This window comes from Cricetulus griseus, chromosome 4 (genome assembly GCF_003668045.3).
Source record: "Cricetulus griseus strain 17A/GY chromosome 4, alternate assembly CriGri-PICRH-1.0, whole genome shotgun sequence".
NCBI lineage: Eukaryota > Metazoa > Chordata > Mammalia > Rodentia > Cricetidae > Cricetulus > Cricetulus griseus.
Genome location: NC_048597.1, coordinates 189,315,779 through 189,387,633, shown reverse-complemented (window position 1 = coordinate 189,387,633; position 71,855 = coordinate 189,315,779). Strand labels below are relative to the sequence as shown.

At 43.4% G+C, this 71,855-nt stretch overlaps 3 protein-coding genes across 3 annotated transcripts in view; all 3 read right to left on the bottom strand.

Annotated features, from left to right (window-relative positions):
- Window positions 1-5,013, bottom strand: part of LOC100753857 (glutathione S-transferase A2) — an 11,565-nt gene extending 6,552 nt beyond the window's left edge. The window contains exon 1 of the mRNA XM_035444493.1: window positions 4,927-5,013. Within this exon, the coding sequence (XP_035300384.1) occupies window positions 4,927-5,013 (87 nt within the window). The remainder of the gene's footprint in view (window positions 1-4,926) is intronic.
- A 17,763-nt stretch (window positions 5,014-22,776) lies between these two features.
- On the bottom strand, window positions 22,777-31,060 carry LOC113835189 (glutathione S-transferase A2-like). The gene is made up of 6 exons (XM_027411093.2): window positions 30,974-31,060; window positions 27,894-27,945; window positions 27,058-27,190; window positions 25,870-26,011; window positions 23,714-23,845; window positions 22,777-22,902 (listed from the first exon to the last, which is right to left on the bottom strand). Exons 1-6 carry the CDS (start codon window positions 31,058-31,060, stop codon window positions 22,777-22,779), a joined length of 672 nt encoding a protein of 223 aa, XP_027266894.1.
- Window positions 31,061-40,713: 9,653 nt separating this feature from the next.
- LOC113835190 (glutathione S-transferase A2-like) lies at window positions 40,714-49,063 on the bottom strand. Its single transcript, XM_035444492.1, has 6 exons — window positions 48,977-49,063; window positions 45,900-45,951; window positions 45,064-45,196; window positions 43,870-44,011; window positions 41,713-41,844; window positions 40,714-40,900 (listed from the first exon to the last, which is right to left on the bottom strand). Exons 1-6 carry the CDS (start codon window positions 49,061-49,063, stop codon window positions 40,775-40,777), a joined length of 672 nt encoding a protein of 223 aa, XP_035300383.1. The 3' UTR covers window positions 40,714-40,774.
- Between the last annotated feature and the right edge of the window lie 22,792 nt (window positions 49,064-71,855).

Below are 71,855 nucleotides of genomic sequence, written 5' to 3'. Positions count from 1 at the left end.
CACTGGAGGCCCAGCACTGGGAAATTGACTATTGAGGTTTTGGCTCTCAGGAAAACCTGTTAACTCCAGTGAGAACAGAATAGAGAACCTTCTGTGTCTCCATCATGCCACATGGTGTGGGCCAGTGATCACCTACATTTCTTATTTTCATTATACTTTATTAAGAAGAGGCCTACTTTGGTACTTCTCTTTTTTATTATTTTATTTAAGTAACTTTTTTTCATTTATTTTACATACGGACCTGGGTTCCCCCTCCCTCCTCTCCTCCCGGACGCCTCCTTCTCCCTGCTTCCCATCTATCCCCTCCTTCCTTTCACTCCTCCTCCATTCAGAAAGGGGCAGGCCTCCCACAGGTTTGAACAAAGCCTGGGACCTCAAGTTGAGGCAGGACTGAGCTCCTCCCATTTGGTGTCAAGGCTGGGCAACTAATCCAGCCTGTGGAACAGGTTTCCAAAGCCAGCTAAGTGCCAGGGACAGGTCCTGATCTCACTGCTAGGAGCCTTACAAAGAGACCAAGCTACACAACTGTTATACACAAGCAGAGGACCTAGGTCTGTTCTGTGGAGGCTCCCTAACTGTTGGTTCAGGTACTTCTCAACTGTAAACAATGAGGACATACGGCATCATGGAAACATGTCAGGGATAGTAGTAGACTAACTCTTATGTTGTCCTTTATATAATTGGTGAGTATTAAATAAGCAAAATGTAATCCTCATTAAAGAATGATTTTTTTTATATTCACTTCCTTTTCTTTATTTGTATATGCCTTTGTCTTTGGAGTCACTTTGGCAGTTCTGCCTGGATGGCTCTATATCAGGCAGTATTCAATCATATTCTTGGGGCTGGAGAGGTGGCTCAGTGCTTCCAGAGGTCCTGAGTTCAATTCCCAGCACCCACATGGTGGCTCACAACCATCTATAATGAGATCTAGTGCCCTCCTCTGGCATGCAGGTGTACATTCAGAGCATTGTATACATAATAAATAAATCTTTTTAAAAAATCATATTCTTTTCATCTTTGCCACCCTTGAACTTTGTATATTGTCCTTTTGCATTTGCTGGCTCCATTTCAAGATCCTCCAAACAGCTGTCAATTGTTCCCTGCCAATTTGACATCTTGTATGTACAGACACCAATACTGAGTATGAAGGGACCAGCTCCCCTTTCAGCAGCCATAACAGCCGAACACGTGCTTGCCATAAACTTGCCTTGGTCACTTAGAGGTCAGATGCCTGCCTTGTGACAAGGAACCAATCAGAAGTTAGTCAGTCACTAGAAAGTCAGATGCCTGCCTCATGACAAGGAACCAATCAGAAGTTAGCTGGTGGAGCTATGCTTTATGGCTCTGGGTGTGCTTTATGGACAAGCGCACAGCAATGACGTAGAGAGCATAGCAACCACCCTGGGAGGGCCTATGGGCCATAACAACCAGTTGACCAATCAACACAGGGCAAGCCCTCCAAGCCTGGAGGCACACCAATCGTGAGCCTGTGCGTACCCCTAGACACTCCCCTTACACTGCCCTATAAGATCTCTTGGGAGGCCCTAGGAGCCGTCTTTTGCTAGCCATCCGCCATGGTGGGTGGGTGAAAGACCCGAGCTAACATGGGGTTAGCTCGTTAAGTTACAATAAAGCCTCGTGCAATTTGCATCAAGCTCTCAAATCTGCCTGGTGATTGGGGTGACCACAGTCATTGCCTGGGACCCCGGATACTTGCATTTTCAGGGGGGTCTAACAAGTACAACTTAAGGTTCTTGGTTGTATTCCGAATATATCTCCTTTTTCAATAGCAGCCTCTGAAGTGTCCACATAGCTTAAAAATCTTTGCATATTTTAATAGTCTTCTCTCAGCTCTGAGACTTGAAAGGTATATTTCCAATATTTTAAAGTCTGGTTATTAATAAGCATTTTCTAGATCTTTTTAAAAATTATTATTTATTTTATGTGCATGGGTATTTGCCTGTATGTATGTCTGTGTACCACACTCATGACTGGTGCCCTCAGATACCAGAAGACAGTGGATCCTCTGGAACTAGAGTTACAGATAGTTGTTAGTCACTGTGTGGGTGCTGAAAATTTAACTTGGGTCCTCTGGAAGAACAGCCAATGTTTTAAAATTCTCAGGTCATTGTTTCTCCCCCATCTATATCTTTCAATTTTATATTGGGGGTTGGAGAAAACGATTCAAGGGCTAAGAGTACTGACTGCTTTCCAGAGGATCTCGGTTAAATTCCAGTGGTCTGTAACTCCAGTTTCAGGGGATCCAATGCCCTCTTATGTCCTCCTTGGGCACTGCACACATACATGGTACCCTACACATCCATTCAGGCAAAAATCTCATTCACATGAAATAAAAATTTTAAATTCAATTTATATATACATTGTTAGTGAAATCTGTTTGACTGTTACCATCTTTGGGGAACATCACATTCACCCCTTCTTTCCAGTCTCCACATCCTGCAAAAACACACAATCAGTGGGTTTTACACTCTTCACTCCTACATTTGCAAGCATCCTTGCCACACACAGTCCTTTAATTGTCTGATCAAATACAATGTTTCCTGTTTACCCAGCCCCTTGATTTGGCAGCCATGACAGGCTGCAAAAAAAGATCCAGCAAGAGGTAGGCCTCTGACTCAGCAAAATGTGCTGAGCTTCCTGACCTTGCCCTTCCTCCCAGTCACTAGGAGGTCAGATACCCTCCACATGGCAAGGAACCAATCCGAAGTTAGCTGGCAGACTCTGGACATGCTTTACAGCACTTTACAGTAAAAGTGGCATAACAGTGACTTGCAGAGCATAGCAAATGCCATAACAACCAGTTAACCAATCAACACAGGACATGTCTCCAAAGCCCGGAAAAAAACCAATGCTGAGACTGTTGCTAACACCTAGACACTGCCCCCCCTTACCCTACGCATAAATTCCCCTACGCATAAATTCCCCGCCTTGGGGTTTCTTAGGGCCCTTCCCACTCCACCCTCAGTGATGAACAGATAAGGGGCCTGAGTTAATGCAGTTAACTCCTTAAACAACAATAAAAGACTTTTTGCTTTTGCATTGGAATAGGTCTCTTGGTGATTGCGGGGTTCAAAATTGGGCACAACATATCCCATTGAAAGGAAGGTTTAAAATTACTGTGATAAAGAAATAAAAACCCAGATGTATTTGCCAGGCTCAACAACAATCCCTCCTTCTCAAACGCTCATAACTGGGACATCTTTACCATTCTGATCTGAGAAGTAACAGCCTTGAATCATAAATGTCTTAATAATGCAATTGAAAGGATATCCTTTAAAATTGAGAGATTTCCCAGTTGTAAATCAGGTGCCTTTTCCTCTCCACAGTATAGTATGGACATTTCTGCAGCTTGGGGAACAATATCTACAACCATTTCTAAAATCTGATGAATCCATCCTCTTCGATGTTCACTTTCAAAATAGAACAGTAGGTTCTCGGTGTTGAAAGGCTTTATTGAGGGACAGATGAGACATGGCTGCATGAACTGGTGTGAACTGGGAAGTGTTTTTCCCAGTGACTCCTCTAGAGGGCAGCACTAAAGCCTACCGGAATTTCCTGCTCAAAAGCTGGATGGGAAACATTTAATAACCTCAGAATGTTGTTGCCGCAATCACTTGGGCCACCACACACTTACCCGCTTACCTGAAAACTCTTAGACACAGGGGCCACCTGAGGATGGGCCCTCTGTCTTACCACCTACATCCCCTCGACCAGTCCTGGGCCTGGTATTTGACAGTCTCTACGAACTGATTACTGAGTCTTAATCTGTTTGAAAGGCACTTTAGTAAAACCCTGTCAGGCCTCCCATTTGTGGTGCATATTTAAAAACCAACTCTACTGACTATTTAGTATACTTGACTCTTCTAATGTTTTTTTCTATTATCTTCAAGAAGGTGAGTGTGTGTGTGTGTGTGTGTGTGTGTGTGTGTGTGTGTGTGTGTGTGTTCCTGCAAGCACGCGCGTGCGTGTGTGCCTGCATATGCCCTTGAGTAGTAATCAGAGGCACAGAGGCATGGGAACCCTCTGAGGCTAGAGTAACAGGCAGTTGTGAGCAGCCTAGGTGGGTCCTCTGCAAGAAGAGTATGGCATTTTCACTACTGAGCTATCACTTGAGTCTCTTGTCTCCTTTAAACCTTTTCTATCATGGAACTTTCTGGTTCTGTGCTGTAAAACTACACACAAGATGTGAAGATCCTCCATCCATTCTTCTCCAGCTCCATTAGCCACCAGCTGAGGTGCACCCTGTTCACCTTGGTGCCCATCTTCTCTGCGATGCTGACCTTAATGTCAGACAGACCTAAGGTGTCACATGTCCCCATTACAAACACTTTACTGTGAATCTCCAAATGTAAGTACTCTTTTTAAAGATCAGTGCCATACCTAAAATCACAATATCATAACATGATCTGCAATAGTCAATTAGAACCATTTATTATATATTTTTTAGGAGGGGTGGTTTCTCTGTGGCTTTGGAGGCTGTCCTGGAACTCTTTCTTGTAGACCAGGCTGATCTCAAACTCACAGAAATCCATCTGCCTCTGCCTCCCTAGTGCTGGGATTAAAGACATGCGCCACCAACGCCCGGCATAGAACCATTTATTAATCAATATTTGAGTATCTATTTCTGTGTGTCCTTGTATGTAACTTATTCAACTCAAAAAAGATGAATCACCAAATAAGTAATTATTGGATTTTTTTTCTTATCCTGAAATGTGAATGTGTTCCTTGGTAGATAGCATAGTAAAATCTTCACTGTTATAAATCAGTCCATCTCCTTCACAACACATCAAGATTACCATCTAACATGCAACTGTGTACAGATTCCCTGGTGTGGAGTCTCTCAGCTTAGAGATGTATTTTAAGCTGATCTTGGGTCCAGTTCCTGAGGAACACTGCACAACCTACCTCCACGCCTGCTGCAGCCAGGAGCCACCTGATGCACTCCATTCTGCCCCGGGCATTGAAGTAGTGAAGCACAGGCTTCCCAGACATGGCAGCCACTGTGGTGTCACCAACTATGAATGAAAAAGCAGAGATCAGTCCCAGGGGAGATGCTTTGGGGTGTGTTTAGTAATGCAACACTAGAGAAGGGTAGTCTGCCTTCTTCGTGGACGGCTTGCAGGGAGCCAGGAAGGTCTTATTGACTCATTTCTCCCCCATCAGTGACCACCAACCTGCAATTGCACCAAACAGGACTCAGCTGGCCTTATGCCTTCACCTGGAGAACATAGACAGAGCAGCCCAGACTCTACAGTGAACGGCCTGGGAGCCTTTGAGCCTTGAAAGCAGAGCCATCATGGGAGGGATGAGACAACGTCCACCCCAGTCCTTCACTCCTGGGCTGCTCAGTTCAGAAGCTTTCAATGGCTTCGTGTCACCCTGTCTGTGACAAACCCTAGTTCTCCGCACACAAGAAGGGCTCATCTCTTGGTTGCAGTTGTTTCCCCTGCTAAAGTGGATGCTGTTCTATGGCCCAGAAGGAGAGACACTAATGCATTGACTTCATATCACAGGAAGTAACTTCCTTTGGAGCGCACCGCATAACGGGCAGTTTGCTCATTTGAACTCCATCCTATCACCACAAGGTTTGCTGGTGATGAGCTGTCCCTGCTACAAGTTTACAGGAGAGATAGATGTGCATGCAGGTAGATGATGAGGAAACCCTGAGCTTTCTTCTTGCACAGTGGCACCACAGGCTGGGTCCTTGCTGCTCAAGGTTGTGAAGTCAACATCATGGGTCATGGGTAGTGTCTTTACCTTGGGATATGATAGGAAGTTTCAGAGTCTGTCTTTTCAAAGAGATTCTATTTTTACTTTTTTTATTTTTTAGTTTTTCGAGACAGAGTTTCCTCTGTATTGCTTTGGGGGTTGTCCTGCCACTGGCTCTGTAGACCAGGCTGGCCTCGAACTCACAGAGATCTGCCTGTCTCTGCCATCCAAGAACTGGGATTAAAGGCATGTGCCACTAATGCCTGGCTCTATTTTTATTTTTAAGAGTCAGGGAGAGGTATAGTGCAGTGACTGCAAAGATCAGAAAGGTCTTCAGATTCTCTAGAGCTAGAAATACATTGCTCTGAGCAATCCAGTGTGAATATTGGGAACTGAACTCTTGTCCTTTGAAAGAGCAACGCATGCTCTTAACTATTGAGCCATTCCTACAGCTCCCTAAGGGTGTTTCTTGTGTAGAAAATGTAAGTGCTTGGGAGTAAAACTTTAAATGTAGTTACATTTTGTGCATCTGCACATGACTTCACACTCAGGGCTGAAACAAGATGTAAGAAGTGGGTGTTACTGGGACTAGCTGTCGAAGCCTGAAAGTTCTAGTTGCTCTGTTTCAAGGGTATTCTACACTGTCCATTTGGACCAACTGATTCTTCAGTTCTGTGAAGCTATCCTGGGCAATGTAGTTTATTAACTAAGTAGACTCCAAGAGACTTTTATATCCCTTCTACCCCTAGTCAAGAAAAGTCAACACACCTCTAGATCTTGCCAAATGTCCTTTAGGGGGCGTGTTCCCCTCTGCTGAGACCAATTGCTCTAATTCCTACCTCTAGGAATAACAGTACAGAAAAGATAATCACATACCAGGCCAGTTCAGCAGTAGAGTCAGAGAGGATCTATCAGGGGTGTGATTGTAAAATTTAAAAGATCCCTGAAAAGATAGGATGAGTTCAATCGCTCAGACTTAGAGGGACAGTTTCAGTTATATATTTACAGACAGTTGTGTTTTTATCGTTTACTTATTTATTGGACTGTCTGTGTATGTGGGCACATGCTGGACACTAAGTACACAGAGAGGACATAGAGCAACTTGGAGTCAGTTCTCTCTTGTCATCATGTTCCAGGTTTACCTCAGTCCATCAGCCTTGGCAATCAGCACCCTTGCCTTGAACTATCTCACTGGCCTTTATTCATTTTTTTTTTTTTTTTAGTTTTTTGAGAGAGGGTTTCTCTGTGCCTTTGGAGGCTGTCCTAGAACTAGCTCTTGTAGACCAGGCTGGTCTCCAACTCACAGAGATCCACCTGTCTCTGCCTCCTGAGTGCTGGGACTAAAGGTGTGCGAAACCACCACTGGCCCTTCATTAATTTTTTTTCAAGAGTTGTGATATACAACATCTCTTGGTCACAACAATTAACATTTTTAGGCAAAGAGGATCTAAACTGTTTGAGATGCACAAACAGAGAAGCCAGAAACAAAATTCCTCTGGACCCACAGAATGTCAAGTGTCAGTCTCACTTCAGCTCTGGACTTCCAGGTAGGAAATGGTTAATGTACTCTGTGTAGGCTGCAGCTGCTGTGGTTTTAGCTTCAGAGCACATACCTCTCACTATATTCATATGTCAAAGCCTGTGTGACTAGACTCCTTAGACATAGAACAGTTTATCAGTGCCCTCTCAACTCATGTTCTTTTCCTTTTCCTTTTAATTCCTGATTTATACACGAATGTAGTTATACGTTTAAAGGAGTGTGGTTGAAGCTTCATGGTCACTAAACAGTTTTCAAGGCCAAAGGATGATAATGGCTGGAAGAGAACTCATTTGGGCTTTGATCTTCACGGGCTGAAATCCTAATCAGACCGAAGACTTAGGGACCCATTAACAGAGCAGCAGGCTGTGTACATTATCACCCTGAGAGTTCAACACAAGCACTGTCACCTCAGTCAGGTTAAGCCATGACTATTGGTAAGAAACCTTGCCATCGGTTCTGCCCAGGTGATCTCTGCCTGCAAGGACAGCATCACACGGTCTCAGCCCTCAGTTGTTGGTCTCTCTGCCCTCAGGTTACAACTGCTGCTCACGGGAACCTGAAAGCTGATGCAGCACATTATAAAGCTCTGACGGTTCTCAAGTGAGAGGAATCTGCAAGTTCTCTGTGAGGTTGGCACACGCAATTGAAGAGAAGAACGCTATTGATCTTCGGTGTGCCTGGGAGGACAATCCACATCTACTCCTCACAGTCCTACACCCATGCATTCTGATAACCTTGCAAAAAAACTAAACCCCACCCTTCTGCTCAGTCACACTGAAGGAGGAAGGAGGGAACACACAGAGATGCAGAAAGGGGGGAAAAAAAGAGAAATAGAAGAGGGAACATTATGAAGGGAAGATTACAGGTGAGGTCAGAGGAAGGAGGAAGAAAAGGGGAAGGAAGAATGGAGGAGGGGAGAGACAGAGGGAGGAAGAACAGAAAGAGAAGGAAAAGAGGAGGAGAAATAGCTTGCTACTCAATGTTCAAATAAAAAAAGAATTCATATGAACCAGAACCAAATCAGACAACAACAATGGTAATGGCAGTGAATACAATCAAAGTATATTATGTACATAAGAGGAAATTACATAATAAACCCAGTTACTAGGTACAATCAATTAGTACATGCTAAATAAAGCATGAAAAGTCGTTTCCCAGTGATACAGACATTAGACAAGTTACACAGGTCATAAAGAGAGAACTGACCTAGTGAGAGTCCAGGCTTCTTCTCCTCTCAGCTCCTCAACTCCAGTCCAGATGAGTGTGGAAGCCACTTTAATAAGGTGATGGTTCTTACCAAGGGGGTGGGACCAACAAAGAACAGCCACTCCCATGGACTCCCACAGAGTTCAAGAATCCAGAGTTTCATGATAGACTAGAAACGTGACAAATCAGAGGAGGGACCTATGAGGCTCCACCCCTCCCTGGAGATCTGGAGTCCTCTAATGTGTTTCCTACAGTCCTGTAAATAGCCCCCAGACATACTCCTATAAACAACTCTATAGTATTCATCATCACTATAGGTCTCTTACACACACACACACACACACACACAGAGAGAGAGAGAGAGGGGGGGGTAGGAAGGAAGAAGAAGGAAAAACTGCATGAGAACCTTTTTTTTTGTTTGTTTTTGTTTTTTTGTTTTTGTATTTTTTGTATTTTTCCATAGGAACCTTAAGTACTATGACCTTCCTTAACTGACTAACCCCACACAATGCTCAGCTATAGCTGTTATTATAATAAGAAAATGTGGCTTTAAACTACCGACTTTGGGGGATAGATTGTTCAGCAGCCATAAATTACAGAATTACTACATTGTCTCAAATCTAAGAGTAAGTTGAAATACAGCTCACACTGTCCACTGGTTACTGTATCTAATGAAGCATGCTAATGTCCTATAACACCATGATATCCGTCTTAACCTTTGTCCTGTTTTAATCAGGAGCTCAAGGGCAGAAAGGAATTTCACAATTCACACTTAGCTTTATCTGGATGGCCATGTCCCACCATGCTCTGGGTCTATGTGCATCTGTGCATCCCTTCAGTTTTGCTGTGGAAGAGTGGCCTTGTCACCCTTGGCAATGCCATTTCCAAGCTAGTGAGAATTACTGCTATGTTGTGCCAACTTCAGACCCACAGCTCTTATCCACAAACAAGGACATCTGCCACTGATTTACTCACAGACCCACGTGTTCACTTGTGATTTTGTTATAATTACTGCCTCATGGTTCCGGGTTATTAATCATTACCTGATGATCAAGTTGTATTCAGAGGTGCGTGGCACTTGCCTGAGTCTGCATACCCTACCAGTGTCCAGGGCTGGCCTCTTTTTATCTTGGTATACACTGCTAATCTCTCTTCAGCTACAGAATGTCCCTCCTCAAGGTCCACTCCACTTTTCTAGAAACAGGTGACAAAGTGGCCGTGCTGTATATCAGCATCATGCACAAGTGCAGCAGCACAGGGTCTCAAGTCCATGCATCAGTCTCAGTGACAGGGTGAGTTGTGTTTGAACACAGCTCAGGAAAGAGTCCGTGTCACAGGCTGCAAGCTCCTGGCAGAGGATGACTGCCCCACTGGCTGGCCAAGTGTGCTTCACAGAGAGAAGCCTCAACTTCCCTTTAGTGTTGGAGATGTGTCACCGGGTGCAGGTGTAGACAGGACATTCTGGTGGCCCATCATGTACCCACTTCCAAACTAACAAATGTAAAAGGTCTATGATGCAAATCCTGTAGTTTATCTTCAATACAAATGGAATTTGACCTTCAAATATGTTCTTTAAAATAATCTGAGCTCTAGGAAATTTTACAGGGCTAGGAGTGCGACCTAGAGGTAAAGTTTGTTTTTACCCCAAGATCAAGGGGAAAGCCCACTATAGAAAAGAGAAGTTCAAATGTAAAGAACTCCAAATACTCTTCCCCAGTGTGACAGTTAATGTGGACACCAACACTCCTGTGTCACCTCACTCTGACGCTGTCTCTCTTTGCCTCTTAAGAGTTCTTGCCTTTGAAGAGTGCCAGCCATGATTTTTTGGAGCATGTTTGGGCCTTGTTAGGAGGCAATCATTCCAACACTTTCTTTGACCTTGCCCAGGAGTGGACTTGGCAAGGCCAGTTTGGGGATGAAGCCTGGGCCTCCAAGGAGTTAAGGTTTTGGTTCCTGGGAACTTGGCTTTCCCTGCTGAAGACACTGGAGTTATCAGTCCCAAGGCTGCTGTGTGCTCTGTCTGAAATGCTCTTGAGAAACTGTGTTCCCTTTTTGCAACATTGTTGCTTAGCCTCCTACTGACTTTGACCCCTATATGACATTTCCTGCTGACTTTCTCCCATTTCTCCCCTAACAACAGCATAGAAGATGCTGTATTTCCTAATAAGCTTCTTTGGCATAGCACATAGCTTGTGTAAGACCTCCTCGTTCCAAACTTACCAATCTCTTTTCCTTCTCATGCCCTCATTCTCTCTCAGCGACCCTGACACTGAAGAATGACCTACGGGCCCAGGTCAGGGCCTTCTTGTTATTTTTTGATAACTTGATTGAAGTTAATTATTTTTGCAAATTAATGCTGTTTCTCTGTCAACGTATGATTTCTCACAATGTCATCTGCAATAAAAAGTATTTTGAATCTTCCTAGAGACTTTCTATAGTAAAGCTCTTCTAGACTACTATTTATTTCTCCTCAAGACAGGACTTCTTCTGTGTCTCGAAAGACTTTGTTTCTGTTCTTTTTCTTTCTTTCTCTGTTTTAGTTCACATGTACTAGTGGTTTGTCTGCATGTATGCATGTGCACCACTGTGTGCCTGTTGCCCTCAGAGGAGGGCTTCAGATATCCTAAACTGCAGGTACCCCATGGGGATGCTGGAAAATGAACATGAGCCCTCCTCTGGAACAAGTGCCCTTAACTACTGAGCTGTCTCTCCAGATGGAAGGAAACCAATGCCCAACAGTGGCACAAGCGTGTAATCTCAGCCTGGGGCACACAGAAGCAGGAGGGGTCGATTCAAGGCCAATGTGATCTGTATAAGGAGTTCCAGGTCACCTCGAATACAGAGTAAAACCCTGACCCCAAAGTAAAAAATACAAAAGTAAATCATTTTAAAGTGGGGCCGGAAGATTGCTGCTCTAGAAGAGGATGAGAGTTGGTTCCCAGGCCCAGGAGACTCTCAACTGTCTAAATCTCCAGCACCAGAAGATCCAGTGCCCTCTTCTGCCTCTATGAGAACCTGCATGCACAATCAATAGACATACACAGGATATTCCAACATGAATAAATAATAAAAAGAATAAGCCGAGGGTGAAAAAGAGGGCTTGGGACAGAGAATAGTGGTAGGGTGTGTGTGAGAGTATAGCTTCAACCCCCTGTACCACAAAATAAAATGGAAAGAATAGCCAGTCTGACACAGGATTAACAATTCCCCCTGGACAACTGTGATTAGGATACACTGGGTATATAATTTATTGGACAGAGAGGAGTTGCACATGTCTTGAATCTGCAAGAATCTCAGCCCCTGGACCCACAAGGTAGGAGTGAGAAGGTTATGGAGTCTGGGAAGTACTTTAAGTTCTGGAAGAGACTGGCCAGGCAGAATTTCACCAAACAAGAAGTTTAGTCAAGACAGGTATTAGTCAAAAGGCAATCCAAAGCAAACAGTGTGTCAAATTTAAAAAGACACTGAAACTCAAAGTCCCAGGTCATTAGCATCTGGGGTCCTTCAAGTTCAATAAACGGGCCCAGTGGACGATGACCAATGCAAGCAAGAGGTCAAAGTACCAAAGTTAATCTGGGGCCTTAAAGAGACAGGCTGAAGCCAGGCATGGAAAAATCCTAGATTTTTGGAGGAAGGTAGTCCTAGAAGCATTGTTGTTTTATAGCACATTTAACAAGTTAGAGAATCTTTGCACATTTGTGACATTTATTTATTTATTTATTTATTTATTTATTTATTTATTTGTTTGTTTTTATTTTTGGAGACATGGTCTTCCTACATAGCTCTGGCTGTATGACTTTTATTCATTATCCAAGGCTGAGTGTCACTGAATGTCACTAACAGACAGATGCAGTAGCCATGACCCTCCAAGCAGTCTATGGAACTTTCCACAGTCTGACTTGTGATCCGCCTTCATCCTTGACCTGACCCACAGATGTGTGGCATGGTGATGTTTGTCTAGAAGCATCTCCAAATTGCTGGTTGAGTGGAAGTTGGGGACGTCCCTGTGGGCTTCTCCTCTCTCACATCATCAGCTCTCGACAAAGACCCACACTGTTCTCTGATCCCTAGGAAACCTCTACACAAATTCCCTGAATCTGCCTGTAGATGTAGTATTTGAGTGTTTCCAGCTGCAAGTATCAGAGAACTCGAAATATTTTAAAAGAATGATCTCACATTAACAGTGAACTGCAGTGACTCTGGAGTTGGTTAACTTGTCAGCACAATGATATTAGAAGGACCCTAGAACATTTGAATACTCCATCATGTCAGCAGTGGGCTAGAACTGTGCAGATGCTCCCTGCCTCAAAAGGTCTAACCCTCTCTACTCCCTGTCACTTAGTCTATGAATACAAGTGGTCCCACTCAGAGGCCCACTCACCATTGTTTTGTGGGGAGGAATCCCCTCTACCTAAGCTTGTATAGTCTCTCTGGCTGAATGTGGGAAACCAGAAAATAGAGTGACAAGAGAAAAGCACAAACCTTTTATTAAATTCCATGTTCAAGCTGGGTGGTGATGGTGCAGAGGCTGGAAGATCTCTGTGAGTTCGAGACCAGCCTGGTCTAGAAGAGCTATTTCCAGGACAGCCTCCAAAGCCACAGAGAAACCTTGCCTTAAACTCCCCCCCCCAAAAAAAATTTCCATGTACATGGGGATTTTCATAAGAGACAAGGTCCAAATCAGGATGATCACATATGTTTAAGACAAGGGACTATGCGCCGGGCGGTGGTGGCACACACCTTTAGTCCCAGCACTTGTGAGGCAGAGGCAGGCAGATGTCTGTGAGTTCGAGACCAGCCTGGACTACAAGCGCTAATTCCAGAACACCCTCCAAAACCACAGAGAAACCCTGTCTTGAAAAACAAAAAACAATAACAACAAAAAAACACATCATCAAAAAAGACAAGGAACAATGCATTTGTAAAAGAATGACAAGATACACAGATCTAGAGTTAGAAGATTAATTCTGGGCATGTTGTAGGAGGGGCAGGGGAAAGGCTAGCAGAAGTTCAGGGTTACTGCAGAGTTCCTTTGCTGTCATCTCGGCCTCACCAGCAGCCTCCTGTGATCAGAGCTGTTTCTGTCCTTCTCCCAAACCACTGTCACAAGTCCCTGAATGTAGGAAAAAGTGGGTCAAGGGGCCCTTTGTGAAGTCACAGGCCAATAACTTGAAGACTAAAGTAGGTCTTGGACCACGGCATTGTTTTGAGATGGCGCATGCTTGACTCTGCCAGGTGAACATGGGCCTCAGAAGACATTTGTGATTGGATCCTGTCAGGGCTCTAATTCTTTCGCTGTCACTTCCCCTCTTTGTTCTTCAGACTCAGTGTGATCATCGCCACTTCAACCCTATCTCCTTGCAGTTTAAAAGACCAGGCTTTGGTTTTCAAATGAATTAGAATCTAAAAGTAAGTAAACTGATTTCAGAATCCCCCAAGACACCAGCCTGTGTCTCTGCTCACACCTCGTGTCTAGCCAACTCCTGCTGATACAAGGTTGAGATGCCTCTGCTGCAGTCTAGGAGCAGAAATGCCTCCACATCTGTGGAGAAGTCATCTGCTCAGGGCACTAGGATATCATCTGTAGGGAAGTTAATGTGGTATGCGTGCAGACTTACATCACACACACACACACACACACACACACACACACAGAGAGAGAGAGAGAGAGAGAGAGAGAGAGAGAGGGAAGGAGAGAGAGAGAGAGTCCAGGAAGGCAGCTTGGATAGATATTTGACCTATTGAGATGATCATGTGATTATTGTCTTAAATCCATTCATCTGATTTATTACAATACTGGCTTACATATGCTGATCCATCCCCACATCTCCAGGATAAAACCAACTTGATGGTCATGGATAATCATGATATATGCCCGCATTTGGTTTGCAAATTTTTTGAGGCTTTTAAAATATACTTTTACCAGGGATATAAGCCTCTAGTTGTCTTTTCTTGTTGTTATGTGTGTTTACTTAGTTTAGATGTTAGACTAAGACTTGTTTTGTAGAAAGAGTTCAGAAGTGCCCCGTCTATCCATCCTTCCTTCCTTCCTACCTTCCTTCCTCCCTCCCTCCCTCCTTCTTCCCTCTCTCTTTCTCTCTCCCTCTTTTTAAAACAATTCAAGAAAGATTGGCTATAGACCTTTGAAAGCCTAGTGGAATTCTTCTGTGAATCCAGCTGGGCCTGGTCCTTTTTAAAAAATGGATTTTTTTATTACTGTTTCAACCTCCTCATTTGTTATGGGTCTGTTTAGGTTGTTGATCTCCTTTTGGTTTAAATTTGATGTTGGGTGAATCTAGAAATTTGTTTATTTGTTTTTGATTTTCCAACTTAATGGAGTACAGTTTGCAAAAGTATTTCCTTATAGTATTCTGAATTTATTTTGTATTTGTTGTAATGTTTCCCTGTTCACTACTGATTCTGTGACTCTGAGTCTTCTCTTTCTTTCTTTTAGTAGTTGGGCCAATGTGTGTCAATCTTACTTATCCCCTCAAAGAACTGGCTCTTAGATCCATTAATTGTATTGTTTCTTTTGTTTCTATTTCATTAATTTCTTTTTTTAAAGATTTTATTTGTTTATTTGTATACAACATTCTGCTTCCATGTATATCTGCACACCAGAAGAGGACACCAGATCTTATAATGGATGGTTTGTGAGCCACCATGTGGTTGCTGGGAATTGAACTCAGGACTTCTGGAAGAGCAGTCAGTGCTCTTAATTGCTGAGCCATCTCTCCAGCCCCTATTTCATTAATTTTTATTTTGATTTTTGTTATTTGTTTTTGTCTACTAAATTTGGGGTTGGTTTGTTCTTTGGTTTTTTAAAAAAATTTTTCTTTTGAAGTTTTTAATTTGAGTTAGAAACAAGATTGTTTTACATGTCAATCCAAGTTCCCTCTCCCTCTCCTCCTTCCCTGCGCCCCCAACTAACACCCTACCTATCCCATACCCTTTTTGCTCCCCAGGGAGGGCAAGGCCTTCCATAGGGGGGTCTTCCCAGTCTGTCATATCCTTTGGGATAGGGCCTAGGCGCCCCTCCCCCCTGTATGTCTAGGCTCAGGGAGTATCCCTCTGTGTGGAATGGGCTCCCAAAGTCCATTCCTATGCTAGGGATAAGTACTGATCTACTTACCACAAGGGGCCCCATAGATTTCCAAGATCTCCTCACTGACACACACGTTCATGTGGTCTGGATCAGTCCCATGCTGGTTTCCCAGCTATCAGTCTGGGGACCAAGAGCTCTCTCTTGTTCAGGTCAGCTGTTTCTGTGAGTTTCACCAGGCTGGTCTTGACCCCTTTGCTCATCACTCCTCCTTCTCTGCAACTGGAGTACAGTTCAGTTCAATGTTTAGCTGTGGGTGTCTGCTTCTACTTCCACCAGCTGCTGGATGAAGGCTGTAGGATGGCATATAAGTTAGTCACCAATCTCATTATCAGGGGAGGGCTTTTAAGGTAGCCTCTCCTCTGTTGCTTAGATTGTTAGCTGGTGTCATCTTCGTAGATCTCCAGACATTTCCCTTGTGCCTGAATTTTCTTTAAACCTATAATGTCTCCCTCTATTAAGGTATCTTTCATCATAATCTCTTCTTTTGTATAAGGAAGCCATGTATTTTCACTCTTTCTGATTTTTTAAATATAGGCACTTAGTGGTATACATTTCCCTCATAGTATTGTTTTTATGTATCTCAGAGTTTTTGGTGTGTTTTCATTTTCATTTAGTTTCAGGATATTTTTCTTGATTTCTTCTTTGACCCATTTATCATTCAGTAATCGATTGTTTAATCTCCATAGGTTTATGTACTTACTAGAGTTTTGCTTTCTCTCTGTTTTAAGTTTTATTGCATATGGTCAGATAGGATACATGGAGTTATTTCAATTTTTTGAATTTGCTAAGTACATCTCTTTCACATTAAAAATAACCTCAGAGGGCATTAAAGTACATTGGTGTTGCATTAAGAAGTAAAACCACATACTTCTTTTTAGGTTACTTTGACCACAGTGACCCCCTAATTTGAATTCACTTCTTTCCCTGTATCTCTGTCTGTCATTTGTGATTTCTGGCCTGTCTGTCTGTGCATCTTTCTGTCCCTGTTTCATTATCCCTAACAAAGGGTTTTACTCTCTTATTGAACAGCTCAGAAAACATCTCTTGGGAAAGGAATGAGGGACCCTTTACAGAAATCTTTAGCATAGCTTTCCAAGGGGAAATCACTTTACTGACCTCCAGCTGACTCTGAATAGTAAACATAACTGAAAACCTGTGTTATAAAACTATATCTATGTATTGTTTTCAACATTTATAGTGGGTAATTGTTTTATAATGTTACTTTCAACATGTTGGCTCTTTTTAGCAAATGATTACCTCCCCACATATATACACAAGTACATTTTTCTGGGTAAGAGGCATGAAAGTACATAAATTGAGATTAAAGCTATATATTAGCATATTTTGTCAAAGCTGATTACATGGACATAACAAGGTTGATTGATGCAGCATTATGCTGCTAAAAGCAGGTTCAACCTAAACAGGCTGAGCACACAGTAGGGAAGCATGTTAAGTGCATAGTCTAGAGGTGTCATTCACTTTTTTGTGACATCTGCCAAAAGTTTAGTCTTTTGAAGATCAAGAGATATTTTCATAAGATTGTATCACTACAGTTAAGATTTGCTCCAAGATGTGGTCTGTTTTATAGAAATTTGCATGAGCTGAAATGTATATTCTTTGGTGTGTGGGTGGAATATTTTGTAGATTTCTCTTAAGTCCATTTGATACATGTCATTTATTTCTGATTTTTATGTTTTTTTTTTCTGTCAGGAAGATTTGTCTATTGGAGAAAATAGAGTTCTGAAACACCCTACTATTGATAGATTGTAGCTGCTCTGCATCTTTCATTGTAGAGGTACTCTTGTTGTGAAAATTTGTCCATCAGTGTTTGGGAATCACCACAACATGAGGACTGTATTAAAGGGTCACAGCATTTGGGAGGTTGAAAACCACCATTCTGTGATCTTGCTGAAGATCTTGTCCATGCCAGTGGCCTGGGATTCTTCTCTTTCACCCATGCCTATAATTAAGGGTTGATATTTTCATGGTGTCACACATTTCCTGAATGTTTCTTTTATGTATTTTTAATTTCATACTCTTTGTGTGATCTCTGCCCTCTGTTTTATCTTTGTGACCTGGTATAGCATCTTTTACTGTACTAAATAGTAGATCCATCCACTAAACAGAATGGGTCAATTAGAAGATACTATGCCAGGCCTCCACGATAAGGACCCATTCTATTTTTAAGACTTTCCCCTGAATTTTCTAGTTGGATCATTGTTTCTCACTTCTATCTTTAGTTCAACTTGAGTTCTTTTTAATATTTCTATCTCTTTATTGAATCCATTTTTCAAATTCCAGGTTGTCGTCATTATGTCTATCAGCCTCATGTTTGTGTTTTCTTGGGCATCACCCAAACATTTATTTTCCTCTTTAATTTCATTGAGCTGTTTCTTTGACTCTTCTCTAAACACTCAGAAACCTTTGATGGAATTGTGATTGCTCTTTTAGATCAGTGTCCTGGGGCTCACTCCCATTAACATTTTTAGGACTTGGGGAAGATACTGCCTTGACCTTTCATTGCTTGAATTGTTCTCCATGAGAGATGGATATGTAGATTTCTTTTGTTGGTTCTGTGTCTGACGTGGACACAGAAGATTGGCATAAAGCACAGGATGTGTCGCAATGGTTGGGATCAGAAGTTGGATGTGGTGTGTGAAGAATGGATTCAGGTGATAGTAGGGGGTTGGCTGTGTGTTTGTGGGGCCTCTGCAACCACTACAACCAGCAGAGTAACAACCCCAGGAGGGAAGAAGGTAGTTTGACCCTGAGTAGTTTATTCTAGGCATATTTAAGCACAGCATTATTTGGTGAAAAAATTCCTGGTGATCATTAACTCAATTCCATGGGCACAATAAAGCTTAAGACATGACTACACCAAAGCTCTTTGCATGATACATGTGACATCTTCCATAAAGATAGGTTCTGTAGATTGACAAGCTCATGATGAGGCTATGGTGGAGGACGTGGTGTGGTCTTTGATACACAGATAGCTCAAAGGTCACTAGGCTGTTAACCACATTTGTTCCCAGCCTCCTGGGTGGGAACCAGGTTGTACATCCTTCTCTTTGAAGGGACAACCCCGCATGTTTAAAATTCCTGGTTCCCCTAGTGCTTATCTGTGAGGACAAGGACCTCTGTGCCTCCCACAGCTGGGGGAGGGGCTGATTTGTGTGCAAGCTGTGCATCCTGGCCTGAGCTGGAGGTGGATGACAGCATAGGTAGAGCTCACCAGAATATACCAGGGTAGTGGGTGTGGATCCCAGACTAGATCTGAGGAAGGGGAGGGTATGCAGAGGGTAGGATTAGGCAGACCCACCAGGCTAGCCCTCATGGAAGATATGCAGGACAGGACAGGGCCTGGAGGTTTGATGTGGAATGGAAAGGATGAAGTCAGGGGACTCCAGTGGGGGCAAGGACAGAGTCTTGTTTTGCATTTTTGAGACAGGACATGGCTATTCTGTAGCTCTGGCTGTCCTATAACTCACTATGTAGACCAGACTGGCCTTGAACTCACAGAGATCCATGTAGTTCTGCTTCCCAACTGCTGGGATTAATAAAGGCATGCGCCACCACACCTAGCTAAAGACAAATTTTTCAAAGGTATTTTCTGTTACTGTTATTTTGCTTGAAGTGTATTTTCTTCTCTTTTATTTTTAGTACTAAAATATTTTTAATTCTTATTTGATGTGTTGAGAGGTTTTGTCTACATGTATAAGCATGAATCATGGGTGTCCAGTGCCACAGAGGTCAGAAGAGGACCTAGGATCCTATGGAGCTGGGGTTACAGGTGGTTGTGAGATGTCAGGTAGATGCTGGGGACCTAACCTGGTCCTCTGCAAGAGCAACCATTGCTCTCCACTTCTGAGCCAGCTCTCCAGATTCTCTATCTCAATTTTATATGTTTAATTTTGTTCTTTGTTATTTTTCCTTCTTAAAAAAATAAAAATCATTTCACTAGTTACTCTATTGCTGCTCCCAAATTGCACTCTTGGTTTTTTTTTTTTTTTTTCATTTCTTCCTCTTGTAAATTAATTTTACTTTTAAACTTTTTGGCAAAGTCCCACCCTGCCCCACAAACCCAACCATCCATGGTGGCATCACCACCCCCAAGAGGCATAGACACTGCCTGCACCATAGAACCAAGAGGTGAGTGGCTGGTCTGCCAGTTGGACAACCCTGTCTATAGGCCCTAGCCCCCAAGGTACATTCCATGCCCTTCTCCTACACCATCCCAGGCCCACTAAGCAATCAGCAGGCTAGAGTCTTTTGGGGAGGATGTGCCACCCTCACCCATTGGACCCCGTAATTTGCAAGTCCCACCCCACCACACAAACCTAACAATCCACCACATCATCACTGGCCCCCAGAGGCACAAATACCACTTGCACCCATTGGACAAAGAGCAGCCCCCAGAGGCACAGACATTGCTTATTCCAGGTAGAGGAAAAGATGGGTAGACACCAGTGCAAGAATACATTCAGTAACATAAACAGCAAGATAGCACCACCAGATGGTTCACCAGATCTGAACATCCCAACACAGAAGAAGCAGAAGAAAACAACCTTTAAAAAAAAAAAAAGCTTTATGAAGATGATAGAGGCACTGAAAGAGGAAATGAAAATTTTCCTTAAAGAAATTGAGGAAAAGAAAAAAATGGAAGAAATTAATAAGCCCCTTAAAGGAAGCCAAGAAAAAACAATCAAACAGATACAGGAAACAGTTCCAAGACTTGAAAATTGAAAAAGAGGCAATTAAGAAAACACAAACTGAGGGAATTCTGGAAGCAGAAAATCTGGGTAAACAAACAGGAAATACAGATGATAACATAACCAACAGAATGCAAGAGATGGAAGAGAGAATCTCAGGAGTAAAAGATACCATAGAGGAAATAGATTCACCAATCAAAGTAAGCATTAAAGCCAACGAAGTCATAACACAAAATGCCCAGGAAATATGGGACACCATGAAAAGACCAAACCTAAGAATAACAGGGATAGAAGAAGAGGAAGAATACCAGCTCAAAGGCACAAAAACATATTCAACAAAATAAGAGAAGAAACTTTCCCAACTTAAAGAAGGACATGCCTATGAGGATAAAAGAAACTTACAGAACACCAAATACACTGGACCAAAAAAAACAAAACAAAACAAAACAAAAGCCCCTTCCCCCACATAATAATCAAAACGCTAAACATATAGAATAAAGAAGAATATTAAGAGCTGCAAAGGAAAAAAAGCCAAGTAACACATAAAGGCAGACCCATCAGAATAACACCTGACTTCTCAATGGAGATTGAAGGCCAGAAGGTCCTGGACAGCTGTTATACAGACACCAAGAGACCACAGGTGCAGCCCAGACCACTGTACCCAGCAAAACTTTCAAATACCGTAGATAGAGAAAACAAGATATTCCATGACAAAACAAGATTTAAACAACACTTAGCCATAAATCCAACCCAACGGAGAGTACTAGAAGGAAAATTCCAACCCAAGGAAGTTAGCTAAACCCACAAATACACAGGTAATAGATAATCTCATGCCAACAAATCCCAAAAAAGGGAAACACACATAATTCCATCAGAAAATAACAGGAATTAACAAGCATTGGTTATTAATACAATATCAATGAACTCAATTCACCTTTTAAAAGACATAGGCTAACAGAATGCATATGAAAACAGGAGCTAGCCTGTTGCTGCATTCAAGAAATACCTCAACTTCACAGACAGATGTTACCGCAGAGTAAAAGGGTTGGGAAAAAAATTTCCAATTAACTGGACCTAAGAAACAAGCTGGTGTGGCTATCCTAATATCTAACAAAATAGACTTCAAGCTAAAATTAACCAAAAGAGATGGAGAAGCTCATTTCATATTCCTCACAGGAAAAAATCCATCAAGATGAAGTCTCAATTCTGAACATTTATGTCCTAAATACAAGAGCACCCACATTCGTACAAGAAGCATTACTAAAGCTTAAATAACACATCAAATCCCACATACTAATAGCGGGAGTCTTTAACACCCTACCCTCACCAATGTACAGGTCTGCCAGATAGAAAATTAACAAAGAAATAAGGGAACTAACAGATGTTATGACTCAAATGGGCTTAAAAGCCATCTATAGAACATTCTGCCCAAACACAAAAGAATATGCCTTCTTCTCAGAACTTCACGGAACATTCTTTAAAACTGACCACATAAGCCGGGCATTGGTGGCACACACCTTTAGTCCCAGCACTTGGGAGTAGAGGCAGGTGGATCTCTGTGAGTTCGAGTCCAGCCTGGTCTACAAGAGCTTGTTCCAGGACAGCCTCCAAAGCCACAGAGAAACCCTGTCTCGAAAAAACAAACAAACAAACAAAAAACTGACCACATATTTGGTCACAAAGTAAATCTCAACACACACACACACAAAAAAAATTGGAATGTAACTCAGCTGTAAAAAACAATGACATCATGACATTTGCAGGCAAATGGATAGAACTAGAAAAAAATCATCCTGAGTGAGGTAACCCAGACCCCAAAAGACAAACACAGTTATGTACTCACTCACAAATGGATACTAGATGTAAGGCAAAGAATAGCCACAGAGTCCCCTGACCTGATCTTGTGGGAGTTCACAGACTCTAGACAGACAGCTTGGAGCCTGCATGGGGCTGCCTAGGCTCTCTGCATGTGTGCAACAGTTGTGTACCTTTGTCTGTCTGAGGGGCCCCTGGCAGTGGGACCAGGATCTGTCTCTGTTTCACGATCGAGGTTTAGCAACCACATTCCCTATGGTGGATGCTTTGCTCAACCTAGATGCAGTGGGAGGGGCTTAGTCTTGCCTCAACATATAGTGCCAGGCTTTGTTGACTCTGCATGACAGACCTTACCCTTTCTGAGAAGTAGATGAGGTTGATTGGGGGAGGGGGATGAGAGAAGGAAGAAAGGGAGAAGTGTGGTTGGTATATAAAATCAATAAAAAATTTAAAAGAAAAAAGGAAAAAAAACTTCTTGATGTTAATCACTTCTTTTCTTTTGTTAGTCTTCTTTTTTATTTAGTTTTTCCTCATTTTGCAAAGCTTTGAACACATGAGATTCAGATATCATTTGTTCATATTTATTATATAACAAGAGCCAGGAAGAACAACTGTGCTTTATTACTTAAAAATATAAGAAACTGCTATTTGTAGGTTCCATCAATGCTGCTTTATGACAACTTGAAAATCTTCTTTGCCTTTTCAAGTACTTTCTCATCAATGGGAGGCTTTCTTTGGCTGCCAGGCTGTAGGAACTTCTTCACATTGGGCAGGTTGCTGAGTCTGCTCTTCAGGGCCTGTAATCCAGAAAACAAAACCTGAGATTCAGAACTGCTCATGTGGACACTCCAAAAAAATCTGAACCCCTCCCAGAACACGACCACCTGCATCCTTGCAACATCTCCATTGTAGACAGGAGAAGAATGACAAAACCATGTGCTAGAAACCATAGGTCAGCATAACCTTCCTTAAAACCTCCTTTGACACCAACACCTTCTCCTCAGGACCCTAGGCACACCGTGTACATCTGGTTTTGTGGGGGTAGAGCACAGAGCTCTGTGTCTCTCAGGTGTGACAGGAGAGACTACCAAAGAAAACTGAAGACATGGGAACCTGAGTTGGAAATGGGGACAGAAAATATCAAAGTCTAACCAGGAGCAACTGACAGCCAGTTTTCACACTGGGGGATAAGGATGGGGACACTGGGGGTGGGAGACAGCATGGTGGGAGCTGTGGAGAGGGAAGCACAGTGCTGAGAAGTCAGAGCTGAGGAAGGGATTGAGCATGACAGAGACCTGCTCAGTCACTGAGTGTGCACAGACAGGACAGGAGATGGAAGATGAAGGCCAGAAGAAGCCCACAAAAACAAAGGGGTCCTGTGGCTTTCTTACTGCAAAAAAAATACATATATATTCTTCTTGGGGTACCAGCCCCCAACCTCCATATAGAAAAATATTATTTTCATGTCTGAAACCAGGGTCTAGTAGCTCAGTTTGGAGGGGCTGATGGTGGGACCTCAGCAGTCCACAGGCCACCAATTTATTCTCAGAGGCGTGTGTGTGTGTGTGTGTGTGTGTGTGTGTGTCTGCCTCTCTGACTTGATCTCACCTTCAGCAGGGGAAAAGGGGCCAGAAGGCTGGAGTCAATCTCTTCAACATAGAGGAGAAGTTCCAGCAGGTGAATGTCCACCCTGGTCAGCCTGTTGCCAACAAGGTAGTCTTGTCCGTGGCTCTTCAACACCTGCAAAATTAAAGGAGACAGATTGTGAACACACAGAGTTGGACTGGAGCCACTAACTTTCCCCAAGTCTCCCATGGGGAAACTCTGCCTCTGCCTGGCAGGTATACAGCTGCAGACATTTCTCTAGGCCAATGATGCAAAAGGGAGAGCAAGAAGTCAGGCAAGAAACCTCCTCTTTAAAGCTAAGGTGACCTTTCCCTGTCATCACCATGTTCCTATGGCCTTCACACCATCCACCCTTATGTACATTTTTCACACGTGAGAAGGGCTTGCATAACCCCTGGTACATCATGGTTCCTCCCCTTATCTTAAAATGGTGGAGCACTGGAACTTCAGGACATCCCTCTCCCTGTCCTGTCTGTCCAGGCTCTCATGGACACAGGCTCCACCTGCAGAGAGCTTCAGTCACCAGAGAACATCCTGTGTCTGCATTCTCCTTTGTCTGTTCTCCTCACTTCTCTGGAATCTGAACTACAATATAGTCGGCTGTGACTCCCACCCTTCTCTGTGTCATGACTGACGTCCTGAACTGCAAAGGGTGAACTGAGATGGAGTCTGTAAGGAACTTTGTGCTGACCACATTTGGATGCTGGACTCTAGTGATGTGAGCAGACAGAGATGAACGTGCACCATCAAACCAATACCATACGGTGCTAATCTTGCTATCTGAGTGGTGGCTGTGTATTTACTTAGCATTTACTTCAACATTTCTGGGTTTTGAAGATTGAATGATAACACTCTCTTAGTTACAGTCATGTGGCACTTACTTAAACATATGAAAATGTTTATGAAAAGCAGTATGAAAATCACAGATAACCAAAAGGAAAAGCACTTGTTACACCATGAGCTACAAGTAAAGAACAATTAAAAGGCTTTGTGGTCACCTTTTCACACTCTACATGTCTAGAGAGCAAAAACATAGGGACCACATTCAAAAACAAAAGAAAGCCAGGCATGGTGGCACACACATTTAATCCCAGCATGCAAGAGGCTGAGGCAGGTGGATCCCTGTGAGCTTGAGGTGGGGCCCCATAGAGAATTCCAGGAGAGTCAGAGCTACATAATGAAGAGGGCCTGTCTTAGAAAAGGAAGAAAATGATATCAGTACATAGTTCCTTGTGTGGGTGCAATTCATGAATTTCATACCAGAGATGATTTAAGCTGTGACCACTGGGCATTGTGTCCTATGAGATGGGACCTGGACTCCAGAGGGCCTTGTGAGGACCTGATGGCTCCTAATACCCCCCCCCCCGCTTCCATAGAGCAGAGGCAGCAGGGAGGGACTTTTCCCTGGGTGAATGAAGACTAAGGTGATGCTTTGTACATGGGGGTCAAAGTGAGGGCTCTCAGGACTGTGTAGGGTGCCTTTTCCTCCAGGATCATAGCTTTGTTCTTACCTTTACTTGACAGAAGTTCAAGTAGTTCTGGGGTGTTCTTGATCCACCTCCAAAGAGCAGCCCTGACTAAGAGGAGCTACGTCTACGCTGACACACCTTCATTTGCTGAGTGTGCATGGCTCTCCTCCCAAGCCTGGCATCTGTGAGCCCACTTCCTGCTGGTCAGTTTCCTTAATATCTCTTCATCAACCTCCTCCCCTCCCCCCTCCACCACTGTCCTTGTTCAGGATCTTCTGCTCCATCTTTGAAGTACTGTCATATTGTCCTGACAGTCTGTCACTCTCTGACCTCCCTGTGTGTGATATTTTCCCATCTGTCACTTTCTTCAGTTTGCTCTGGAATTGAAGCCCATTGTGTTCTGCAGGACCTAGGTCCTCCTCTGGTGTGGCTCAGGCTTCCACAGATCAAGTTCTGGCTGTGGCCATGAACCCTGTTGTATATGGACCACCTGACAGGCAGGACCATGCAGTGCTCCAACACAGGCCACTTTTATACAGTGCCCTGAGGGCCAGGGAGCTGCACAGGAGGCTCATGGAAGGTCAGTGAGGCAGTGAACTTCCTCTTGGGCCTCTGCCTTTCTCTTGTCCTTGAAACTCAGTGTCCCCAGACTTCAAAGAGCCTACTTACTTTTTCAAAGGCAGGCAAGTACCGGTTTTTGGTCCTGTCTTTTATCAAAGCAATCTTGGCTTCTTTTTGATCTGGGGGTGTTACAACCAGTTGTCCCATCATTTCACTGAGATCGGCAATACCCTCTGCATACATGTCAATCCTGAAAGACAAAATTATTTGAATGGTCAAGAGTTTTCGGGGATTCACTATTTTACGTTTTAAACTAAAAACCTGAGAACTTACACAGAATGGTGGTTGCCAAGTTGCTTGCCTCTAGTGGGTCACTATCTCTTATGGTTAACAGATATATTAACTTTCCTTCCAGGACATACTCTCAGTTCACATACACTTTTAGAATTTTTTTTACACACACATTGCCCAACCCAAGCACAAAGGAAATCACTGTCTTTTCTAGAGATGCAGTTGTGATAAACTTGGTAGCATTCCAGAAACTCTACAGCAGGTCTCTCTCTCTCTCTCTCTCTCTCTCTCTCTCTCTCTCTCTCTCTCTCTGTGTGTGTGTGTGTGTGTGTGTGTGTGTGTGTGTGTGTGTGTCTCCTGGCTGTGTTGAGACTCTCAGAGCCAACAAGTTGTCTCCCACGTAAGCTCTCATTCTGCTGCATGGCCCAGAGTCGTTCTTGGTCAGTGTTAGAGTTCTCCACTCATCTCTCACAAAGGGCATCTGTATAACCAGCTCATGCTGCTGCTGGATTATGGCCTTATGAACATTTGTCAAGACTTGCCTATTTCTTTATTCATTTGACCCACATGACATCACAGGATACATGTATTCCAGTGTTCTACACTGCATTTCATACACTGCTTTTGGGAAAGAGTTTCCTTGTTACAGTTTCACACACTGCCTTTGGGGGCCCCTGAAAAGGTAGTATTCTGTTTCAATGCCTCTGTAGCAGTCCCACAATGTCAACATCCTCCAGTGTTAGAAGAGTTTGATCCTGCTCCCCTCGAACCCCCAGTCGTGCACTGTGGCAGCTGCTGCAGGAGGACTGATTCACTTCCTTCTTATCCATCCTTCTTATCGCACTTTATCTTTGTTTTGCTTCCCTCAACACTGCATACATCTTGTGACTAAAATTATATGTTGTGCTTATCTTCACAAACCCCGCCACTCTCTTGCTCACTGATGGAAGGACACAAGTCCTTCCTTTGTTTCTCCTTGGAGTAATGACAGGAAATATACCGTACAGGGCTCTCTCCTTCACATCCTTGCCATCGAGGTCATATTTGGTGGCAATGTAGTTGAGAATGGCTCTGGTCTGTACCAACGTCATCCCGTCAATCTCCACCATGGGCACTTGCTCAAACATCAACTTCCCATCTTTGAAAGAAGAAAGGAGAAAGGTCTGTGAGGTGTCCAGGTCTCACTTCCCAGAACCAGAAAAGTTGTATTGAAATTTCTGATCAGGTAAAGGAAAGCTAATGATTGGCTGCCGGTCTCTTGAGTAAAATCCTAATTACTTTTCACATTTTGTCTCTCCCCACCTCTTTTGGCTTTAGAGATTCCCTCATTCATCTTTATCCTATCCAGTTGCATATTATATCTCTCACGCATGTTTTTATATTCAATTCATGTCCCTGGATACATTTGGAAGGGGAGGAGGGACAGCAGAGGGCCACCATGCAAACAGAGACAAGTAGGGAGTTTGAAAGTGTAGTCATGCTTATGGTGTCAAGGTGTTGTGTGACAATTTTTTATATAGTGAGGCACCATGAACTCCTCCAGCCTGTATTTGTGGTTGTTGGACATTGTGGGTGAAACACTGACCGAATAAATGAGTGTTAGTGAGCCTGACAAAGATAGCTCCCCCCTGATAGAGAAATTGTGAGAGAACATTCACAAGTCACTAAATTCTTGGAGAAATCTGCATCTTGCTTTTATCACTGTTTCCATATTCAGACAACTCAAGGAGCCCAAACTTACATCCTATCACTCTGCCATCCACCCCTGCCCACCAACATCATCTTCTGGTAAACCTCCTACTGGGCTCCTCATTGAGAACATAACGGATCCTTAGTGTTACCTTTTCTTAACTTTTCCAAATCTTCTGGGCATTCTATAAACTTCTCTTCAAACTGAAAACAGAAAATGTAAATGTATTCTTGTTAGCTCATTCTGTATCACTGTAGACTTTTGAACTTGAGTTGTCTCTGTCTGGCAGTACATATGAAGAAGTTAAAACTTGCAGTGGATACGATGGAGTCTGATCAAGGCCACTTGTGAATTTAGATTAGATCCATCAGCAAAAGGGTGTTGATCACAACAAAACTGCTCATTCTTGTAATGTTCCTCCTCCTTGACCTTGCTATGCCATGCTTAAGTTTCTAAGAAGGGAGTGAAGTCACTGGAGGATCAGAACTGGGAAATTGACTGTTGAGGAAAGCCTGTCAACTCTAATGAGAACAGAATAGAAGTTTCTGTGTTTCCATCATGACACCTGTCATGGTCCCTGTGACCAACTGGGTATCTTTTCTTCAGGATTTGGTTTTACTAATTTTTAGGGTGTGTGTGTGTGTGTGTGTGTGTGTGTGTGTGTGTGTGTGTGTGTGAGTGTGTGGTCTTGTACATTGAATACATCCATCTTGGAGGTCAGAGGTCATGGAGGCCAGAGGTCAGATATTCAGTTGGAGATGGAGTGATAGTGACAGACAGTTATCTGGAATATGTGAACCCACAGTTGGTTGTCTGCATGTGCAAAAAGAACTGTAAACAGCCAAGCCATTACTCTAGTCCCTCATCTAGGTTGCTTACATTGAGGGACTACTAAGGGTATTCAAATATTTATTTGTTTTATGTATGAGTGTTACATGTTTTTGTTTGAGGGTGCACATACCCAGTGACTATCCACTCCGGCCTCTTACACGGGGTCCTCAGATATGAACCCATGTGTCTTATTAATCTTTAGTTACCTAACCATCTTGCCAGTCCTCTACAGTACTAAACCACTCTTTTCCTTTCACAGTTTAAAGAAACTTCAACCTCGCTTGGTGAGACAGTTTGAGATAGTTCTGTACCCCCCGGCTTGGACTGGTAGGCACTGAAATGATAAGTCTCAACAACTTGCACAGAATTCAGAGAGATGGAGAAAGTGGTGACAGTCATCACGGAGGGTGGTTATACCGTGATGGGGTTGGTGGGTGTGAGGGTGATGATGTCAATGGCCAGCCTGTGGGCACGTTGAGTCTGAAAGGTTTGAGCCAGGATCTCTCACAGCCCCTGCCCACTGCCTTCTCAGTCACTCTGGGACACAGAAGAGGGAGGCTTCTGTGCAGACGCCTCACCTCCTCCCCGTGAGCTGAATCAGCAGTTCAGTGGCTTAGGACACATCTCTGAGACACAAAACTTGCACCTAGACACTTGACAACACTCATTCATTTGTATAGAGCAATCCTCCTGGGCCTGCACTAGAGTATCTTGGTTCTTATGCTCTCCTTCATTCAGGAAGGATCCAGCTGAAGCCCTGTGCCTTTAGGAATGGAGGAGTGATTCTATGGCTGAGGTAAACACTCTACCATGACACTGAGGAAGACGCCAAAGCAGCCTCCACAGGACACCACTTCATCCTTTAATCCTCCTATTATGCTCCTGTCAGAGGAGGGCTCAGGTAGCCTCTGGTGTGAACAGGGAAGTGTTTTTCCCAGTGATTCCTCTAGAGGGCAGCACTAAGGCCCGCCTGACCATCCATGGGCCTGTCATTATACAGTCTTTACAAACTGATTACTGAGTCTTGCTGTGCTGTGACAGGCAGTTTGTTACTATCTTCTGTGTCAGGCCTCTCATTTGTGGTGTATATTTTAACTCTACTTAGCTTTTCTGGTATAGTTTACCCCTTAATGTTTTTTTATATTACAGGAGTGTAGCAGAAGGCAACGCAAGTGCCCACGGAGACCAGAGGCATGGGGACCCTCTAAGGTAGAGGAAAGGCAGTTGCTGTAGCCTGGGGGAATCCTCTGCAAGAAGAGTATGGCATTTTCACTACTGAGCTATCACTTGAGTCTCCTGTCCCCTTTAAACCATTTCTATCATGGAACTTTCTGGTTCTGTGCTGTAAAACTACACACAAGATGTGAAGATCCTCCACCCATCCATCTCCAGCTCCATAACCACCAGCTGAGGTGCACCCTGTTCACCTCGGTGCCCATCTTCTCTGCGATGCTGACCTTAATGTCAGACAGACCTGAGGTGTCACATGTCCCCATCGCAAACACTTTACTGTGAATCTCCAAAAGTAAGTTATCTTTTTAAAGATCAGTGCCATACCTAAAATCACAATATCATAACATGATCTGCAATAGTCAATTAGAACCATTTAATAATCAACATTTGAGTGTCTATTTCTGTATGCCTCTGTATGTAACTTGATTCAATTCAAATACCTATTTAACCAAGTAAGCATGTGATTTTTTTTTCTCCTGAAAATATCTTTTAATGTAAATGTGTTCCTTGGTAGAGAGTATAGCAAAATTTTCATTTGCTCAAATCAGTCCTTCTTCTTCTTCCTTTTTGTTTTTTTTGTTTTTTTGTTTTTCGAGACAGGGTTTCTCTGTATAGCTTTAGAGCCTATCCTGGCACTTGCTCTGGAGACCAGGCTGGCCTCGAACTCACAGAGATCTGCCTGCCTCTCCTTCCCGAGTGCTGGGATTAAAGGCATACACCACCAATGCCCGGCCCCCAACTTCTTCTCAATACATGATGATTATCATTTTTCCTGGGGTTGGTGTTCGCATTTTTATTGGGAAGTTACAAGGAAGGGGGCCTCCTCTATCAACAGGAGTATTGGCAGGTTCTTCAGCCATTTCAGGCTTTGGCCCTGAGGTCATAGTGCTGGCTAGGCACATTGGGCATACTCCCATTGTCTCCCACAGGCACGGGGTAGTTGTAGCATGTGGCCTGGTTGATCAAGGTGGCATTCATGGTGTAGGGGCTGACTGTGGTCACAATTATAGTTGCAGTCATCTTGGTCTTGGCAGCACCAAGGGTGCCAAGATGACTACCATTTAAGGTAAAACTGTGTACAGATTCCCTGGTGTGGAGTCTCTCAGCTTAGAGATGTATTTTAAGCTGATCTTGGGTCCAGTTCCTGAAGAACAGTGCACAACCTACCTCCACGCCTGCTGCAGCCAGGAGCCACCTGATGCACTCCACTCTGCCCCGGCCATTGAAGTGGTGAAGCACAGGCTTCCCAGACATGGCAGCCACTGCGGTGTCACCAACTATGAATGAAAAAGCAGAGATCAGTCCCAGGGGAGATGCTTTGGGGTGTGTTTAGTAATGCAACACTAGAGAAGGGTAGTCTGCCTTCTTCATGGACGGCTTGCAGGGAGCCAGGAAGGTCTTATTGACTCATTTCTCCCCCATCAGTGACCACCAACCTGCAATTGCACAAACAGGACTCAGCTGGCCTTATGCCTTCACCTTGAGAACATAGACAGAGCAGCCCAGACTCTACAGTGAACGGCCTGGGAGCCTTTGAGCCTTGAAAGCAGAGCCATCATGGGAGGGATGAGACAACGTCCACCCCAGTCCTTCACTCCTGGGCTGCTCAGTTCAGAAGCTTTCAATGGCTTCGTGTCACCCTGTCTGTGACAAACCCTAGTTCTCCCCATAGGAGAAGGGCTCATCTCTTGGTTGCAGTTGTTTCCCCTGCTAAAGTGGATGCTGTTCTATGGCCCAGAAGGAGAGACACTGATGCATTAACTTCATATCACAGGAAGTAACTTCCTTTGGAGCGCACCGCATAACGGGCAGTTTGCTCATTTGAACTCCATCCTGTCACCACAATGTTTGTTGGTGATGAGCCGTCCCTGCTGCAAGTTTACAGGAGAGATAGATGTGCATGCAGGTAGATCATGAGGAAACCCTGAGCTTTCTTCTTGCACAGTGGCACCACAGGCTGGGTCCTTGCTGCTCAGTGGCTGTAAAGTCAACATCATGGGTCATGGGTAGTGTCTTTACCTTGGGATATGATAGGAAATGTCAGAGTCTTTAAAAAGTGTCATTGAGTGAGTGTTTGTGTGTGTGTGTGTGTGTGAGTGCACATGGCTGCAATGGCTGTGAAGGCTAGAAGAAGACACTAGATCCTCTATGCTGGTGGCCCTGCCTACTGGGCCAGTATCAACAGGCCTCAGTAGCATCATTGCCCTCGGGATGTCAGCCTCCCTGCTCTCAGGTTACAGCTGCTCCTCATGGGCACCTGAAAGCTCCCTAAAGCACTTTATGGGCCTCTTTGCTTTTCTATCTTTCTCTATTTGCTTTTCTTTATTTTCTCCATGAACTCTGGTTTGCACTGGACAGCTTCAGTACTGGGACTTCACAGGGACTCTGAGATGCTGAGGCTTCCAGAATCTTCCCTATTTGGCAGTCATTCCACAGCATTGCTGAGACTATTGCCTTGCAGCCTTCTCAGTGACATGTATCTTATAAATGACATCTATGCTGATGTGTGGCTCTCTTTAAACTCACAGTTTTAGAGCTGCACACACAGAGTCCACTAGCCTTCTCCATGTTCCCAATGAAGGTTTTGAACTTAGCAGAGGACTGGCCACCTAACTGCTTAGTGTCAGAGTTTGTATTCAATTCCTTCTTCCACAGAATGATTTCTTCCTGCCATGTCTTCTTACAGAATTTTAAGCTGTTTTCTGGCCTCCCGATCTTTCCCTCAAACACACATCTGTGGTCACTGAGGAAATGAGTAGACAGCCTTCTCTCTGGTATCTAATGGAAGGTTCAGTTCACAGTCCTCTGATCTCCCGGGCCTCAGTGGTTCTACACACTTTTGCCCTTTCAGGCTTACCATTTAATAACAGAGGTTGGGCTGGAGAGATGGCTCAGCCGTTAAAGGCTAGGCTTACAACCAAAAATAACAGAGGTTATCTTGGGTAATTAAATAATAACAGTAATAAAGTAACAAATCCTGAGCATGAAACCTGCTCCTCTCTTCTTTAAATAAAATTAGCAAAGCAATGGGAATCCACATGACAGAAACAAATTCAGGGGAAAGCCAAACTGGGAAAGTGCATTGGAAGGGTGGCCTGGGAGAGTCTGGGTGAATTTAAGTTCTCAAGTGAGAGGAATCTGAAAGTTCTCTGTGAGGTTGGCTATGAGAGCCTGTAGGTTTAAGATATCTTTATTCAGATAAACATCAGCCAAATACAAGCCAGAGCATGCCAGGGGCAGCAAGGCAGCCAGGCCAGAGAGAAGGAGCTTCCATGTGCCTGCAGCCCCTTAAGAACCCAAAGCAAGTCATCCAGACCTCACCTTGACCACACCCTGACAGGCGTGGTCAGGCCCAACGGTAGCCAGTTCTTAGGAGGGGTGGTTAAGGTGTCTCCCTACAGTTGGCATACACAATTGAAGAGAAGAATGCTTTTGATCTTCGGTGTGCCTGGGAGGACAATCCAGGTGTACTCCTCACTGTCCTAAATCCATGCATTCTGATTCCCCTGCAAATATGCTAAACCCCATCTTTGGTCAGTGACACTGAAAGAGGAGGCAGAAGGAGGGAACACACAGAGAAGCAGAAGGAGAAAAAGGAGGAGTAGGAGAAGAGGGAAGGAACAGAAGAAGGGAAGATTGCAGACCAGGTCACAGGAAGGAGGGACGAAGGGGAAGGAGGAATGGAGGAGGGGAGACAGAGGGAGGAAGGACAGAAAGAGAGAAGAAAAAGAGGAGGAGAAATAATTCATATGAACGAGAACGAAATGCAGATAACAACAATGGTAATGGCAGTGAATACAATCAAAGTATATTATGTAGATAAGAGGAAATTACATAATAAAGTCTGTGCTATGTACAATTAATTAGCACATGTTAAATTTCCCAGTAATAACCAACACACAAACATGTTACACAGGTCATAAAGTAAGAACTGACTGACCTAGTGAGAGTCCAGGCTTCTCTTCTCAGCTCCTCAACTCCAGTCCAGATGAGTGTGGAAGCCACTTTAATAAGGTGACGGTTCTTACCAACGGGGTGGGACCAACAAAGAACAGCCACTCCCGTGGACTCCCACAGAGTGCAAGAATCCAGAGTTTCATGATAGACTTGAAACGTGACAAATCAGGGAGGGGCTCACCAGCCACCACCCTTTCCTGGAGATCTAAAGTCCTTTAATGTATATCCATTGGTTAGCGCTTATGTGCCTCTAAGTGGCTTCTCACCCATACTCCTGTGAACAACCCTAATGAAACACATTGGTCCAGAAAGGAAGAAACAAAGGAGGGAAGACTGCACTAGAAGCATAAATGGTATCACAGAGTCAACCCACGGAACCCTCAACTGTAATAAGTAAATGTGACGTTAAACTACTGCATTTGGGGGATAGTTTGTTAAGTGGCCTTAAATTACAGAATTAACCATTGTCTCCGTTATAAGGCTAAATTGAAGTCCAGGTTACAATGTCCTCTACTTATTGTATTTGATGAAGCATGCTAATTTCTTGCAATTGCATTCTTTTTTTTTTTTTTCGTTTTTTCGAGACAGGGTTTTTCTGTGTAGCTTTGGAGCCTATCCTGGCACTCGCTCTGGAGACCTGGCTGGCCTCGAACTCTCAAAAATCTGCCTGCCTCTGCCTCCCGAGTGCTGGGATTAAAGGCATGCACCACCAACACCAGGCTTGCAATTGCATTTTTGTTGTAACCTTTGTCCTGTTTTAATCAGGAGCTCAAGGGCAGAAAGGAATTTCACAATTCACACTTAGCTTAATCTGGATGGATGGCCATGTCCCACCATGCTCTGGGTCTTTGTGCATCTGTGCATCCCTGCAATTTTGCTGTGGAAGAGTGGCCTTGTCACCCTTGGCAATGCCATTTCCCAGCTAGCGATAATTATTGCTATGTTGTGCCAACTGCAGACCCACAGCTCTTATCCACAAACAAGGACATCTGCCACTGATTTACTCACAGACCCACATGTTCACTTGTGATTTTGATATAATCACTGCCTCATGGTTCCTGGGTTATTAATCTTTACCTGATGATTTGGCTGTATTCAGAAATGCATGGCACTTGCCTGAATCTGCATACCCTACAATTGTCCAGGGCTGGCCTCTTTTTATCTTGGTATATACTGCTAATCTCTCTTCAGCTACAGAATGTCCCTCCTCAAGGTCCACTCCACTTTTCTAGAAACAGGTGACAAAGTGGCCGTGCTGTATTTCAGCATCATGCACATGCTCAGTGGCAGCACAGGATCTCAAGTCCATGCATCAGTCTCAGTGACAGGGTGAGTTGTGTCTGAACACAGCTCAGGAACGATTGTATCACTACAGTTAAGATTTGTTCCAAGATGTGGTCTGTTTTAGAGAAATTTGCATGAGCTGAAATGTATATTCTTTGGTGTGTGGGTGGAATATTTTGTAGATTTCTCTTAAATCCATTTGATACATGTCATTTATTTCTGATTTTTGTGTGTTTTTTTCTGTCAGGAAGATTTGTCTATTGGAGAAAATAGAGTTCTGAAACAACCTACTATTGATAGATTGTAGCCGCTCTGCATCTTTCATTGTAGAGGTACTCTTGTTGTGAAAATTTGTCCATCAGTGTTTGGGAATCACCACAACATGAGGACTGTATTAAAGGGTCACAGCATTTGGGAGGTTGAAAACCACCATTCTGTGATCTTGCTGAAGATCTTGTCCATGCCAGTGGCCTGGGATTCTTCTCTTTCACCCATGCCTATAATTAAGGGTTGGTATTTTCATGGTGTCACACATTTCCTGAATGTTTCTTTTACGTATTTTTAATTTCATACTCTTTGTGTGATCTCTGCCCTCTGTTTTATCTTTGTGACCTGGTATAACATCTTTTACTGTACTAAATAGTAGATCCATCCACTAAATAGAATGGGTCAATTAGAAGATACTATGCCAGGCCTCCACGATAAGGACCCATTCTATTTTTAAGACTTTCCCCTGAATTTTCTAGTTGGATCATTGTTTTTCAATTCTATCTTTAGTTCAACTTGAGTTCTTTTTAATATTTCTATCTCTTTATTGAATCCATTTTTCAAATTCCAGGTTGTCATCATTATGTCTATAAGCCTCATGTTTGTGTTTTCTTGGGCATCACCCAAACATTTATTTTCTTCTTTAATTTCATTGAGCTGTTTCTTTGACTCTTCTCTAAACACTCAGAAACCTTTGATGGAATTTGTGATTGCTCTTTTAGATCAGTGTCCTGGGGCTCACTCCCATTAACATTTTTAGGACTTGGGGAAGATACTGCCTTGACCTTTCATTGCTTGAATTGTTCTCCAGGAGAGATGGATATGTAGATTTCTTTTGTTGGTTCTGTGTCTGACGTGGACACAGAAGATTGGCATAAAGCACAGGATGTGTCGCAATGGTTGGGATCGGAAGTTGGAAGTGGTGTGTGAAGGATGGATTCAGGTGGTAGTAGGGGGTTGGCTGTGTGTTTGTGGGGCCTCTGCAACCACTACAACCAGCAGAGTAACAACCCCAGGAGGGACGAAGGTAGTTTGACCCTGAGTAGTTTATTCTAGGCATATTTAAGCACAGCATTATTTGGTGAAAAAATTCCTGGTGATCATTAATTCAATTCCATGGGCACAATAAAGCTTAAGACATGACTACACCAAAGCTCTTTGCATGATACATGTGACATCTTCCATAAAGATAGGTTCTGTAGATTGACAAGCTCATGATGAGGCTATGGTGGAGGACGTGGTGTGATCTTTGATACACAGATAGCTCAAAGGTCACTAGGCTGTTAACCACATTTGTTCCCAGCCTCCTGGGTGGGAACCAGGTTGTACATCCCTCTCTTTGAAGGGACAACCCCGCATGTTTAAAATTCCTGGTTCCCCTAGTGCTTATCTGTGAGGACAAGGACCTCTGTGCCTCCCACAGCTGGGGGAGGGGCTGATTTGTGTGCAAGCTGTGCATCCTGGCCTGAGCTGGAGGTGGATGACAGCATAGGTAGAGCTCACCAGAATATACCAGGGTAGTGGGTGTGGAGCCCAGGCTAGATCTGAGGAAGGGGAGGGTATGCAGAGGGTAGGATTAGGCAGACCCACCAGGCTAGCCCTCATGGAAGATATGCAGGACAGGACAGGGCCTGGAGGTTTGATGTGGAATGGAAAGGATGAAGTCAGGGGACTCCAGTGGGGGCAAGGACAGAGTCTTGTTTTGCATTTTTGAGACAGGACATGGCTATTCTGTAGCTCTGGCTGTCCTATAACTCACTATGTAGACCAGACTGGCCTTGAACTCACAGAGATCCATGTAGTTCTGCTTCCCAATTGCTGGGATTAATAAAGGCATGCGCCACCACACCTAGCTAAAGACAAATTTTTCAAAGGTATTTTCTGTTACTGTTATTTTGCTTGAAGTGTATTTCCTTCTCTTTTATTTTTAGTACTAAAATATTTTTAATTCTTATTTTATGTGTTGAGGTGTTTTGTCTACATGTATGAGCATGAATCATGGGTGTCCAGTGCCACAGAGGTCAGAAGAGGACCTAGGATCCTATGGAGCTGGGGTTACAGGTGGTTGTGAGATGTCAGGTAGATGCTGGGGACCTAATCTGGTCCTCTGCAAGAGCAACCAATGCTCTCCACTTCTGAGCCAGCTCTCCAGATTCTCTATCTCAATTTTAAATGTTTAATTTTGTTCTTTGTTATTTTTTCCTTCTTAAAAAAAAATAAAAATCATTTCACTAGTTACTCAATTGCTGCTCCCAAATTGCACTCTTGGTTTTTTTTTTTTTTTTTCATTTCTTCCTCTTGTAAATTAATTTTACTTTTAAACTTTTTGGCAAAGTCCCACCCTGCCCCACAAACCCAACCATCCATGGTGGCATCACCATCCCCAAGAGGCATAGACACTGCCTGCAACATAGAACCAAGAGGTGAGTGGCTGGTCTGCCAGTTGGACAACCCTGTCTATAGGCCCTAGCCCCCAAGATACATTCCATGCCCTTCTCCTACCCCATTCCAGCCCCACTAAGCAATCAGCAGGCTAGAGTCTTTTGGGGAGGATGTGCCACCCTCACCCATTGGACCCTGTAATTTGCAAGTCCCACCCCACCACACAAACCTAACTATCCACCACATCATCACTGGCCCCCAGAGGCACAAATACCACTTGCACCCATTGGACAAAGAGCAGCCCCCAGAGGCACAGACATTGCTTATTCCAGGTAGAGGAAAAGATGGGTAGACACCAGTGCAAGAATACATTCAGTAACATAAACAGCAAGATAGCACCACCAGACGGTTCACCAGATCTGAACATCCCAACACAGAAGAAGCAGAAGAAAACAACCTTTAAAAAAAAAAAGCTTTATGAAGATGATAGAGGCACTGAAAGAGGAAATGAAAATTTTCCTTAAAGAAATTGAGGAAAAGACAAAAAAAATTGGAAGAAATTAATAAGCCCCTTAAAGGAAGCCAAGAAAAAACAATCAAACAGATACAGGAAACAGTTCCAAGACTTGAAAATTGAAATAGAGGCAATTAAGAAAACACAAACTGAGGGAATTCTAGAAGCAGAAAATCTGGGTAAACAAACAGGAAATACAGATGATAACATAACCAACAGGATGCAAGAGATGGAAGAGAGAATCTCAGGAGTAAAAGATACCATAGAGGAAATAGATTCACCAATCAAAGTAAGCATTAAAGCCAACGAAGTCATAACTCAAAATGTCCAGGAAATATGGGACACCATGAAAAGACCAAACCTAAGAATAACAGGGATAGAAGAAGAGGAAGAATACCAGCTCAAAGGCACAAAAACATATTCAACAAAATAAGAGAAGAAACTTTCCCAACTTAAAGAAGGACATGCCTATGAGGATAAAAGAAACTTACAGAACACCAAATACACTGCACCAAAAAAACAAAACAAAACAAAACAAAAGCCCCTCACACATAATAATCAAAACGCTAAACATATAGAATAAAAAAGAATATTAAGAGCTGCATAGGAAAAAAAGCCAAGTAACACATAAAGGCAGAATAACACCTGACTTCTCAATGGAGATTGAAGGCCAGACGGTCCTGGACAGCTGTTATACAGACACCAAGAGACCACAGGTGCAGCCCAGACTACTGTACCCAGTAAAACTTTCAAATACCGTAGATAGAGAAAACAAGATATTCTATGACAAAATAAGATTTAAACAACACTTAGCCATAAATCCAACCCAACGGAGAGTACTAGAAGGAAAATTCCAACCCAAGGAAGTTAGCTAAACCCACAAAAACACAGGTAATAATCTCATGCCAACAAATCCCAAAAAAGGGAAACACACACAATTCCATCAGAAAATAACAGGAATTAACAAGCATTGGTTATTAATACAATATCAATGAACTCAATTCACCTTTTAAAAGACATAGGCTAACAGAATGCATATGAAAACAGGAGCTAGCCTGTTGCTGCATTCAAGAAACACCTCAACTTCACAGACAGATGTTACCGCAGAGTAAAAGGGTTGGGAAAAGAATTTCCAATCAACTGGACCTAAGAAACAAGCTAGTGTGGCTATCCTAATATCTAACAAAATAGACTTCAAGCTAAAATTAACCAAAAGAGATGGAGAAGCTCATTTCATATTCCTCACAGGAAAAAATCCATCAAGATGAAGTCTCAATTCTGAACATTTATGTCCTAAATACAAGAGCATGCACATTCGTACAAGAAGCATTACTAAAGCTTAAATAACACATTAAATCCCACATACTAATAGCAGGAGTCTTCAACACCCTACCCTCACCAATGGACAGGTCTGCCAGATAGAAAATTAACAAAGAAATAAGGGAACTAACAGATGTTATGACTCAAATGGGCTTAAAAGCCATCTATAGAACATTCTGCCCAAACACAAAAGAATATGCCTTCTTCTCAGAACTTCACGGAACATTCTTTAAAACTGACCACATAAGCCGGGCATTGATGGCACACACCTTTAGTCCCACCACTTGGGAGCAGAGGCAGGTGGATCTCTGTGAGTTGGAGACCAGCCTGGTCTACAAGAGCTTGTTCCAGAACAGCCTCCAAAGCCACAGAGAAACCCTGTCTCGAAAAAACAAACAAAAAAACAAACAAAAAACTGACCACATATTTGGTCACAAAGTAAATCTCAACACATACAAAAAAAAAAAAAAAATGGAATGTAACTCAGCTGTAAAAAAAAAAAGACATCATGACATTTGCAGGCAAATGGATAGAACTAGAAAAAAATCATCCTGAGTGAGGTAACCCAGACCCCAAAAGACAAACACAGTTATGTACTCACTCACAAATGGATACTAGATGTAAGGCAAAGAATAGCCACAGAGTCCCCTGACCTGATCTTGTGGGAGTTCACAGACTCTAGACAGACAGCTTGGGGCCTGCATGGGGCTGCCTAGGCTCTCTGCATGTGTGCAACAGTTGTGTACCTTTGTCTGTCTGAGGGGCCCCTGGCAGTGGGACGAGGATCTGTCTCTGTTTCACGATCGAGGTTTATCAACCACATTCCCTATGGTGGATGCTTTGCTCAACCTAGATGCAGTGGGAGGGGCTTAGTCTTGCCTCAACATATTGTGCCAGGCTTTGTTGACTCTGCATGACAGACCTTACCCTTTCTGAGAAGTAGATGAGGTTGATTGGGGGAGGGGGATGGGAGAGGGAAGAAAGGGAGAATTGTGGTTGGTATATAAAATCAATAAAAAATTTAAAAGAAAAAAGGAAAAAAAAACTTCTTGATGTTAATCACTTCTTTTCTTTTGTTAGTCTTCTTTTTATTTAGTTTTTCCTCATTTTGCAAAGCTTTGAACACTTGAGATTCAGATATCATTTGTTCATATTTATTATATCACAAGAGCCAGGAAGAACAACTGTGCTTTATTACTTAAAAATATAAGAAACTGCTATTTGTAGGTTCCATCAATGCTGCTTTACGACAACTTGAAAATCTTCTTTGCCTCTTCAAGTGCTTTCTCATCAATGGGAGGCTTTCTTTGGCTGCCAGGCTGTAGGAACTTCTTCACATTGGGCAGGTTGCTGAGTCTGCTCTTCAGGGCCTGTAATCCAGAAAACAAAACCTGAGATTCAGAACTGCTTATGTGGACACTCCAAAAAAATCTGAACCCCTCCCAGAACAGGACCACCTGCATCCTTGCAACATCTCCATTGTAGACAGGAGAAGAATGACAAAACCATGTGCTAGAAACCATAGGTCAGCATAACCTTCCTTAAAACCTCCTTTGACACCAACACCTTCTCCTCAGGACCCTGGGCACACCGTGTACATCTGGTTTTGTGGGGGTAGAGCACAGAGCTCTGTGTCTCTCAGGTGTGACAGGAGAGACTACCAAAGAAAACTGAAGACATGGGAACCTGAGTTGGAAATGGGGACAGAAAATATCAAAGTCTAACCAGGAGCAACTGACAGCCAGTTTTCACACTGGGGGATAAGGATGGGGACACTGGGGGTGGGAGACAGTGTGGTGGGAGCTGTGGAGAGGGAAGCACAGTGCTGAGAAGTCAGAGCTGAGGAAGGGATTGAGCATGACAGAGACCTGCTCAGTCACTGAGTGTGCACAGACAGGACAGGAGATGGAAGATGAAGGCCAGAAGAAGCCCACAAAAACAAAAGGAGTCCTGTGGCTTTCTTACCGCAAAAAAAATACATATATATTCTTCTTGGGGTACCAGCCCCCAACCTCCATATAGAAAAATATTATTTTCATGTCTGAAACCAGGGTCTAGTAGCTCAGTTTGGAGGGGCTGATGGTGGGACCTCAGCAGTCCACAGGCCACCAATTTATTCTCAGAGGCGTGTGTGTGTGTGTGTGTGTGTGTGTGTGTGTCTGCCTCTCTGACTTGATCTCACCTTCAGCAGGGGAAAAGGGGCCAGAAGGCTGGAGTCAATCTCTTCAACATAGAGGAGAAGTTCCAGCAGGTGAATGTCCACCCTGGTCAGCCGGTTGCCAACAAGGTAGTCTTGTCCGTGGCTCTTCAACACCTGCAAAATTAAAGGAGACAGATTGTGAACACACAGAGTTGGACTGGAGCCACTAACTTTCCCCAAGTCTCCCATGGGGAAACTCTGCCTCTGCCTGGCAGGTATACAGCTGCAGACATTTCTCTAGGCCAATGATGCAAAAGGGAGAGTGAGAAGTCAGGCAAGAAACCTCCTCTTTAAAGCTAAGGTGACCTTTCCCTGTCATCACCATGTTCCTATGGCCTTCACACCATCCACCCTTATGTACATTTTTCACACGTGAGAAGGGCTTGCATAACCCCTGGTACATCATGGTTCCTCCACTTATCTTAAAATGGTGGAGCACTGGAACTTCAGGACATCCCTCTCCCTGTCCTGTCTGTCCAGGCTCTCATGGACACAGGCTCCACCTGCAGAGAGCTTCAGTCACCAGAGAACATCCTGTGTCTGCATTCTCCTTTGTCTGTTCTCCTCACTTCTCTGGAATCTGAACTACAATATAGTCGGCTGTGACTCCCACCCTACTCTGTGTCATGACTGACGTCCTGAACTGCAAAGGGTGAACTGAGATGGAGTCTGTAAGGAACTTTGTGCTGACCACATTTGGATGCTGGATTCTAGTGATGTGAGCAGACAGAGATGAACGTGCACCATCAAACCAATACCATACGGTGCTAATCTTGCTATCTGAGTGGTGGCTGTGTATTTACTTAGCATTTACTTCAACATTTCTGGGTTTTGAAGATTGAATGATAACACTCTCTTAGTTACAGTCATATGGCACTTACTTAAACATATGAAAATGTTTATGAAAAGCAGTATGAAAATCACAGATAACCAAAAGGAAAAGCACTTGTTACACCATGAGCTACAAGTAAAGAACAATTAAAAGGCTTTGTGGTCACCTTTTCACACTCTACATGTCTACAGAGCAAAAACATAGGGACCACATTCAAAAACAAAAGAAAGCCAGGCATGGTGGCACACACATTTAATCCCAGCATGCAAGAGGCTGAGGCAGGTGGATCCCTGTGAGCTTGAGGCCGGGCCCCATAGAGAATTCCAGGAGAGTCAGAGCTACATAATGAAGAGGGCCTGTCTTAGAAAAGGAAGAAAATGATATCAGTACATAGTTCCTTGTGTGGGTGCAATTCATGAATTTCATACCAGAGATGATTTAAGCTGTGACCACTGGGCATTGTGTCCTATGAGATGGGACCTGGACTCCAGAGGGCCTTGTGAGGACCTGATGGCTCCTAATACCCCCCCCCCCGCTTCCATAGAGCAGAGGCAGCAGGGAGGGACTTTTCCCTGGGTGAATGAAGACTAAGGTGATGCTTTGTACATGGGGGTCAAAGTGAGGGCTCTCAGGACTGTGTAGGTTGCCTTTTCCTCCAGGATCATAGCTTTGTTCTTACCTTTACTTGACGGAAGTTCAAGTAGTTCTGGGGTGTTCTTGATCTACCTCCAAAAAGCAGCCCTGACTAAGAGGAGCTACGTCTACACTGACACACCTTCATTTGCTGAGTGTGCATGGCTCTCCTCCCAAGCCTGGCATCTGTGAGGCCACTTCCTGCTGGTCAGTTTCCTTAATATCTCTTCATCAACCTCCTCCCCTCCCCCCTCCACCACTGTCCTTGTTCAGGATCTTCTGCTCCATCTTTGAAGTACTGTCATATTGTCCTGACAGTCTGTCACTCTCTGACCTCCCTGTGTGTGATATTTTCCCATCTGTCACTTTCTTCAGTTTGCTCTGGAATTGAAGCCCATTGTGTTCTGCAGGACCTAGGTCCTTCTCTGGTGTGGCTCAGGCTTCCACAGATCAAGTTCTGGCTGTGGCCATGGACCCTGTTGTATATGGACCACCTGACAGGCAGGACCATGCAGTGCTCCAACACAGGCCACTTTTATACAGTGCCCTGAGGGCCAGGGAGCTGCACAGGAGGCTCATGGAAGGTCAGTGAGGCAGCGAACTTCCTCTTGGGTTCTCTGCCTTTTTCTTGTCCTTGAAACTCAGTGTCCCCAGACTTCAAAGAGCCTACTTACTTTTTCAAAGGCAGGCAAGTACCGGTTTTTGGTCCTGTCTTTTATCAAAGCAATCTTGGCTTCTTTTTGATCTGGGGGTGTGACAACCAGTTGTCCCATCATTTCACTGAGATCGGCAATACCCTCTGCATACATGTCAATCCTGAAAGACAAAATTATTTGAATGGTCAAGAGTTTTCGGGGATTCACTATTTTACGTTTTAAACTAAAAACCTGAGAACTTACACAGAATGGTGGTTGCCAAGTTGCTTGCCTCTAGTGGGTCACTATCTCTTATGGTTAACAGATATATTAACTTTCCTTCCAGGACATACTCTCAGTTCACATACACTTTTAGATTTTTTTTTTTTACACACACATTGCCCAACCCAAGCACAAAGGAAATCACTGTCTTTTCTAGAGATGCAGTTGTGATAAACTTGGTAGCATTCCAGAAACTCTACAGCAGGTTCTCTCTCTCTCTCTCTCTCTCTCTCTCTCTCTCTCTCTCTCTCTCTCTCTCTCTCTCTCTCTGTGTGTGTGTGTGTGTGTGTGTGTGTGTGTGTGTGTGTGTGTGTCTCCTGGCTGTGTTGAGACCTCAGAGCCAACAAGTTGTCTCCCACGTAAGCTCTCATTCTGCTGCATGGCCCAGAGTCGTTCTTGGTCAGTGTTAGAGTTCTCCACTCATCTCTCACAAAGGGCATCTGTATAACCAGCTCATGCTGCTGCTGGATTATGGCCTTGTGAACATTTGTCAAGACTTGCCTATTTCTTTATTCATTTGACCCACATGACATCACAGGATACATGTATTCCAGTGTTCTACACTGCATTTCATACACTGCTTTTGGGAAAGAGTTTCCTTGTTACAGTTTCACACACTGCCGTTGGGGGCCCCTGAAAAGGCAGTATTCTGTTTCAATGCTTCTGTAGCAGTCCCACAATGTCAACATCCTCCAGTGTTAGAAGAGTTTGATCCTGCTCCCCTCGAACCCCCAGTCGTGCACTGTGGCAGCTGCTGCAGGAGGACTGATTCACTTCCTTCTTATCGCACTTTATCTTTGTTTTGCTTCCCTCAACACTGCATACATCTTGTGACTAAAATTATATGTTGTGCTTATCTTCACAAACCCCGCCACTCTCTTGCTCACTGATGGAAGGACACAAGTCCTTCCTTTGTTTCTCCTTGGAGTAATGACAGGAAATATACCGTACAGGGCTCTCTCCTTCACGTCCTTGCCATCGAGGTCATATTTGGTGGCAATGTAGTTGAGAATGGCTCTGGTCTGTACCAACGTCATCCCGTCAATCTCCACCATGGGCACTTGCTCAAACATCAACTTCCCATCTTTGAAAGAAGAAAGGAGAAAGGTCTGTGAGGTGTCCAGGTCTCACTTCCCAGAACCAGAAAAGTTGTATTGAAATTTCTGATCAGGTAAAGGAAAGCTAATGATTGGCTGCCGGTCTCTTGAGTAAAATCCTAATTACTTTTCACATTTTGTCTCTCCCCACCTCTTTTGGCTTTAGAGATTCCCTCATTCATCTTTATCCTATCCAGTTGCATATTATATCTCTCACGCATGTTTTTATATTCAATTCATGTCCCTGGATACATTTGGAAGGGGAGGAGGGACAGCAGAGGGCCACCATGCAAACAGAGACAAGTAGGGAGTTTGAAAGTGTAGTCATGCTTATGGTGTCAAGGTGTTGTGTGACAATTTTTTATATAGTGAGGCACCATGAACTCCTCCAGCCTGTATTTGTGGTTGTTGGACATTGTGGGTGAAACACTGACCGAATAAATGAGTGTTAGTGAGCCTGACAAAGATAGCTCCCCCCTGATAGAGAAATTGTGAGAGAACATTCACAAGTCACTAAATTCTTGGAGAAATCTACATCTTGCTTTTATCACTGTTTCCATATTCAGACAACTCAAGGAGCCCAAACTTACATCCTATCACTCTGCCATCCACCCCTGCCCACCAACATCATCTTCTGGTAAACCTCCTACTGGGCTCCTCATTGAGAACTTAACGGATCCTTAGTGTTACCTTTTCTTAACTTTTCCAAATCTTCTGGGCGTTCTATAAACTTCTCTTCAAACTGAAAACAGAAAATGTAAATGTATTCTTGTTAGCTCATTCTGTATCACTGTAGACTTTTGAACTGGAGTTGTCTCTGTCTGGCAGTACATATGAAGAAGTTAAAACTTGCAGTGGATACGATGGAGTCTGATCAAGGCCACTTGTGAATTTAGATTAGATCCATCAGCAAAAGGGTGTTGATCACAACAAAACTGCTCATTCTTGTAATGTTCCTCCTCCTTGACCTCGCTATGCCATGCTTAAGTTTCTAAGAAGGGAGTGAAGTCACTGGAGGATCAGAATTGGGAAATTGACTGTTGAGGAAAGCCTGTCAACTCTAATGAGAACAGAATAGAAGTTTCTGTGTTTCCATCATGACACCTGTCATGGTCCCTGTGACCAACTGGGTATCTTTTCTTCAGGATTTGGTTTTACTAATTTTTAGGGTGTGTGTGTGTGTGTGTGTGTGTGTGTGTGTGTGTGTGTGTGTGTGTGTGTGGTCTTGTACATTGAATACATCCATCATGGAGGTCAGAGGTCATGGAGGACAGAGGTCAGATATTCAGTTGGAGATGGAGTGATAGTGCAGACAGTTATTAACTGGAATATGTGAAACCACAGTTGGTTGTCTGCATGTGCAAAAAGAACTGTAAACAGCCAAGCCATTACTCTAGTCCCTCATCTAGGTTGCTTACATTGAGGGACTACTAAGGGTATTCTAATATTTATTTGTTTTATGTATGAGTGTTACATGTTTTTGTTTGAGGGTGCACATACCCAGTTACTATCCACTCCGGCCTCTTACACGGGGTCCTCAGATATGAACCCATGTGTCTTATTAATCTTTAGTTACCTAACCATCTTGCCAGTCCTCTACAGTACTAAACCACTCTTTTCCTTTCACAGTTTAAGGAAACTTCAACCTTGCTTGGTGAGACAGTTTGAGATAGTTCTGTACCCCATGGCTTGGACTGGTAGGCACTGAAATGATAAGTCTCAACCACTTGCACAGAATTCAGAGAGATGGAGAAAGTGGTGACAGTCATCACGGAGGGTGGTTAACGTCACTGGGTTGGTGGGTGTGAGGGTGATGATGTCAATGGCCAGCCTGTGGGCACGTTGAGTCTGAAAGGTTTGAGCCAGGGTCTCTCACAGCCCCTGCCCACTGCCTTCTCAGTCACTCTGGGACACAGAAGAGGGAGGCTTCTGTGCAGACACCTCACCTCCTCCCCGTGAGCTGAATCAGCAGTTCAGTGGCTTAGAACACATCTCTGAGACACTAAACTTGCACCTAGACACTTGACAACAATCATTCATTTGTATAGAGCAATCTTCCTGGGCCTGCACTAGAGTATCTTGGTTCTTATGCTCTCCTTCATTCAGGAAGGATCCAGCTGAAGCCCTGTGCCTTTAGGAATGGAGGAGTGATTCTATGGCTGAGGTAAACACTCTACCATGACACTGAGGAAGAAGCCAAAGCAGCCTCCACAGGACACCACTTCATCCTTTAATCCTCCTATTATGCTCCTGTCTGAGGAGGGCTCAGGTAGCCTTTGGTGTGAACAGGGAAGTGTTTTTCCCAGTGACTCCTCTAGAGGGCAGCACTAAGGCCCGCCTGACCATTCATGGGTCTGTCATTATACAGTCTTTACAAACTGATTACTGAGTCTTGCTGTGTTGCGACAGGAGATTTGTTACTATCTTCTGTGTCAGGCCTCTCATTTGTGGTGTATATTTTAACTCTATTTAGCTTTCCTGGTATAGTTTACCCCTTAATGTTTTTTATATTACAGGAGTGTAGCAGAAGGCAACGCAAGTGCCCACGGAGACCAGAGGCATGGGGACCCTCTAAGCTAGAGTAACAGGCAGTTGCTGTAGCCTGGGGGAATCCTCTGCAAGAACATTATGGCATTTTCACTACTGAGCTATCACTTGAGTCTCCTGTCCCCTTTAAATCATTTCTATCATGGAACTTTCTGGTTCTGTGCTGTAAAACTACACACAAGACGTGAAGATCCTCCATCCATCCATCTCCAGCTCCATTAACCACCAGCTGAGGTGCACCCTGTTCACCTCGGTGCCCATCTTCTCTGCGATGCTGACCTTAATGTCAGACAGACCTGAGGTGTCACATGTCCCCATCGCAAACACTTTACTGTGAATCTCCAAAAGTAAGTTATCTTTTTAAAGATCAGTGCCATACCTAAAATCACAATATCATAACATGATCTGCAATAGTCAATTAGAACCATTTAATAATCAACATTTGAGTGTCTATTTCTGTATGCCTCTGTATGTAACTTGATTCAATTCAAATACCTATTTAACCAAGTAAGCATGTGATTTTTTTTCTCCTGAAAATATCTTTTAATGTAAATATGTTCCTTGGTAGAGAGTATAGCAAAATTTTCATTTGCTCAAATCAGTCCTTCTTCTTCTTCCTTTTTTTTGTTTGTTTTTTTGTTTTTCGAGACAGGGTTTCTCTGTATAGCTTTAGAGCCTATCCTGGCACTTGCTCTGGAGACCAGGCTGGCCTCGAACTCACAGAGATCTGCCTGCCTCTCCTTCCCGAGTGCTGGGATTAAAGGCATGTACCACCAATGCCCGGCCCCCAACTTCTTCTCAATACATGATGATTATCATTTTTCGTGGGGTTGGTGTTCACATTTTTATTGGGAAGTTACAAAGAAGGGGGCCTCCTCTATCAACAGGAGTATTGGCAGGTTCTTCAGCCATTTCAGGCTTTGGCCCTGAGGGTCATAGTGCTGGCTAGGCACATTGGGCATACTCCCATTATCTCCCACAGGCACGGGGTAGTTGTAGCATGTGGCCTGGTTGATCAAGGTGGCATTCATGGTGTAGGGGCTGACTGTGGGCATAATTATAGTTACAGTCATCTTGGTCTTGGCAGCACCAAGGGTGCCAAGATGACTACCATTTAAGGTAAAACTGTGTACAGATTTCCTGGTGTGGAGTCTCTCAGCTTAGAGATGTATTTTAAACCGATCTTGGGTCCAGTTCCTGAAGAACAGTGCACAACCTACCTCCACGCCTGCTGCAGCCAGGAGCCACCTGATGCACTCCATTCTGCCCCGGGCATTGAAGTAGTGAAGCACAGGCTTCCCAGACATGGCAGCCACTGCGGTGTCACCAACTATGAATGAAAAAGCAGAGATCAGTCCCAGGGGAGATGCTTTGGGGTGTGTTTAGTAATGCAACACTAGAGAAGGGTAGTCTGCCTTCTTCATGGACGGCTTGCAGGGAGCCAGGAAGGTCTTATTGACTCATTTCTCCCCCATCAGTGACCACCAACCTGCAATTGCACCAAAGAGGACTCAGCTGGCCTTATGCCTTCACCTTGAGAACATAGACAGAGCAGCCCAGACTCTACAGTGAACGGCCTGGGAGCCTTTGAGCCTTGAAAGCAGAGCCATCATGGGAGGGATGAGACAACGTCCACCCCAGTCCTTCACTCCTGGGCTGCTCAGTTCAGAAGCTTTCAATGGCTTCGTGTCACCCTGTCTGTGACAAACCCTAGTTCTCCCCATAGGAGAAGGGCTCATCTCTTGGTTGCAGTTGTTTCCCCTGCTAAAGTGGATGCTGTTCTATGGCCCAGAAGGAGAGACACTGATGCATTAACTTCATATCACAGGAAGTAACTTCCTTTGGAGCGCACCGCATAACGGGCAGTTTGCTCATTTGAACTTCATCCTATCACCACAATGTTTGTTGGTGATGAGCCGTCCCTGCTGCAAGTTTACAGGAGAGATAGATGTGCATGCAGGTACATGATGAGGAAACCCTGAGCTTTCTTCTTGCACAGTGGCACCACAGGCTGGGTCCTTGCTGCTCAGTGGCTGTAAAGTCAACATCATGGGTCATGGGTAGTGTCTTTACCTTGGGATATGATAGGAAATGTCAGAGTCTTTAAAAAGTGTCATTGAGTGAGTGTTTGTGTGTGTGTGTGTGTGTGTGTGTGAGTGCACATGGCTGCAATGGCTGTGAAGGCTAGAAGAAGACACTAGATCCTCTATGCTGGTGGCCCTGCCTACTGGGCCAGTATCAACAGGCCTCAGTAGCATCATTGCCCTCGGGATGTCAGCCTCCCTGCTCTCAGGTTACAGCTGCTCCTCATGGGCACCTGAAAGCTCCCTACAGCACTTTATGGGCCTCTTTGCTTTTCTATCTTTCTCTATTTGCTTTTCTTTATTTTCTCCATGAACTCTGGTTTGCACTGGACAGCTTCAGTACTGGGACTTCACAGGGACTCTGAGATGCTGAGGCTTCCAGAATCTTCCCTATTTGGCAGTCATTCCACAGCATTGCTGAGACTATTGCCTTGCAGCCTTCTCAGTGACATGTATCTTATAAATGACATCTATGCTGATGTGTGGCTCTCTTTAAACTCACAGTTTTAGAGCTGCACACACAGAGTCCACTAGCCTTCTCCATGTTCCCAATGAAGGTTTTGAACTTAGCAGAGGACTGGCCACCTAACTGCTTAGTGTCAGAGTTTGTATTCAATTCCTTCTTCCACAGAATGATTTCTTCCTGCCATGTCTTCTTACAGAATTTTAAGCTGTTTTCTGGCCTCCCGATCTTTCCCTCAAACACACATCTGTGGTCACTGAGGAAATGAGTAGACAGCCTTCTCTCTGGTATCTAATGGAAGGTTCAGTTCACAGTCCTCTGATCTCCCGGGCCTCAGTGGTTCTACACACTTTTGCCCTTTCAGGCTTACCATTTAATAACAGAGGTTGGGCTGGAGAGATGGCTCAGCCGTTAAAGGCTAGGCTTACAACCAAAAATAACAGAGGTTATCTTGGGTAATTAAATAATAACAGTAATAAAGTAACAAATCCTGAGCATGAAACCTGCTCCTCTCTTCTTTAAACAAAATTAGCAAAGCAATGGGAATCCACATGACAGAAACAAATTCAGGGGAAAGCCAAACTGGGAAAGTGCATTGGAAGGGTGGCCTGGGAGAGTCTGGGTGAATTTAAGTTCTCAAGTGAGAGGAATCTGAAAGTTCTCTGTGAGGTTGGCTATGAGAGCCTGTAGGTTTAAGATATCTTTATTCAGATAAACATCAGCCAAATACAAGCCAGAGCATGCCAGGGGCAGCAAGGCAGCCAGGCCAGAGAGAAGGAGCTTCCATGTGCCTGCAGCCCCTTAAGAACCCAAAGCAAGTCATCCAGACCTCACCTTGACCACACCCTGACAGGCGTGGTCAGGCCCAACTGTAGCCAGTTCTTAGGAGGCGTGGTTACGGTGTCTCCCTACAGTTGGCATACACAATTGAAGAGAAGAACGCTTTTGATCTTCGGTGTGCCTGGGAGGACAATCCAGGTGTACTCCTCACTGTCCTAAATCCATGCATTCTGATTCCCCTGCAAATATGCTAAACCCCATCTTTGGTCAGTGACACTGAAAGAGGAGGCAGAAGGAGGGAACACACAGAGAAGCAGAAGGAGAAAAAGGAGGAGTAGGAGAAGAGGGAAGGAACAGAAGAAGGGAAGATTGCAGACCAGGTCACAGGAAGGAGGGACGAAGGGGAAGGAGGAATGGAGGAGGGGAGACAGAGGGAGGAAGGACAGAAAGAGAAGAAAAAGAGGAGGAGAAATAATTCATATGAACGAGAACGAAATGCAGATAACAACAATGGTAATGGCAGTGAATACAATCAAAGTACATTATGTAGATAAGAGGAAATTACATAATAAAGTCTGTGCTATGTACAATTAATTAGCACATGTTAAATTTCCCAGTAATAACCAACACACAAACATGTTACACAGGTCATAAAGAAAGAACTGACCTAGTGAGAATCCAGACTTCTTCTCTTCTCAGATCCTCAACTCCAGTCCAGATGAGTGTGGAAGCCACTTTAATAAGGTGATGGTTCTTACCAACGGGGTGGGACCAACAAAGAACAGCCACTCCCGTGGACTCCCACAGAGTGCAAGAATCCAGAGTTTCATGATAGACTTGAAACGTGACAAATCAGGGAGGGGCTCACCAGCCACCACCCTTTCCTGGAGATCTAAAGTCCTTTAATGTATCCATTGGTTAGCGCTTATGTGCCTCTAAGTGGCTTCTCACCCATACTCCTGTGAACAACCCTAATGAAACACATTGGTCCAGAAAGGAAGAAACAAAGGAGGGAAGACTGCACTAGAAGCATAAATGGTATCACAGAGTCAACCCATGGAACCCTCAACTGTAATAAGTAAATGTGACGTTAAACTACTGCATTTGGGGGATAGTTTGTTAAGTGGCCTTAAATTACAGAATTAACCATTGTCTCCATTATAAGGCTAAATTGAAGTCCAGGTTACAATGTCCTCTACTTATTGTATTTGATGAAGCATGCTAATTTCTTGCAATTGCATTCTTTTTTTTTTTTTTTTCGTTTTTTCGAGACAGGGTTTTTCTGTGTAGCTTTGGAGCCTAATCCTGGCACTCGCTCTGGAGACCTGGCTGGCCTCGAACTCTCAAAGATCTGCCTGCCTCTGCCTCCCGAGTGCTGGGATTAAAGGCATGCACCACCAACACCAGGCTTGCAATTGCATTTTTGTTGTAACCTTTGTCCTGTTTTAATCAGGAGCTCAAGGGCAGAAAGGAATTTCACAATTCACACTTAGCTTAATCTGGATGGATGGCCATGTCCCACCATGCTCTGGGTCTTTGTGCATCTGTGCATCCCTGCAATTTTGCTGTGGAAGAGTGGCCTTGTCACCCTTGGCAATGCCATTTCCCAGCTAGCGATAATTACTGCTATGTTGTGCCAACTGCAGACCCACAGCTCTTATCCACAAACAAGGACATCTGCCACTGATTTACTCACAGACCCACGTGTTCACTTGTGATTTTGATATAATCACTGCCTCATGGTTCCTGGGTTATTAATCTTTACCTGATGATTTGGCTGTATTCAGAAATGCATGGCACTTGCCTGAATCTGCATACCCTACAATTGTCCAGGGCTGGCCTCTTTTTATCTTGGTATATACTGCTAATCTCTTTTCAGCTACAGAATGTCCCTCCTCAAGGTCCACTCCACTTTTCTAGAAACAGGTGACAAAGTGGCCGTGCTGTATTTCAGCATCATGCACATGCTCAGTGGCAGCACAGGATCTCAAGTCCATGCATCAGTCTCAGTGACAGGGTGAGTTGTGTTTGAACACAGCTCAGGAAAGAGTCCCTGGCACAGATCTCAAGTTCATGCATCAGTCTCAGTGACAGGGTGAGTTGTGTCTGTACACAGCTCAGGAAAGAGTCCCTGGCACAGGCTGCGAGCTCCTGGCAGAGGAAGACACAGAACCTGTGGGGGAAGGCCAGTGTCCCAGGGGAGCAATGTGGAGACTTGCTAGGCAGACCCAGGAGATGTCAAGCACACAGCAAGGGCTGAATCAGGAGAGCTGCTGAGGATCGCTGTTACCTAAAAACTATTGTCCCAGCCTAAAGCAGCCTGGGCTGCTGCCTGTCCTGCGCCATTCCCCTGGGATCATGATGGGTCCCTGTGCTTCTAGCCTGCCTGTACTTTTGCCTTTCTTTGCAGCCCGGGCTCTGCATCCATCATTCCTTGAGCTGGACCTACTCCTCTCTATCTACATGCTGTGTGTCCTCCTCAGGTCCCTGTCCAGACAGTGGGAAGCCTTGAGCCAGGCGCTGTCCAGGGCTTGGTTCTAAGTTCCCATGGCTGGCCAAGTGTGCTGCACAGAAAGGAGCCTCAACTTCCCTTTAGTGTTGGAGATGTGTCACCAGGTGCAGGTGTAGACAGGACATTCTGGTGGCCCATCATGTGCCCACTTGCAAACTAACAAATGTAAAAGGTCTTTGATGCAAATTCTGGACTTTTATCTTCAATACAAATGGAATATGTCCTACCAACACATTCTTTAATATAACTTGAGCTGAGAGTGCAGCTTGGGGGTAAAGTTTGTTCTGGCATGCCCCTAAGGGGCTGTAATAAGCTCAAGATGGAAAAGAGGAGTTCAAAGGTGTACAGTCAGTTAATTTAGATGTGTGTGACAGTCCATCTAGATATTAATCCTCTGGTGTCACCTCACTCTAAATCAGTTTTTGCTTTCCTTCACGAGTTGGGATGTTGAGGAATACTAGCTTTTTTTTTTTTAATATATCGGGGTCTACTTGGCATTTTTCTGACAATTTGAACTTAGGTTCTATAGTTTTGCAAAATACAGATTATCTAATGCTCCTCTGCTATGTACACTGTAAATATGTATTGCTCTCATTGGTTAATAAAGAACTGACTGACCTATACCTGGGCAAGAAGAGACTGGGTGGGAGAGCCAGACTAGGAGGACTTTGGGAAGAAGAAGCAGAGTCTTGAGAGTCGACAGCCAGTCTAGGGAAGAAGGACATGTACAAAATGGGTAACAATCCATGAGCCACACAGTAGAATTTGGATAACAAATATGGATTAATTTAAGTGTAAGAGCTAGTTAGTAATAAGCCTGAGCTATCAGCCAAGCATTTATAATTAATATTGAGTCCCCATGTTGGTTTTTTGGGAACTATTGGGTGGGAATGAAAAGTCCACCTACATCCTTCCTTTCTCAGTATGTGATTTCCACATACAATGTCATATTAAATACATAATATGTGAGTTGTCCTAGAGACTAGGGATGCTCTTCTAGTCATATCTTTATCTTCTCTCTATTCTACTTTGGCATCCCACTTTGCTTATTACTAATCACCATTTCCTGCTACACTGAACTCAGTCATATTTTCCAATAGATTTTTGTTTGTTGGAGATAGTATTCAAAATGGGGAACTGGCCTCTGGACACATTGTTTCTGAGACCTTAATAATCCTAGCATGTGTGTTTAAGCCACCTAGATATACAATTCTGTAGTCAGCTTTTGTTGTTTTTTGTTTGTTTGTTTGTTTGTTTGTTTACTCTTTTGAGGGCCTGTCACCCAGCTCCCACATAAATACAGGGGAACTCATTCTTATTTATGAATTCCCAGCCTTAGCTTGGTTTGTTTCTATCAAGCTTTTCTTAACCTAAATTATTCAATGCAGCCTTTGCGTCTGGGCTTTTACCTTCCTCTATTCTATATACCTTTCTTTCATTCTTACTTTGTGGCTGGTTGTGTGGCTGGGTGCCTGGCCCCTGGTGTCTTCTTCTTCTTTTCTCATTCACTCCTCTCTCTTGAGCCTAGATTTTCCTCCTATTTAGTCTCTCTGACTGCCAGCCCCACCTATCGTTTCTCCTGCCTAGCTAATGGCCATTCAGCTCTTTATTAGAAGAATCAAGTGTTTTAGACAGGAAATGTAACACAGCTTGACAGAGTTAAACAAATGCAACAGAAAAGAATACAGCACATCTTTGCATCATTAAACAAATGTTCCACAGCATAAACGAATATAACACATCTTCAACTAATATTCCACAACACAATTCTATGTGCAATGACCCTATTGTGTGTGTTTTACTGTCCCATGAATTCTATTCTATGTGCAATGATCATAGCATGTGTGTTTAACCCATCCACACATAAAAGTCTATGTGCAATGATACCAGGGCACATGTCTAACTCACCTATGCATGCATGCAATTCTACATGCAATGATCCTAGCATGTATATATAGTTCTATGTACATGGATTATAAATGTGTGTTTAACCCATGCACATATAATCCTAGTATGTGTATTTTAACCATATATACATACAGCTCTATATACAGTGAACCTAGTGGTGTGATTAACCCACATATACATACAGGTCTATGTGCAATGATACTAGGGTTTGTGTTTAACCCACCATTCTGTGATGGTTTGAATGAGAATGGCCCCTGTAGACTCATATGTTTGAATATTTGATTCCCAATTTGTAGAACTGTCTGGGAAGGATTAGGAGGTGTGGCCTTGTTGGAGGAGGTACATCCCCAGGAGCAGGCTTTGATGTTTCAAAAGCCCACACCATTCCTAGCTGGATCTCTCTGCCTGGTGATCTTTGGATCAAGATGTGAGCTTTCAGTTTACTGCCCAGCACCATGCCTACCTGCCTAGTGCCTTGCTCCCACCATCATGTGATGGCCTCACCCACTGAACCTATAAGCCTTCAATAAACTCATTTTTTTGCAGATTTTTTTATTTGAATTAGAAACAAGATTGTTTTACATGACAATCCTTGTTCCCTCTCCCTCCTGTCCTCCCCTACCACCACCCCCCAACTAAAACCCTACCTATTACATATCCCTTCTGCTCCCCCTGGATGGTGAGGTCTTCCATAGGGGGTCATCAGTAAACTCATTATTCTTTTTTTTTTTAAAGATTTTATTTATTTATTATGTATACAACATTCTGCTTCCATATATATCTGCACACCAGAAGAGGGCACCAGATCTCATTACAGATGGTTGTGAGCCACCATGTGGTTGCTGGGAATTTAACTCAGGACCTCAGGAAGAGCAGTCGGTGCTCTCAACCTTGGAGCCATCTCTCCAGCCCTAAACTCATTATTCTTATGTTGCCTTGGTCATGGCGTCTTAGCATAGCAATAGGAAAGTAACTAAGACACATATATATGGTTCTACAAGAAGTTTTGGATCTATGTGCACATATGTAATTTAAAATGATAAGCTCATACCACCATTTTCCTTTAAATCCAATAGATTTCATTAGTTATTAATGAAATCCTATCTGATGACTCACAAAGCTAGCTCAATATATAAAATATACAGTGTGCAAGTTTTCACTCCCACTATACATAAGAACATATCGTTACTGTTAATGCAAACTACTGGAGGCGATATTGTGGACTAGTGAGATAATAGTATTCTTTATCTGTAAAGTTGATTTTGTTGTTTTGTTTTGTCTTGAGCTGTGATCTCTCTATTCCAAATACTGCTTCCTATGATTTCTGAAGTTGCTGCCTGTCTCCCCATACTCCTCATGGAGGGTTGGTATTTGTTTGGAATGCTTCTGGTCTTAGGTCTATATGCCACCTTGGCATCCTGCTTGCTTTTTATTGCTCACAATTTCCTGCTATACCTTTTGCCAAAGGTCATGGTCATACAGAGTGTGTCTTCAGAGCACCCTGTGTCCCACTCTTCACTACTACCCTGGTCCCATGCCCTTTGTTTGGCTGTCCTGTACTTCACAACACTGAATGCCATTAGTTTCCGGCCTTTCCCTCTTTCTGGTGTTCACATGTGCTCTTCCCCACGGCCGCCTTCCATTCTCTCGCAGGGACAACATGCTGCTCATGTCATACACTTGGGTTGCTGTTTTCACTAAGATCACAGGATTCTTATCCTAAGTTCACAAAGAACTCTACTTGGTTTGTTTGTTTGTTTGTTTGTTTTGATATTTTGATATTTGCAAAGTCTACCATTGTTTGGCAGCACATTTTGGGCCTTCTTTTCTCTCCCTATATTTCGGTGTTACAGACAATGCTGTGGTATCATTCTGGATATGCATAGTTTTCCTTTTCCTTTTGTTTTTCTTTGTTTTTGTTTGGTTGGGTTTTTTTGTTTTTGTTTTTTTTGTTTTTTTGAGACAAGATTTCCTGTGTAGCCCTGGCTATCCTTAAACTCATTGTGTAGTCTGCACTGGCTTCAAACTCAGATCAGTCTCTCTCTCTCTGCCCCCTGAGAACTTGGATTAAAGGCATATATGATCCCCAGTGTGAGTGTGCATTTCCAAATTGTAGGAGGTAACTGTAGACATGCTTTAGAAAGAAACTATATTCCCCTAGATAGAACTATATCTACTATAATACTGAGTTTCTATCTTTTTCCTCTGTCTGTCTGTCTGTCTGTCTGTCTGTCTGTCTGTCTGTCTCTGTCTCTCTGTCTCTACTCCATTCTTTCTAATGGCTCTCACCATGTAGTTAAGGTTTGCATGAAGTGGCCACTCACTGCCTCTCCCTTCCTAGTACTGGCATTCACATGGTCCACCATGTCTGTATATAGAAGTTCATGATCTCTTAATTTCACTGAAGAGCTAGTAGTCCCAAATTACCTCAGTTGTGTTGGAACATTTGTTTTCTTTTAATTGATACTGTTTTCTTAGCATCCAAGCAAGCTTTTCCAGGTGTCTTAGTGACAGGAATGAATGCTGTCTGTAGAAATGGGTGGAATCAGAAGGGCATGGGGGCTCCCAGCTCTCCCACATGTCTTCAAGGTGTGCGTACTGCTGTGTGTTCTCATTCATGATGTGCAGTGGGCTACAGGAGGCCATGACCAACAGTGGGACCAGAAGATAGGTTCAGGAGATGGGTGGGCAGCCTTCAGGTGCTAGGAAAGGTTTATATATATCCTGGAATTTTAATATATCATTATTTTGCCATAACAAATTAATATTAGGAAAAGAGCCATGAAACAAGTAGATATTTATATATTAGCAAAGTCAGAGAAGAAGAGGTGAAATAATGAAGGAAGAAGTAGAAAAATCACCTTATTATTTATAGACCTGCTTGGCACACAATTCCCCCCAGGGCAGCTATGATTAGGATATGTTGTGTGTATAATTTAATGGACAGAGAGGAGTTACACATGTTCACATACTGCATGAATCTCAGCCCCTAGGCCCATAAGGTGGGTGTGAGCAGGTCATGGAGTCTGGGGAGTGCTTAAAGTTCTGGAAGAGACTGGCCAGGCAGAATTTCACCAAACAAGTAGTTGAGTCATGATAATCAGAAATGCAATCCAAAGCAAATATTAGGTTTAAGATAAAAGGGACAAACACTCAAAATCTGGTATCATTTGGATCCGAGGTCATTTGAGTTCAATAAGCCGAGGTAGAGAGAGGATGGTTGGTGTCACGAAGCAAGAGGTCAAAGTACCAAAGCTAAGCATAGTGCCTTAAAGGGACAGTCTGAGCCAGGCTTGGAAAACACTGCCTCCAAAATCATGGAAGACCAGATGTCACTGGAATGTAGTCTTAGAAACTTTGTTGTTTTATAGCACATTTAACAAATTAGAGAATCTTTGCACGTTTGTGACTTTTATTCTTTATCAAAGGCTGAATGTCACTGAATGTCACCAAAAGACAGATGCACCAGCTATGACCTTCCAAGCAGTCTATGGAGCTTTCCACAGTCTAAATTGTGATCCTGTCATCAAACTTGACTCCACCCCAAGACATGTGAGCTCTGGATGTCCTGGAACTCACTGTGTAGATCAGGCTGGCATCTAACTCACAGAAATCTTCCTGCCTCTGCCTTCTAAGTTCTAGGACTAAAAGAGTGTGCCACTATGCCAGGTGTATCATGACTCTCTGAAACCAACCAAAATTTACCAGTGGCACTTAGAAAGGGCCAGTTCCACTTATAACATGAAGAGTTATACTAGCACTTCCGTCTTCCATGTTCCCATCCTTCAGTCATCGAATCAACTAACTTTCTCAGCATTGGAACATCATGGAGTCTGACTCAGGTCAGACTGACTCAGCACTAGGTCCCACCCGCTGTGTCCTATGCAAAGTCCTGAAGATTGACAGAGAGAATCTTCACACAAAGTTTACTTCTAGTTTAGAAGTTGTACCTAGTTAAGACTGCTTTTGATAACACATTCACACACCAATACAGGGTAGCCCCAAGACTGAGTACCAACTACCAGTCAACTGGCCCACGACCTGACAAGTTGGGGGTAATAGCAAAGAAGCATCCAAACAACTACTCAACAAAAGAGAGACATCCCAAAAGGTATCTCGTGCTCATCAACTGGAAGGATTAATATTTTGAAAATTATCATTCTACCTATGATGGTTTGAATGAAATGTCCCTCGTAGTCTCAGACATTTGGTCCCCACTTGATAGTGCTATATGGGATGCCTAGGAGGTATTGCCTTGTTGGATAACGTATGTCACTGGAGGCAAGCTTTTGGAGGTTGAAGACTTCAGTCCAGAGATGGAGGAATGGTTCAACATACACAAATCAATAAATGTCATACATCATTTAGATGGATATTCCAGAAATCATATGCTTACATTTCCCATTACCCCTATTTTTCCCTCCTTTATTTTCCCCAACATATCAATATATAAACATACACATAAATATGCATATATAATACTAAACACTAGAGAAAACATGTATTTGTTTTCTCAGTCTGACTTATTTTACCTAATAGAATGATCTCCAGTTACATCTGTTTTCCTTGCAAATGTCATGTTTCATATTTTATGGCCAAATAAAATTACATTGCGTATATGTACATTTGGACATTTTCTTTTTCAACTCATCTGTTGATGGATATTATAGATTGTTTCCATTTTTCAATATTACAGATACTGTAGCTGTAAGCATGTATGTGCAACTGTCTTGATACGGTGTTGACAAAGAATCTACTGGATGCATGTATACTCAGAAGTGGTATAGTGGGTCCTATGCCAGAGCAGCCTGTCACAAGATACCCAAAAGAACCCACTCAGTGACCTGCTTCTTCCAGATATGCCTTACATGTTCCCAGAACTACCTACAATAACATCATCACCGAGGACCAAGCATTCAATGTAGGAGATTTTTTTTTTTTGCTTGTTTTGAATAGGGTAGGGAAGATTTTATGACCAAACCCATCAAACAGAATGTAGTTGTAGCTGCAAAAATTAAGCATAATTAGGACAGTTTGCTGAGAGGCAATATGTGTTAAGCATTTATATTACTGATTTTTTCACTCAGAAACTGCCTGGCTCACACTTCTACCATTTCAAAATGCATCATTTTTGAATATCTACAAAAGGCATTGTTTTTACAACATAAAAGCTGCTCACAAACCATTTTCTGGAATCAGTATACGAAAAAGATATGGACACAAAACTGGGAGCCCTCTCTGCTTGGGCTCTCAAGGATCTCTCATTAAGAGATAATAAAATACTGCTAGAAAGTTTGAACTCAGGGCCAGGTGCTACTTAAAAGATGTCAAGAGAGCTACTATCTTCATTTTATAGGGGAAGTGCCAGAAGTCCAGAAGATAACGTCTTGCTTAATAACCTGCTGGTAGGCAAAGCTGGCTTTCCAGGCTTCTAGGGCAAAGTCTATTCTTATGTCATCTTGTCACATAGCTCTCATCCACAGTGGAAGGAAGAGGCAAAGCATGGTCATGGGATTAAAAACATGACAAACTCTATCGCCTTTCAAAAGCAAATGAAGGTATTGAGCCAGAGCAAGCAGACATGGGGAGGGCTCCTCTGGTAAAGACAGTTAGGAGATAGAAAGTCACACTATCTCACAGCTAGGGAAGTTAGCATTCCATCTGGAAGGTCAAAATCCTGTGTGTGTTTGATAAAACAACTAGTATAATGTTAGTTGTAAATGCTAACAGAGAAAAGAATCTCTCTGTCTCTGTCTCTGTCTCTGTCTCTGTCTCTGTCTGTCTCTCTCTCTCTGTGTGTGTGTGTGTGTGTGTGTGTGCACCTGTGATGTAAGTCTGCACGCATACCACATTAACTCCCCTACAGATGATATCCTACTGCCCTGAGCAGATGACTTCTCCACAAATGTGGAGGCATTTCTGCTCCTAGACTGCAGCAGAGGCATCTCACCTTGTATCAGCAGGAGTTGGCTAGACACGAGGTGTGAGCAGAGACACAGCTGGTGTCTTGGGGGATTCTAAAATCATTTTTCTTACTTTTAGACTCTAATTCATTTGAAAACCAAAGCCTGGTCTTTTAAACTGCAAGGAGATAGGGTTGAGGTGGCGATGATCACACTGAGTCTGAAGAACAAAGAGGGGAAGTGACAGCGAAAGAATTAGAGCCCTGACAGAATCCAATCACAAATGTCTTCTGAGGCCCATGTTCACCTGGCAGGGTCAAGCATGCGCCATCTCAAAACAATGCCATGGTCCAAGACCTACTCCAGGCTTCAAGTTATTGGCCTGTGACTTCACAAAGGGCCCCTTGACCCACTTTTTCCTACATTCAGGGACTTGTGACAGTGGTTTGGGAGAAGGACAGAAACAACTCTGATCACAGGAGGCTGCTGGTGAGGCCGAGATGACAGCAAAGGAACTCTGCAGTAACCCTGAACTTCTGCTAGCCTTTCCCCTGCCCCTCCTACAACATGCCCAGAATTAATCTTCTAACTCTAGATCTGTGTATCTTGTCATTCTTTTATAAATGCATTGTCCCTTGTCTTAAACATATGTGATCATCATGGTTTGGACCTTGTCTCTTATGAAGATCCCCATGTAAATGGAATTTAATAAAAGGTTTGTGCTTTTCTCTTGTCACTGTATTTTCTGGTTTCCCACATTCAGCCAGAGAGACCGCATAAGCACTGAGAGCTTAGAGGGGATTCCTCCCCACAGAACAATGGTGAGTGGACCCCTAGGTGGGACCCCTTGTGTTCAGAGTCCTTGTGAGTTACAGGGAGTGCAGAGGGCTGTCCCTGCACAACTTCCTTTTTCCAGCACCTTCTTTACAAACTTGTATGCAACTGGGTCAACAGTCACAATGCAGTAAGTGGTTGAAAGGTCACCTTGTGACCACAGGATAGAAGGTGTGGAGGACTACATGGATCAGAAACATTAGTACACACAATCTAAGTAAGTCTGTAGAAGAGCCATCACATAATTACTTTATTATATTAATCAATAATCTATGAAATAATACTTATTAATAATTAATTTCTATCACGGTGAGTTTGTCCTTCAGTTACAACAGACAGTTTTGCTGCTTGTAGTAACATGGCTGGCAGTTACTGTCTTTTAACCCTTGGAATATATCATCCAGTGATTTCCTTTCTTGCAAGGTTTCTGTTGAAGATGAGTTGTAATTCTCTTGTGTTTGCCTTTGTATGTGACTTAATAATTCATGCAACTTTGAATGTGTTCTTTGTTCTCTATATTTAGTGATTTAAACTATAATGTGACATTCCTGGTTTTGTCCATTTGGTGTTCCTTGTGTGTCTTGAGTCCGGATTATCATCTCTTTCTCTGAGTTTGGGAAACTTTTCTCCTATGATTCCATTGGACATATTGTTTATGCCTTTAGCCTGCTGTCTTTCTAGACTCACTATTTGTAAATTTGGCCTTTACCTGCTGATCCATTTCACTAATCCAAATTTGGTCTTCTAATGGTGTCTGCTACAGAACTTGAGTGTCCACATTTTCTCTTTAGTTTTTATTCTGTTTTATCTGTGTTGTCTTTCATTCCTGGTATTCCTTCTTCTGTCTGATCTATTCTATTTTTGTTTGTTTGTTTTGTTTTTGAGACAGGGTTTCTCTGTGTAGCCTTGGCTATCCTGAACCTAGCTCTGTAGACCAGGCTGGCCTCTAATTCACAGGATCTGCCTGCCTCTGCCTCACAAGTGCTGGGATTAAAGTCATGTGCCACCACCACCCAGCCCATCTGATCTATTTTTTTTTTTTTTTTTTTTGGTTTTTTCGAGACAGGGTTTCTCTGTGGCTTTGGAGCCTGTCCTGGAACTAGCTCTTGTAGACCAGGCTGGTCTCGAACTCACAGAGATCCACCTGCCTCTGCCTCCTGAGTGCTGGGATTAAAGGCGTGTGCCAACAACGCCCAGCCCGGCTCTGATCTATTCTATTGATGAGGCTTTAATGAGCTTTTTTAGCCTACTAAACTTTACGTACATAACTTTTGATTTTGATTTTTTTTTAGTATTTCAATCTAATTATTGAAGAGATGTTATTTCATATCCAGTATTAACTTTATTTTATTCAGCTACTTATTTGTATTGTCTTTGAATTCTTTTAGGATCTTATTGTATATTCTCTGATTTCAGTAAACATTCTTATGACTACATTCTTATTAAATCTTTAAATTAATATATTGATTTATTATTTGTGCACACAAATGTCATGGCATGCATGTGGAGGTCAAAGGTCACCTTGCAGGAGTTTGCTCTCTCCTTGCCATGTGGGTTGCAGGGATTGAATTCAGGTCATCTGCTTGGTGGCAAGGGCCTTTTGCTGCATACGGAAACATTATAGGCAATCATTAAAAGCATAAAGCAAGAAGACTCTTCTACTCCCACTTCAAAACCAAAAGCAAGCAATCAAACGAAGTTTAGTACACCCTGAGCAGGACAGCTTTCGGAGCGTCTTATACTCACCCTTTAATCCTTTTTCTAGATTGTGTCTAATTTGCTCTTTGGGAGAATTAATATGGCATCAGTCTTTAGGGGGTGTTACGCTGCTCTGATTGTTCATGTTTCTTGTATTAGGATTTACTCATCTAGGGTTGTGTTGTTGCTTAAATTTCTCATGGTTTTGTCTTTTTTACGGTATGCATTCTTTCAGTTGACGATTTTCAATGTCTAAGTGGGGGCTAGCTTGTGGTAGAAATGTGAGGTGCAGAATTCAAAGTTTAGATCATCCGTTTATGGGCCTCTGGCAGCTGGTATGACCCCCATATTACTTCCAGAGTAAAGCAGCAATTGTCTGAGTAACGGCAACTGCTGTGTGTGCGAGCGCTAGAGCTCTGGAGGGAAAGGTATCCTGACCCATTGGGAAGTCAGGTGATATCTGAAGCTGAGGTGCAGTGAGGGATGCAGGGGAAGCTGTAGCCACGCCTTCTTAGGGGCTGGCTACAGCTTCCCCTACAATTCCCCCTAAGAAGGCGTGGCTACAGCTTCCCCTACAGAGGGATGATCTCCCACCAGGATGTAACAGTCCCGCTCCTCTCCAAGAGAGAGCTGGTCCAGCTGAGTTCTGCTGTTCCCCTAAGGAAGCGTCCTAGCAGAGCTATCCATTTCTTCTGCTCTGCTCAGCTCTGGCCCAATATTTTACTTCTTTTGCTTCACTCTGCTAAAGCGGAAATCCCTGCAATCTCCTCCAGCTCCAGGGAAAAGTTACTTTTTCCGGCTCCACTCCCAAGGGAGTTTCCCAGCAGATGTCACTGTTTCTTCTGGTTTTTTTCTTTTTTCTGCTCAGCCCCCTAAGGGAACACCTCAGCAAAAGTTCAAAGGTTCTACTCTGTGCTGGCAAAAGGAGATCTTCACCCAAAACTCTTTTATGAAATAGATTTATTTGGGAAGGAGAAGTCCAGGAGAGTGGCTGCCTCCGCCAGGATGGGATAGGACAGCCAGCAACTGAACCAGCAGAGGGGCTTATATAGGGCTCCTTAGGGGTGGGGTTTTTCCACAGGGAGAAGACTTTCTGCTCAGGGATTGGTTGGTTTTCCTACTCAGGGACTGGCTGTTTTAGTCGGCCAGGGGGCAGAGTTGGCTCTGGTTTCAGGGCCAAATTGTATTTCTTTAGTCTTTTGGTTCTATTTTCAGGGCTAAGGTGTATTTCTTTACTGGCTCTGGTTCCAGGGCCAAAGTGTGTTTCTTTGGCTCTGGTTTCAGATCAGGGTGTTGTTTCTTAGGTTCTGGGTTTAGGACTAAACTGTTTCTTTCATTAGCTCTGGGTTTGGTGCCAGGATGAGTTTCTTTTACTAGCTCTGGTTTCAGGCCTGGGTTTCTTTGGCAGGCTCTTTAATATAACATGAATAAATAAATGACCCAGAGACTAATATTGGGGTTTAAACTTCAAGCTGAATATCAGAAAAGCCAAGCAACTGGCCACTAGCTTCTTACCTCTACCTCAGGCTGAATGGGCTGATCCATGCATGAGCTCTCCCCTTTCCTCAGTGTAGCTGGAGAATAAATGTTCCTATCTTCAGTGTGGCTGGAGACTGAATGCCTCTCTGAGACCTTGCTTCTGTCTTATATACTTCCCTAATGTTGGGATTAAAAGTGTAAGCTATAATTCTCTTTTAGGCTGATTCACTCTTGTGTAGATCTGGGTGGCCTTGGACTCACAGAGATCCATCTACCTCTTAATCCTGAGTCCTAGGATTAAAGGTGTGTACCACCACCTCCTAGATTCTGGCTGCTATAGCTTGTGGATGACTTTGCTTTCTGAATGCTCAGGCAAGCTTTAATAAATCATAAATAATATATCACTACACTTTTACCCTACACTGTGTTTACTATGAAAATGTTGTAGAACCCAGTTGAAAGCAATGGCCCCTTAACTTTAAGGACTGTTGGAAGATAAACTAGCCAGGATAGTGTGGTACATAGGATATTAGTTACTAAGATTAGGAGTGGAAAGGAAGTAGACTGAAAAGATAGGGATTAGTGTTAGACCAAGTAGAGGAAAAATTGGGAAAGTAACTGGGAAGGGAAAGTTGGGATAGTGTTAGGGTCTACACACTCTTGGGTTATTAAGCTATGGATGTTGTAGGTATGAAGTAAATAGTAAGAAGATTGGAGAAGAGAGAAAAAGGAAAAGAGGTTTGGCATAAGAAGGAAAGTGTGGCTTGTGGCTGGGGAAAACAGCAGAACACACTGTTTTCTGTAGGGTTGCTTTTGTCATCACGAACTGCCTAAGTTTGTTCTTTTCTTTCTTGTTTTGTTTATTTTATTGTTTGTTCTTTTCTTAAAATACCCTTTTCTTCTATCAATTTAAAGAATGGCTTTCCTGGATATAGAAATTTTGATGGGCATCTATTTATCTTCAGGGCTTGAAATAGATCATTCCCTGCTTTCCTGAATCTTAGAGTCCCTTTTGAGGGCTCTGATGAGTTTGCTTCTGTAGACAAGTTTATGCTTTTCTTTTATATAGTCTTTGTGTGTGTGTGTGCACAGGTATATGAATATGTGTCTATATATATGAATGGGCAGGTACCTGTGTGCATGTATACCTGTGTGCATTCCTGCAGAGGCCATAGGTGGATGCAAGGTGTCTTGCTCCATCACTCTCAAAATATTTTAAATATCCACATTTAAAATTATTTGTTTATTTTCTGTATCCCTCTGTGTGTGTATGTGTTATGTGTGTATGCCTTGATGTGCAGTGGAAATCAGAAGGGAATTTTATGGCTTCAGTTCTCTTTATCTGGATTCTGGGGCTCAAACTCAGGTCATCAGACTTGCATGGCAAGATCTTTACTTGCTGCCCATTTCACTGGCTGTAAATATACACATACAACAAAAGGTTGAATTCAGTATTCTCAGAGTTAGATGGTAAAATATCTTAGAACGTGCTCTATCCATCTTAAGAGACTGTCTCTTCCCAGGGAATGAATGTGGTCCATTAAGATTCAATAGAAGGAAAGGGAGAGTCAAGTTTACACTAATGGGTGATAGGTGAGTAATTGCTAGGGACATTGAGCCCAGTAATTTCAAAACACTGAAATCCCTTAGTCATTGACTGAAGGTCATGTTACAATAGGAACTTTTATTTGTACTCGTTCTTTATCATAATTGTTTTTCTAATAGTAGCTTTCTCCAATTGCAAATTGGTAGCTTCAAGAGGCCAGGAGGAACAAAGGTTGCCATAGGATTTGCTGAGACAACATAGATGAGGCCAAGAGATTAGGATATTTGCTGTGGCTCACCCATTTTCATTAGTCACTATGACTTCTAAGAGTGACTTTCCCTTCTGCAAATAGCCTAGGAAATAGCTAATAATCTCATTAGCAGATGAGGACACTGAGGTCCAGAGAATAAAGGAAACTTGACAACGTTCAAACTCGAGTATTGGGGTCCTCTGCCCCACTCTGGAATCCCACCCATTCTGTGTGCTGATTTCTAAATACGGTTCCATCTTTATCCGTGTAACTAATCAAAGCATAATTCCATATGGCACGACCTGAGGCTTCTCACCTGATCCTGTCAAGTTGGCAATCTGAACTACCACACAAAAGAATGTGCCTGTGATTCTTGATTAGTAAACCAAGTAACATTTTCACCTTGGAAGTTTTAAATTTAGTCATCAATTTTCTATTGTTTTTATTAGCTATTTGCCTGAAATTCCCTTTTAACAGGTGGCTCTCAAATTTATTTGGCAATCTGATGTGAAACCATTTTTAGAAGCCCATAAGCTTGCTGTGTGAGACTATGCTCTTCTTGTCGGGATTGTAGAAAAGGTGTTCCATGTGTGCTTTAGACCTCCATCTATGCCCCCAAACAATGACTAGTCTGGCAAGACAAGCCACTGATGCAACAGTGGCAAGAACATCGTGGGAGTAATTGGCCACTTTCTGATTGGATTTAAGTACCATTCCACATATGAAACCTACACCTGGAACCATTGCAAGTCCAAGAACTGGTGGTTAGACAGGTCATAGGCCCTAAGGAGCAGCCTACTATTCTGATACTGCCAAGTGGACACAGCATTACACTGATTCCTAATGACTTATACCTATATATGAATGCATTTCTCAGCCATCGTCCAAGGAGATTCTATTTGCCATAGGTGGTGACACACACACGGCTCAGGGATCATTGCAGAGGTGAGGCAGAAGGACTGTAATAGCGAGAGGCAGTGATTGATTCTAAGGAAATAGTGTTTCCTGGACACAGCAGAGTAGTTGAACAAATGAATTCACAGTGATTGTAGCAGCAGGCACAAAACCAGTGCAAATTCAAGCCAGCCAAAATCCCAGCATAGAGAGGTGAATTGGGCACAAAGTTACACACCTAGCTGAGTAGCTACTGGGTACTGATGGCTTCTGGGAAAGGGAGAATCAATTTTCTCCAAGAGTGTGACTCCTGGCAAGTAGACCACTGTGGTGGTTTAAATGAGAATGGTCCCCACAGGCTCATATATTTGAACACAAAGTTTCTAGTTAGTGGAACTGTTTGGGAAGGATTAGGAAGTGTCACCTTGTTATAGGAGGTGTGTCACTGGGAGTGGGGTTTGAGGTTTCAAATGACTCATGGTATTTCTGGTATCTCTTTCTCTGTGGATGTGTCTTAAGATGTGAGCTGTCAGCTACTGCTCCAGTGCCATGCCTGCCTGCCTGCCTACTACCACAGAGGACTCCGACCCTCTGAAACCGTGGGCCCCAAACTAAACACCTTTCATAAGTTGCCTTGGTCTTGGTGTTTTATTACAGCAATAGAAAATTAACTTAGATAACCACTCTCCAGTGGAAGGCCATGCATCCAACAATTCATGAACCAGGGGCTAGAGAGATGGCAGAAGTTAAGAACAAGGTCCAGCCTGCTAATGGCCATGGCCTCCCTGCCATGGCCCTATTCATTCAAGGAAGGAAGCACACCATTCCTACCTTGCTTGTTGGAGTGAGAACAGGAAATACATTGAGTAAGACTCTCCTTCATATTGTTCCCATGGAGTTCTTATTGTGTATGAATGTGGTTTGCAAGGGTTATATTCTCTAGCAACCTCATGCTACCAGCCTCTACTTTAGACTCTTGACTGAATCAAAAAATGTCCCATCTTTTGGGAGTGGGGAAAAATGGAATGCCTGTGGGACTCAGTCTTGCAAAGTGAAGAAAATATTTGTTGAGATGACTACAGATGAAAAATGATGCTTATGGTGCCATGGGCTTAGATCAGTAGTAGAGCGCTGGCCAAGTACACACAAGGTCCTTCCTTGTTCAGTCACCAGCACCAGAAAAAGAGAGGTGCGGCATAATTACCTGTTAAATTTCCAACTGAAATCCCTTTGTTTCAGCTTCATGTAACTCTTCCTTTAACTTTTGTTTTGATCCTACTATTTCACTGATACTTTTATTTCCCATTGAGATTCATGGTGGCCTCGTGTATGTTTACGCTGATTACTTCCATGGATTTTGGGGGGGGGGAGAAATTGCAAGGAGTTTCAATGAGGCTTCCAGCTGGGTATCATTTCAAATGGCAGATTCCAGCTGGATATCAATTTAAATGGGAGGTTCCCTAAGTAAGTCTCATGGCGCTCAAGACATCTGAGAGTGGTTACCATGTTTGTAGGGAGTACCATGGTGTGCCCTGCCAAACCTCCCACACCGCTAGGATAGTCATTACGTCCTAAATGAAAAAGCCTGTGGCAATTACTTTCCACTCCTTTCACCTGCTGCATGCCCCGGCCTGGCCTTGGCTTGGAGAGCAGTGTGGCATCCTGAGCAAATGCAGTTTATCAGCAAGAGATAAGCCACACAGGAGAAAGTCCTGAGATGGTATGCATAGGGTGAGGTCCCCTAGTAAATACTCAGATTTCTCTGCCCCATTAGTCCTTGTGGAAGTTGCCAAACCTGACTGGGGAGCCCCACACCAATAAATAGTTTGGGAAATAGCATCCCCATGTATCTCAGATAGTATGTGAATTACTGAAAACAGAGGGAAAAGAGGGTGCTGGAGGTTAGCATTCTCTGAATTTCTTTGCCTGATTCTAGGCAGATCCCTGGGATACAGCCTAGTTAGGATGACAGCTGTGTGTGTAATTCTTGTCCACCAGACACAACCAACATATCATCAGAAGAATTTGACATCAGACCCAGATTACATATTCATTTGAGGATCTGTGCTGCCTCGTGTACGTAAACTTGACACAAGCTACAGCCTTTAGAGAGGAGGGAACCTCAATTAAGAAAATGTCTCCAGGGCTGGAGAGATGGCTCAGGGGTTAAGAGCACTGGCTGCTCTTCTTGAGTTCAAGTCCCAGCAACCACACGGTGGCTCACAACCATCTATAGTGAGATCTGGTGCCCTCTTCTGGTGTACAGGCATACATGCAGGCAGAACACTGCATAGGTGATAAACCTAGAAAGAAAGAAAGAAAGAAAGAAAGAAAGAAAGAAAGAAAGAAAGAAAGAAAGAAAGAGAGAAAGAGAGAGAGAAAGAGAGAGAGAGAGAGAGAGAGAGAGAGAGAGAGAGAGAGAGGAAGACACCTTTGTAAGATCCAGCTGTAGGACATTGTCTTAATTAGCAACTGACTGGGGAGGGCCCAGCCTGTTGCTGGTGCTCCATCCCTGGGCTGGTGGTCCTGGGTTCTGGCTAAGCAAGCCATCAAGAGCAAGTCAGTAAGCAGCATTCCGCCATGGCCTCAGAATCAGCTCTTGCCTCCAGGTTCCTGTCCTGTTTGAGCTACTGTCCTGACTTCCTTCAGTGATGAACAGCAATGTGGAATCATAAGCCAAAGAAACCCTTTCCTCCCCAACTTGCCTTTTGGTCATGGTATTTCATCTTAGCAATAGAAACCCTAAGACAAGGACCAATGGTAGTGACAGAATTGCTATCCCAGTACCTTTTCAAACAGGACAGAGGGTCTCCTGAATCCCAAGCCTCCATTCCAATGGCCATGCCAACTCAGTACCCTTACTCTTTCTCTGTCCAAAACTCAGACCCTAACAATGGAGAAGGGGAAGTGTGACCTCAAAGGTTCCTCCATGCTGTTGGGTTTTCTGAGGTTCGCTGTTCCTTAGAAATCTGTAATAACGTCGGCTGGTTTGGATGAGGCTCCACTCAGCATACAGACAGTGGAGCCAAACAAAACCAGAGGAAGAATTAAGAGGTACAGGTGGTCCCTGGCTTACCATAGTTGGAAGTATACTATTTGACAAGATGATGAAAGGGATATGAATTTAGTAAAGGAATTGCTTTATGTAGTCATTACCGTTACGCAAAGCTCTCGATTATGGAAAACCTCTCTGGGGGTAGGGCTCCTGTTTACATGTACTGGGGAACATGTACTGTTCATCAGCCCTTCATCTGAAGAAAGGATGAGGAATGAGTGGAGGAGGGTGTGATGCCAGTGCGGTTGTGCTCTGTGGTGGCCCTAAGGAAACGGAATGAAACATGAATCATTAGGTTATTTCACAAGAAAAGGCATGCTACGCGTCAGAAGTTGACAGGAGAGGGGGGTGGTAAGGTTACTCAGCAGGTCAAGGTCCTTGGACAAGCCTGACAATCAGAGTTCAGTCCCTCTGGGTGACTCTCGAAAGTTGTCCTCAACCTGTACATACACTCTGTGTCATATGCACGCGTGCACACTCGTGCACGCACACACACACACACACACACACACACACACACACACACACACAAATAAATAAATGTAATTTTAAAGAACAGACAGGCTGTCTTAGAAGTTTGGAGCTGGCAGTCACATTCCGTAAGCCACTGACAGGAAATTTCTCCAGAAGAGAGAGGCCACCAAAAGTCACAGATGCTAAGGTAACATCACTCGATCCTCTATATCCACTAAA

Bases quoted from the DNA above. Each gene is read 5' to 3' on its own strand.
- LOC113835190 (XM_035444492.1), bottom strand. From the start codon at position 49,063: ATGTCTGGGAAGCCTGTGCTTCACTACTTCAATGCCCGGGGCAGAATG. The intron at 45,197-45,899 runs GTAACACTAAGG...CTTCTTTCAAAG, and splicing joins TTTGGAAAAGTTAAGAAAAG to ATGGGAAGTTGATGTTTGAG. The intron at 40,901-41,712 runs GTGAGATCAAGT...TCTGGATTACAG, and splicing joins CCCCTTTTCCCCTGCTGAAG to GCCCTGAAGAGCAGACTCAG.
- LOC113835189 (XM_027411093.2), bottom strand. From the start codon at position 31,060: ATGTCTGGGAAGCCTGTGCTTCACCACTTCAATGGCCGGGGCAGAGTG. The intron at 26,012-27,057 runs GTACGGTATATT...TTTGTCTTTCAG, and splicing joins GATGTGAAGGAGAGAGCCCT to GATTGACATGTATGCAGAGG. The intron at 22,903-23,713 runs GTGAGATCAAGT...TCTGGATTACAG, and splicing joins CCCCTTTTCCCCTGCTGAAG to GCCCTGAAGAGCAGACTCAG.